The sequence below is a fragment of the Triticum aestivum genome, chromosome 4D, assembly GCF_018294505.1.
Source record: "Triticum aestivum cultivar Chinese Spring chromosome 4D, IWGSC CS RefSeq v2.1, whole genome shotgun sequence".
Lineage (NCBI taxonomy): Eukaryota > Viridiplantae > Streptophyta > Magnoliopsida > Poales > Poaceae > Triticum > Triticum aestivum.
Genome location: NC_057805.1, coordinates 264,137,133 through 264,209,221, shown reverse-complemented (window position 1 = coordinate 264,209,221; position 72,089 = coordinate 264,137,133). Strand labels below are relative to the sequence as shown.

The following is a 72,089-nucleotide window of genomic DNA, read 5'->3' as shown; positions in this document are numbered from 1 at the left end:
TTCGTCGTAGTGTTCATTGATGATATTCTGGTCTATTCGAAGAATGAAGAAGAGCATAAGGAGCATTTGCGTTTGGTACTTGGAAAGCTCAGAGAACATCAGTTATATGCCAAGTTCAGCAAGTGCGAGTTTTGGTTAAAGGAAGTTGGATTCCTTGGACATGTTATATCCGGAGAAGGAATAGCAGTAGATCCCACCAAGGTTAACACTGTGACAAATTGGGAAGCACCCACGACAGTTGGAGAAATCCGGAGTTTTCTTGGACTCGCAGGATATTACCGGAGATTCATCGAGAATTTCTCGAAGATTGCAAAGCCTATGACGGAGTTGTTGAAGAAGGACACCAAATTCATTTGGACTGAGGAATGTGAGGCTAGTTTCCAGGAATTGAAGAAACGTTTGGTTACAGCGCCAGTGTTGATTCTGCCAGATCAACGCAAGGATTATGAAGTATATTGCGACGCTTCTCGTCGAGGACTTGGAGCAGTGCTAATGCAGGAGGGAAGAGTTGTTTCATATGCCTCACGACAGCTTAAACCCCATGAGTTGAATTATGCTACACATGATTTGGAGTTAGCAGCCGTAGTGCATGCGTTGAAGACATGGAGACATTTTCTCATCGGAAACCATTGTGAGGTGTACACGGATCACAAGAGTTTGAAGTACATTTTCACGCAGAAGGAGTTGAATCTCAGGCAAAGGAGATGGTTGGAGCTCATTAAGGATTATGATATGAGATTGCATTATCACCCAGGGAAGGCTAACGTAGTAGCCGATGCGTTGAGCCGCAAGAGCCATGTCAACACGCTCATGACCGGAGAGTTACCCAAGAAGTTAGCAGAGGATCTTCGTGAACTATGTTTGGAAATAGTTCCAAGAGGTTTTGTAGCAGCATTGGAGATTCAGTCTACTTTGATGGATAAGATCAGAGAAGCTCAGAAAACAGACAAGGAAATTGCTGAGATAAAGGAAAGGATGAGTAAAGGAAAAGCCAAGGGATTTCGTGAGGATGAACACGATACCTTATGGTTTGAGGACCGCGTTTATGTGCCCAATGATCCGGAGATCAGGAAGTTGATTCTGCAAGAGGCCCATGATTCACCATATTCGATTCACCCAGGAAATACCAAGATGTATTTGGATTTGAAGGATACTTTCTGGTGGACCGGAATGAAGAAGGATATTGCGGAGTATGTAGCAGTTTGTGATGTATGTCAGAGAGTAAAGGCAGAGCATCAGAAGCCAGCAGGATTGCTACAACCATTGCCGATACCCGAATGGAAGTGGGATAAGCTAGGCATGGATTTTATCACAGGATTGCCCAGGACTCGTTCAGGCTATGACTCGATATGGGTTGTAGTCGATCGTTTGACGAAGGTAGCTCATTTCATCCCAGTAAAGACCACTTATACAAGTGCTAAGTTGGCAAAGATATACATGACCAGGATCGTATGTCTGCATGGAGTTCCGAGGACCATTGTATCAGATAGAGGAACCCAGTTTACTTCAAAGTTTTGGAATCAGTTGCACGAGACTTTGGGTACCAGGCTAGAGTTCAGTACAGCCTTTCATCCACAGACAGACGGACAGACCGAGAGAGTCAATCAGATTTTGGAGGACATGCTGAGAGCTTGTGCGCTAGATTATGGATCTAGTTGGGACGACAATTTGCCATATGCAGAGTTCTCTTACAACAACAGTTATCAATCCAGTTTGAAGATGGCCCCTTTCGAAGCTCTGTACGGAAGGAGGTGCAGGACACCGTTGTTGTGGGACGAAGTTGGAGACCGCCAGTTGTTTGGACCAGATTTGATTAAAGAGTCTGAACAGAAAGTGAAGTTGATTCGCGATAGGCTCAAGGTAGCCCAGTCCAGGCAGAAGAGTTATGCGGATTCTAAATGCAAGGAGACAGTTTACGAAGTCGGAGACAGAGTTTATCTTCGAGTATCACCACTTCGAGGAGTAAAGCGCTTTGGAGTTAAGGGAAAGTTAGCGCCACGTTTTGTAGGACCATACAAAGTTTTGGAGCATATGGGGGAAGTTGCTTACAAGTTGGAATTGCCCGAAGGATTGTCGGGAGTTCACAATGTGTTCCATGTTTCTCAGCTGAAGAAGTGCCACGCAGAGATGGCTGAGATACCACTGAGAGATACAGTGCCATTGGAAGCGATTCAGCTGGATAGTGACTTGACCTATGAGGAGAAACCAGTTAAGATTCTTGAGTATGCCAGCCGAGTCACCCGCAGCAAGGTTATCAAGTTTTGCAAAGTTCAGTGGAGTCACCATACCGAGGATGAAGCCACCTGGGAGCGAGAGGAAGATCTACGGAAGGACCACTCTCACCTAATTTCTAGCCAACCCGAATCTCGAGGGCGAGATTCATCTTAAGGGGGGTAGGTTTGTAACATCCCAAATTTTCAATTTGGAATGTTATACATTAGATCATCATGCATATCATATTTTATTGCATTTTGATTTGCGATCCTAGAAATTTCACGCAACTCAAGGACCCACGGAGAGAGTTGGGGATTTCGTTATTTTCATATTTGGGTTTTCTCAAATTTTGAAAATAGGATCATTTGTTTTAATTATTTTTCTCTCCGAAAATATTTCATATCAAAATATATGAGAGGAGATAAAATGACTTCTCTACAAATAATGAAATATTGGAGGAAAATATTAAAAACAAATATTTGATTTTATTTGGATTTTATTTGATTTTATTCGAATTAGGAAAAATCCGCGTTTTTCAAAATTGCATTTTAGGCCCAAATAAATGTTCATCTTGTCCGGCTTATTTTTAGAGGACGGGGAAAATTTATTTCGGGATTTTTGGAGTCCGTTTAGTATTTCTTTTCTTACTTTTTCTGCACGTCCGATTTTTTTTTCAAAAAGTCAACCGCCTTACGGGCCGTGTCCGACCCGGACACCTCAGCCCGGCCGGCCTTTAAAGCCGCGGCCCGAGCCCCGCCTCAGCCCAAGTCGCCGCCGCCCCGAAACCCTAGCCGCCGCCGCCGCCCGCGTCGCCGCCGCCCGACCCGCCACCCGCCGGAGCCCCACCGCCTCTCGCCCGACGCCGCCACCCGCCGGAGCTGCTCGCCGCCGCCGCTGTCACGCGAACCGAGGTAGCCGCCTGTTTTTCTTGAAAAAACCGGTCGGTTTTATTTCAAAACCGAGATGCGTTTTTTTATATTAGATCGGTTTATTTTTTTCCGGTTTAGTTAAATAGCGAACGCCCGTTCGTTCGTTCGTTTTAACGAACGGTTTTCGTTTTTTTTTACAGACAGCGAACATTCGATCGTTAGCCTGTTCGTCAGTTTTACTTTTTCTCGGATTTTCCGCGATTATTCCTGATCGTGATTTCTGATCTGTTTTTCGTTTTAGTATAACTTTTCGCTCGTTTATCGGAATCAGGCGATTCAAGCGCCTAGAGTTTCGTCTTGAAATTCTCTTTCCATTTAACCAACTCAAACAAGTTTTTGCTACTGTAGAATTTGACTTAGATCCAGATTAGTAAACGAAGCTTGTTTCTTTCGCCGTTTGACCTTCGTTGCTTCGTTTGAATTGATTCTTTTTGCAAACCGGAGTTCTTAAGTTGAACTTTCTGGTTAGATCTATTATTTTGAGTTTTATTTCATGCACCCTTGCTTGATTGCTTATGTATGTACTATTTGTTTGCGATAGAGTACCCGGAGTGCGAAGCGTGCTACTACGAGTCTCTAGGTTTCACGGATCATCAGCAAGGCAACTAACACTTTGATCATACTTTTCATCACCCAGTTTTATTGCATTAGATCAATCTTCAAACAGTTGCATGATTAGGATCTGATTAATATGTGGGTTTTGGGAAGTAGATGAGGTAGTACCTATTGTCTTGTTTACTATCAAACCTTTGGGAGTTACTTCTACGTTTGCTTATATTGCTATTCTATGCTCGTAGACGTGGATTGGGTTTGAGTGAATTCTTCATGAAAGATGTGAGAATATTAATTTATGGTTCAACTTAAGGTGGCTACTTTAATTTGCATCTGGGTGGATTGAGGCACCTGGAGAAACCAGTGTTGCCTGTATTTTTGGATATCCCGGAGTACCCGTGTGATCATCCTATGGACCGCCACCCAGACTCAAAGGGATCATGAGATTATTCATGCTAGAAACTTCCGTGTGCAGCCACAAGCTATTATGGGCTCTAGCATAGTTGAGTAGGTTACATGACCTCTTGAAGAGGTGGGCTAGCAGATGTAGGGGAAAGTAGGTGTAACTGTCCACCCGGAGTAAAGAGTAGTGTTTCTGAAAGACTGTGTCTCGGTCATCCGTTTCTCAAACACCATGTAGTGCGAGAAATCAAGCGGAGGCGATCGAGTCTTGTGGGGAAAAGTGCACAAACCTCTGCAGAGTGTACAAACTAATCATGATTAGCCGTGTCCCCGGTTATGGACATCTTGAGTATCTAGTTCTTGGATTATCATGTGAATCTCATCATCATGTTACTTAATTTAATTTGATTGGGTTAATCACGTTCTTAATTGGGATTGAGTTGGAGGTACCTTCTCAATGTTTAACAACCACCATGATAGTTAAATAAAAATTTATTCCTTTGTGGTAGGGAAAAATTGGCTTTTCGCAAAACTGTAACCATAGAGCTTTCCACCAGCCAAATATGCATGTAGTGATAGCATTATTCTGTTCATTACTCTCTATGTGTTACTTTGCCAGCATATTCCATGTGCTGACCCGTTTTCGGGCTGCAACGTATCATGTTGCAGACTTTTCAGACGACGAGTAAGGAGCCTTAGGTCGTGGTCTTATACTCAGTGATGTCGTTGGAGTTGATGGACTCACTTTATCTTCCAAGCTTTCCGCTGTTATCGTATTTTAGATGGCCTTAAGCCATATTTATTGTATTGAGTTCTCTTGAACTATTCGATGTAATAAGTGTGTGATTGCTACTCTGTTATCAATCCTTCAAAGTACTGTGTGTGTCAGCATTACCGATCCAGGGATGACACTGATGCACAGAGACTGGACTGTTTGAGGTCTGGTCGCTACAACAATATCATTATCCACATCTTTCTTATTTTGCATATCACACAAATCAACGAAGTTGTTTAGGTGGGTAGCGGCATCTTCGCTAGGAAGGCCAGAAAATTCATCTTTCATAACAAGATTTAACAAAGTGGTATTAATTTCACAAGATTCAGCGTCGGTAGTAGGAGCAATCGGAGTGCTAATAAAATCATTGTTGTTGGTATTGGAAAAGTCACACAATTTAGTATTATCTTGAGCCATCGTAACAAACAATCAACCCAACACACAAGCACACAAGAACCAAGCAAAAAGAGACGAACGGAAAAGGGGCAAAGAAAAGGCAAAGGTTTTCGAAAATCGTTTTAAAAGTGGAGGAGAGGAAAATGAGAGGCGAATGGCAAATAATGTAATGCGAGGGAGAAGAGTTTATGATGGGAACTTGGTATGTCTTGACTTGGCGTAGATCTCCCCGCCAACGATGCCAGAAATCCTTCTTGCTACCTCTTGAGCATGCGTTGGTTTTCCCTTGAAGATGAAAGGGTGATGCAGCAAAGTAGTGTAAGTATTTCCCTCAGTTTTTGAGAACCAAGGTATCAATCCAGTAGGAGACAACGCACAAGTCACCTAGAACCTGCACAAACAATCAAGAACCTTGCAACCAACGCGATAAAGGGGTTGTCAATCCCTTCACGGTCACTCGCAAAAGTGAGATCTAATAAAGATAGTGAAGTAAATATTTTTGGTATTTTTGTTGTATAGATTTGAAAGTAAAGATTGCAAAATAGTAAACAAGATGCGATGTAAATAAAAGAGGTGCAATATAATAAGAAAGAGACCCGGGGGCCATAGGTTTCACTAGTGGCTTCTCTCAAGATAGCATGTATTACGGTGGGTGAACAAATTACTGTCGATCAATTGATAGAAAAGCGCATAGTTATGAAGATATCTAAGGCAATGATCATGAATATAGGCATCACTTCCATGTCAAGTAGATCGAAACGATTCTGCATCTACTACTATTACTCCACACATCAACCGCTATCCAGCATGTATCTAGAGTATTAAATTCATAAGAACACAGTAACGCATTAAGCAAGATGACATGATGTAGAGGGATAACCTCAAGCAATATGATATAAACCCTATCTTTTTATCCTCGATGGCAACAATACAATACGTGCCTTGCTGCCCCTACTGTCACTGGGAAAGGAAATTGCAAGATTGAACCCAAAGCTAAGCACTTCCCCCATTGCAAGAAAGATCAATCTAGTGGGCCAAACTAAACTGATAATTCCAAGAGACTTTCAAAGATATCAAATCATGCATATAAGAATTCAGAGAAGAACCAAATAATATTCATAGATAATCAAGTTCATAAATCCACAATTCATCGGATCTCGGCAAACACACAGCAAAAGAGTATTACATGGAATAGATCTCCAAGAACATCGAGGATAACTTTGTATTGAGGATCAAAGAGAGAGAAGAATCCATCTAGCTAATAACTATGGACCCAAAGGTCTGTGGTAAACTACTCACACTTCATCGGAGAGGCTATGGTGTTGATGTAGAAGCCCTCCGTGATCGATTCCCCCTCCGTCAGATCGTCGGAAAAGGCCCCAAGATGGGATCTCATGGGTACAGAAGGTTGCGGCGGTGGAAAAGTGGTTTCGTGGCTCCCCCTGATGTTTTTATGGTATAAGAGCATATATAGGCGAAAGAAGTATGTCGGTGGAGCTACGAGGGGCCCACGAGGGTGGGGGTGTGCCTACCCCCCTGGGCGCACCCTCCTGCCTCGTGGCCGCCTCGTGGCGTTCCAGACTTCAACTCTAAGTCTTCTGGATTGCTTTTGGTCCAAGAAAGATCATCGCGAAGGTTTCATTCTGTTTGGACTCCGTTTGGTATTCCTTTTCTGCGAAACACTAAAATAGGCAAAAAAACAGAAACTGGCATTGGGCCTCCGGTTAATAGGTTAGTCCCGAAAATAATATAAAAGAGCATATTAAAGCCCATTAAACATCCAAAACAAATAATATAATAGCATGGAACAATCAAAAATTATAGATACGTCGGAGACGTATCAAGTGCCGCCGCCGAACTCCTCCGGGCCTTCAATTACGTGTACTTCATCAGATGTGAATTTGTGTTGCCTCGACATCAAACCAATTCGAGCAAGGAGGACTGTGCGCAAGGTTCCTCTATCCACGACAGATCCTTGGATTAAGTCTGCAACAAACTTCAGAGCAAATCCTCTGTCTCCGTTCACCTTGAGCAACATCCAGACCGCTCATGAACTTCTGAAGGGCAAGTGGACTGCACGGGAGAATGCAAAAGTTGTGTAGACAGCCGAGAAGGGAACTTCCTCCTGCAAAAGCAAGAAATCATTGCAACACGAGGTAAGCAGTACACTTCCTCAACCATCTCAGTTTACTTATTCCAGACAAAGCAGTACACGCAATCCAGTACGCCTCCAAAAACGATGCAGTGCGGTTGCTTCAGTTCGTCGTGGGAAAAAATGTAGTGCACTTGCTCGGTTATGCAGTACGCTTGCTCGGTTATGTAGTACGCTTGTATAGGTTCATTACGGATAACGATGCAGTGCGGTTGATTCAGTTCACCTTGTGGGGTGATGCAGTCAGCGTGCAATACTTCGCAGTACCCTTTCAAACACATTGTAGTTCACATAATTCAGTTTGTTTAACCTGACAATGCAGCTTGGTCATTTTGTGCAGGAAATGACGTTCAACAGATACAAAATGCCACGCATAATTGACAACAGTGAGAACAACAACTTTCAGAAGAGTAAAGCTTCTTCTGAAAGAGATACTGGCTAGGTTACCCCTGAGATTCCTCAAGGATTCTTCACGACAACAAACAGGGTGCAATACTCTCTGGAATAAAGAAGTTTTCCAGGAAGAATAGGTAGTCGAAGATGACGATGAAGTCACCTTTGTGTGGGAGGGCACTCACCGATGGGATGATGAAGATGATGACGATGAAGATGAGTCAATAACAGTTCTCAACCCAGAGTATAAGCACGAGTTCACAACATTTGGACAGCATGTCCGAACAGACAATGATGAAGCAGTTGAACATGATGTTGTAGCAGATGATGATTATGACTATGATGATGTGCCGCCGCTCCAAAATTTTCAAACCAATCCACTGAGTCATCGTAACAACACTGGATTACCACCACGTCCACCTGCTGCACCCCAAAACAGAGCTTAGCGTCCACCTGCTGCACCGAATAACAGAGCTCCAAGTAGACCTGCTGCATCAACTTAGACACTGCGACCACCAAGGGTGCCTCGGTCAAAAGTCAACGACAGGTACAAATCCTCCTCACTATTGCCGCCGCGAGATCCTCAACTACACAGATCTGCTATAACCCCGCCAAGTCCAATACAACCCGACAAGCTGCAAACACCATCAGGTGAACGAATCTACACACATGTAAGTTTATGTTATGAAAAAATAATAATATTTGCAGTCCATTCAGATAACTTGCAATGCACACTGATATTTCTTGTCAGGTTTGACCTAACATCTAATACAGTCGATTCTTCTGAAAACTTAGGAACATTGCAATGCTTTATTAAACTCGTATGCACTCCTCGTATTTGAAAACAGAACATAACAATTTATCTCATAGAGCATTGCACTTAATGCAGGATAAAAACATGCCGTTGAACCTCATACCTGCCGCTGGAATGAAGTTCACCATGTACGACAAGGCATGGGACTTTTACAACAATTATGCAAGATGTGCAGGGTTTGGCATACGCAAGAGGGCAAAACACAGGACAAATGCCTACATTGTCCGCTCAAGAGAAGGGACGCACAAGGAGACTGTGTCAGATTATAACCGGAAACGTCAGAAGACATCAAAAAGGATTGACTGCAAGGCAAAAATTAGAGTCAAAAAGAGGAAGGATGGCAAATTTTTGATAGAAATGGTTGAACTCAACCACAATCACAAGATGCTGGAAAGCCCCGGGATGCTTTTGCACATGCGATCGCACAAAAGAGAAGATCCTTTGATTGACCAGTTAGTGAAAGACATGCAACTGGACAACCACACACACGCTCAGATGATGTCAACGCTGTCGCGTATGTCCGGTGGTCTGCAGTACATGGGACATACTAGCCGCGACTAGGTAAACAAGTAAGCACGTCACAGAGCATATCATTTGAGCATTCTGTCGGTTGAAATGCAGGAAACAGAAGTTTGCCAGAGAAGATTCCCAAGATGACGTCAAGAAACTTCTGGATTTCTTCCAGAAGATAAACCCATAATTCTTCTATGATTATGATGTTGATGCAGATAACCGTGTAAGAAACATCTTTTGGGCCAAAGCAAGTTGCAAAGGATCGTATGAAGATTTTGGAGACTACGTTACGTTTGACACGACATATAAAACTAACAAATTCCACATGGCGATGGGAGTCTTCGTGGGAGTGCACCATCATCTACAGAGCGCCATATTTGTTGTTGCCCTCATGCGAGATGAAACAATACCGTCGTTCGAGTGGGTTTTCAAAACATTTCTGAGGTGTATGAACAACAAGCCGCCAATCTGCATGCTCACAGGTACAAAAAAACAACACCTGTATACTTACGTTTGTTTGGTACACTTATATTTCTTCCATCTATCTTACAGACACACAAACAACTTAATAAAAAACACTATTTGTGCCTTCTCAGACCAGTGTTCTTCGATGAAGGTAGCATTAAAAACTATCCTCCCAGATGCACTACATAAGTTGTGTCGGTGGCATATCATGAAGAAGTACAAAGACCACCTCGCCTTGTTGTATAAGGCGCACGAGAAACTCAAGGATGACCTCAATGCGGTGCTGAACCACCCACTAATGCCGTCAGAATTTGAACGATCATGGAGGGACCTCATTCAGAAATACAACTTGCAAAACGACGAAGTGATGATTTCTCTATGGGATGAAAGGCACGAGTGGATCTCGGCTTACTACAATGAAATTTTCTGTGCTCGGATGACTTCCACGCAGAGAAGCGAGAGCATGAACCGCATACTGAAGAAAAACTTTGTCAAAGAGAAGCATGATCTCCATCTGTTTACTCAGTAGGTGGACAAGTGCATTCAGACCAGGAAGGCCGTCGAGCACGCAGAGACAGTAGCAAATGAGGTAAACAAAATTTCCATCAAAAACTGCTAAAATATAACTACAAAAACAAAACAAAAAATCATTTCTCTGGTTCGTAACAGTGCATTTATGATCATGCAGTCAGAGGTAAAGACAACAACCCAGTTTGGGTTCGAAGTTCAGCTATCAAAAGTGTATACAAGGGCAGTGTTTGCAGATATCAAAGAAACACTCTACCGTAGTGCTGCGTTCAGAGCAGAACGGTGCCATGAGAACCCGACAAAGTATCTCGTACACCACTACAACAGATCGGATGCATTTGACTAGGCAAGGCATAATTTCCATGTAGTCGCCGATGAACAGAAAGGTGTCTACGAATGTGAGTGCAAACTCTGGACACACACCGGTGCGACTCGCTAGCAAAAAAAAATCCTAATTTGTGATAGTCATGCACGAAAGCTCACTTACTGAACTTTAAAAGTCCACATGCATGAGTAATTCACAAAACCAAGTGAAGTTCACTTCCTTAAAATGAACAAATAACGAATAAAATATGTGTTTATTTTTTCATGCAGTTCACTTACAAAACAAAGAAATCATGTGTTGTCTGCAGGGCTCTTTTGCGGTCATGTGTTATGCATGCTTTCTCATTTGAGAGCACTCAAGATTCCTGAGGTGTACATCATGAAAAGATACACCTGAAACGCAAGATCAAATGCAATGTTTGACAAAAGAGACTACGAACAAACAGCACCAGATGGAAGCTCCGCTTTTTGCCGTAGAAAATTGCTGACAGAAATAGCAATGGACCTTGCAAACAGAGCGACAAGGTCCGACGCTGGATGCCACAGAGCGTTGTCTGCTATGAGGGCACTGATCGAGGAAGTTGATGTGCTCAACAAAGAAGAAGAAGAAGCAGCAAAACTAAAGCAAGCAGAGAAATCCTAGCATGACAATAATGCCGAGCAAGTAGAAAATACCGAACACAGTGCAACTGTTGCTATCAAAAAAGAAACAATTCTTCCACCTCCTATTTCAAACACAAAAGGAAGGAAGAAAGGGGGCGACGCAACCCTGAAAGTGCGTTACATCGACTAGAGGGGGGTGAATAGGCGATTTTTATGAATTCTTCACTGAGGAATTTGCAGGTGAGGAAATTCCTTAGCGAAGAACTACAAGCAGCGGAATAAGTACTCAAAAGTAAACATAATAGAACACAAGCATGGTCATCATGATGAAATGAAGACAAGCACAGAGTACAGAAAGCGTAATCACAGGATAACACAGGATGAAGACAAATAGACTGAAGAAATTAAACTAAGGAAATTGAGAAAGTCTTCAGTCAAAGTCTTCAAACAGATATGAACAAGCACACAACAACTGTAATGAGGAAATGAAAGAGTTGAGGAAATAGAACCAGTAAGCTTGGTGAACACAATGATTTGGTAGACCAGTTCCAACTGTTGTCTTAGTTGTACATCTGGTTGGAGCGGCTAGGTATTTAAACCTGAGGACACACAGTCCCGGACACACAGTCCTCACCGTATTCTCCTTGAGCTAAGGTCACACAGACCTCGCCCAATCACTCGTGGTAAGTCTTCAGGTGACTTCCGAACCTTCACAAACTCGGTCACTCGGCGATCCACAATTCCTCTTGGATGCTCTAGACCATGACGCCTAACCGTCTGGAAGAAGCACAGTCTTCAAAGGTAACAAGCATCGGATCCATGCAGGATCAATCTCTTCAGTGATGCTCAATCACTTTGGGTTTGTAGGTGTTTGGGTTTGGGTTTTCCTCACTCGATGATTTTTGCTCAAAGTCCTCGGAGGATGGGATGCTCTCAAATGACAAGTGTCAGTTTCTCTCGGAGTAGCCACCCAGCTAGTGGTTGTAGGGGGCGGCTATTTGTAGCCTAGGGAGCAGCCCGACATGATAAGACATAAATGCCCTTCAATAATCTGACCGTTAGGTGGGTAGATATTTTGGGACAGCTGGCGCGTAGCACAGCAACGGTCGGAAATTTGAGTATCAAATTCCTCAGGGCTATCATGTTCCTCACTGTGTAGGCAATCCGCACTGGCGGATTCCTAACTCCTCAGTCAGAACAAATTCCTCAGCGACCAGAAGAACTTCATCTCTGTCACTGAAGAAATTGACTTAACTGTATGAGATTTCCAATGGCTTCACTCGAAGGGATTGGTAGGTGTAGGATTTTGAGTTGAGCATCACATGGAAAATTTTCCTTAGTATTTCCTCGACCTTCCTTCAACAGGACGGTGTTTCCTATGACTCAAGAAAGGGAAAATGAAACTACGAAAACAAAAGTCTTCATGCTTCATGTTCCTCGAATGAATACCAAGTCTTCGAGGTCACACCAATTTCTTCACTTTCAAAGTCTTCAGGAAGTCTTCAGTCGAAGAACTTCATTTTTAGGGGTCGACTTTCTCTGTAAATATCAAACTCCTCATAGACTTATAGACATGTGTATACTCATAAACACATTAGTCCCTTAACCTATAAGTCTTCAATACACCAAAATCACTAAGGGGCACTAGATGCACTTACAAACCCAGAAAAAGGTTGCATGCAAGGAGAAAAATGATGACAAAAACAGTAAGCCACAGCCTGAGCTGGACAGTGATGGTCACCCACTGGGAATAAGAAGGTGCAAGACATGTAATGAAATCAGCGGCCACAATTCCAGGACATGTGCAAAAAGAAATGAACAAGAAAACCGAGCACATGGCGATGCACAACCAAACAGATATTCCACTCACAACACTAAGAAATGGACGAAATCGAGACGTTGTAGCATCTGCAAAAAGAGGAAGAGACACAATTCAAGAACCTGCCCCAAAAGAACAAGATCAGAAAACAAGGAAGAGGAAGAAGATGAAATCAAATAAGAAGATGGTGACACAACTGAAGAAGAAATGGCTTATGAAGAAGCAGATGAAGAAGAGGAGGAAGAAGAAGAGAGTGAAGAGGACGAAGAACATGAAGAAACTGAAGGAGTGGCTTATGAAGAAGCAGATGAAGAAGAGGAGGAAGAGGAAGAAGAGAGTAAAGAGAGTGAAGAGGACGAAGAACATGAAGAAACAATGCCCACAAGACCACCACAAGGGAATGCTGCTGTACAAAAACAACAGACGACGACACCATGTTCAAAAAACAAGGTAGGAGCAAGGAGTTCACAGCGCTGGAAAATGAAAGCCGCCATCAATCAGCACGCAGGAGCAAGGAAGGATGCAGTTCACAGCACTGGAAAACGAAAGCCGCCATCAATCAGCACGCGAGGAGCAAAGAAGGATGCAGTTCACGGCGCTGGAAAATGAAAGCCGCCATCAATCAGCACGCAGGAGCAAGGAAGGATGCAGTTCACAGCACTGGAAAAGGAAAGCCGCCATCAATCAGCACGCGAGGAGCAAAGAAGGATGCAGTTCACGGCGCTGGAAAATGAAAGCCGCCATCAATCAGCACGCGGGAGCAAGGAAGGATGCAGTTCACAGCACTGGAAAACGAAAGCCGCCATCAATCAGCACGCGAGGAGCAAAGAAGGATGCAGTTCACGGCGCTGGAAAATGAAAGCTGCCATCAACCAGCACGCGGGGGGTTACAGACACAATGGTGCAGAGACAAGGACCAGCAACACCGCCACGGAAAACAAAAGAAAATGCGACATTAGACACGCTCCAGTCACCGCGAAGAAGCAGCAGGTTAATGACCAAATAGATGAACTTCAATAAATTAATCATATAAATAGAAGTTTGCTTATCTCTATGACTTATGTATCAGTTTAAATTTTGTGTAAACACAAATTTTCCGTTGACTATGAGTTATTCAACTAAACCATGTAAAGAGAAATGATGTATAGAGTACACCATAGCAGTCTAGAGTAAACATTGACACATTTTGATCCACAGTTAGCTCACTGGCAGCACGAAGTTCTCAATAATAATTCAAGCAGTTCAGATCACAAAAGCACTTATTACAAAACACATCAAAAGATGAAGCGTTTGACACGCAAAAGTACTTCTTACAAATCAACCTCATAACCTTAACCAATCACGTCAAATGTGATTCTAACCGTACGATCCTCGAGTTCAAAGAAGTTGAGGACAACAACTTGCTCAGACTTCAGGCCACTATCAATGACAAATTCCTTCCGGCCTTTGTGTAGACACAGCCGCCCGTCAATGCCTACACTGTACTTGGCTGGTTTCAGGTGTCCATTACCAAGAACAACTTGGAGAATTCCCTTCTTCTTGAGCCGGAGATACCTAACAGCTCGTTGGGGGATTTTTTGCAAAAAAAACTGTTTGGCGACGATACTAGCAGTACAATTCTCATACTTTGCACAGACCAGTAAAAAACTACACACAGTACAGACACGAGCTAGATGAAGTGTGCAACAGTCCAACAAGCAGTACAGATTAAACGCAATCAAATATGTAGTACAGAACTTGCAAACATGTTGTACGCTTCTAACTATCATGAAGTTCTTGAGGCTACCTGCATGTAGTACAAACCGTACAAGCGGGGAAAATTGTGCAAACTAGTAGTGCTCATCTAATATCTAAGCAGTTCACATATTGTAACCATGCAAACTAAAACACGAGCTCCATGCACACAAGCAAAAAAATAAAAACAAGATATAAGTACACAGTGCAGTACACTTCAATAAAACAAAATAAGTGCGTTCCTAAAAAACTAGAAGTTCAGACTAGTATGGAATTATATAAAAAATAGAAAACACAAAGAAAAATCAGATTAACAGAAAAATACCATCTTGTAGTGAGTCTCCACATCTGTTGGCGTAAGCTGACGGACCAAAGGACTTGTGCGGCTAAGGCCGCGGCGATGCAGGGACAAATAGAACGCAGCAACGTTGATGTGGCCCATATCCAATCCTTCTGTGAATATTGTGCCATATGCAAGCTGCTCCGCTCGCCCAGCTCGGCACAAGACCTTGCCCACACGACAAGCACGACGGGCCTGCGAGCAAGCTGAGCAATCACAGTGCGTCGGCACACCACAACCATGGCCGCTGCAGGAGAGATTCGCGCAGGGGCCTGGAGCCATCGCAACAAAAACCTAGAAAAGGAAAAAAATAAAGAGAGGCTGGAGAAAGGAGAGAAGTTGCGGCTAGAGGAGAAATGAACTGCAAAGGAAGGGTAGAAGTTGGCCTACATTTATAGAAGAGGAATGCAAAAAGGTCAAAACTGAAAATTAAAGGGGAGTTAATGAAAAATATGTTACCAAGAATGAAGGACAATCAATGAAGGCTTATGTTACCAAAGAAAAAGGACCCAAAAAAGGTGCAATTTGACTGCAGCATTTCCCACGAACTAACCACAGATCATTAAATAATTATTTCTAAAAAATTATAATCCGCAGACCATTCTAAATAAAAGTGAATGCAGTTCTCCAAAGTAATATCAGGAAGTTCATAATATGTGTGCATGAAGTGCAGTACATGCTCAAAATGAAGCATAAGAGAAGCACTTTTGCGCAGTGCACAACGCAGAATTACTGCACACGATGCAGTCCTTAAATGTAAGTCATGCAGTCGGCAGCGTTGGTATAAGCAGTCACAACTTTGGCACAAAAAAGGATGCACGCAGTGCAAAATGTGTACACCTGCAGCACAGGACTATGACGAATGTAGTGCACACAGACCCAACAAAGCAGTGCACACCCGTACACTAGAAAAAGGATACGTAAGAGGAAAAACAATAAAGAAAAATGCGACCCATGCAGTGCACAAAAATGTAGCGCAAACATGTGTAGTGCGGAATGTGTGCACATGCAGTACAGAAACCTGATGAATGCAGTGCAATATGATTTACTAAGAAGTGCACGCCCCTACATTGGAAAAATACCTGAGAGAAAATATTAAAAAAATTGACCACCCAGGTGCAACCGGCCCCAGCCAGTCTCGTAGTAGGTCTACGCCCATAGCACGCGAGTCATTCTTAGCCACGATGCATGGGGCCAGGCACACATGGGCCCATAGGTCAGAGAGCATAGAGCAGCGAGCGCCGTGTATAAGCGCCCAAATAAGTAACCAGAGGAGTTCGATACGGATGCCTCGCCTGCGCTTATAAACAGGTCGAGCGCGCCCTCCGCGGGCGAGGTGGGACTAAACATTAGGGCGCACACATAGCACACTGAGAACCAGCCGTGCTGACAGGCCGACTTGGGCCGAATGCGTCTTCACTCCCCAAACACAGGCCCAACACGCTAGAGTAGTTAAAATAACACGGCCCACTAAAAAAACAATAAGTACAAAAATAAAACATCAAAGAAAAATGAGAAACATTTTTTAAATGAACAACAACAACAACAACAACAACAACAAAAAATGTGTGTGGGCACTGCCAGAAACTACAGTTCGCTCTAATAAATAAAACACAGGAAGCCCGATGTCAACGTACAAATGCAGTCCGCGACGTACAACAATGCAGTTCGTCACGTGGAAGCACGAAGTATTCTTATTCTGAAATGCAGTTCTCTTTCTACTGCATTGCAGTATGGCCAAAATGAAGAATGCAGCCCTGTTAGTTAAGCAAAGCAGAGCGACACCCCTACCCACAATTCCCTCCATCCACACAAAAGCTGCATCACCATCAAATATAAAAAAAGAGAAAAAAAGAAAGAACTCCATCAAAAAACTAAATGTGCGTACATCAATCCTGATCCGATATAATTAAGTATACGAAAAATAAATTCCACTTGCATGCAATACACTATGTGGACATATGCAGTTCTGTTGTGATAGCAAAGAAGTGCACTTACTAGGAAAATTCACCAAAAACACAATCATCACATTTTCTAGCAGTTGCGTGCATACCTGAACTTGTCACGAAAAAAGAGGCAACGACGTTCCGGATTTCCAACGCACTAAGACAGCCTCCTCATAGCAGAACCTCTCTGCAGTTGCCACGTAACTAAAAACACAGCCCCACCACGCTACCACCCCGCTCCACCACTCCCACGTCCTATCACGGAGAGCAGAGGAGAGCAGAGGAGAAAACACAAATGCTTCGTCCCCCCAAAAACCCCATTGCATCTCCTTCTCCACACTTCCTTTCACTAACCTCCCTCTCCAGAACAAACATGAGAGAGCAGCGGAGAGTCATCGCGGATGCACCTCTGTACAAGCAGCGCTGCAGGTACACTGGGGAGCTCCACGACGTCGACCTCCACGGCAACCACAATCTCCATGTCGTTTGCACAAGCAAGGGTCAAGACATGGACAAGATGCTGTCCACGCTCAGGAGGAATCTCGGCGGAATGCCCGTCAAACTAGTCGGCATTGATGTCGAGTACACGCACTACGTGAAGCCACAGCGGGCAGCAGTGCTCCAGCTATGCGTAGAAAAAGAATGCCTTGTCTTCCACATCTCTGCAGCTAAACACAGGTCAGAATAACTATCAATATGTACTATTTAAACTTTGGTTCTCATTTTTAAAAAGCATGGCATAGGAATTCATTGACAGTTTCCATCTGGCTCCATGTAACTCATGTGTTCAATTCTTGAATTATATGATCTAGCGATACGCACAGTTTTATTTTGTTTTACCAAATACAAATTATTTGCCTGAACAATACAAAACTGCACAATTACTATATAAAACATGTATGAAATTCAATTCAAGAATACAAACATGCACATACATGCATTGTTTATGCAATCTATTATCATATTTACTAGTTATGTTGTACAAAGTATTAGCAGCTACTCACTGCAACAGATTCAGGTATTCATATTGCACTCCAGTTTTAGAAAAAACAAAAAAACATTGCTGGTTCTAAAAAATAAACTATATTCAGTCTATACAAACATCTTGCAGGCCAATGGATCTAGACAAATTCCTCATGAATGCTGAGTACACCTTCGTCGGATTCGCCATTGAAGGAGACAAAAGCAAGTTGAAGCTATCAGGCTTGGAGATCAACTTCGACAACTACATTGATATTCAGGTGGAATGGAGAGACCCATACAATAAAAAGGAGTTTGACTCTTTGGCTGATGTTGTCGGTAGGATGATAGACATTCACTACCATACTCTGTGGGGATTTTTCCCGCTGCCAGACAAGCTGATCAATTATGCAGCAATAGATGCATTCGCAATATATGAGTCATGGAGAATCATCTACGATGTCATAATGGGTCTAGACAGGGCAAAAAGAGAAAAAGAAGCAAAGAAGAAGAAGAAGAACAAGGCTGTAATCCAATACAGCAACTAGAAATAATCAGGGCTATGTTTAGTTTCATTTTACTTTAGTAGTTGTGTTGTTCCTTGTTTCATGTCAGCAAGGTTTTGATTATGTCCGTTGCTTCATATCAAACATTTCTTTTGTAAAAACAATGTCGTTTTAGAATTATCATCAAATTGTCTTTCTCTTGTTTGCTTATGTATCGTTAGTTTGCTTGTGATCATTTACTTTTGCTGAACTTAGTTTGCTTGTCATGCAGAATCACTTGAAACTTAGTTTGCACTAGGTATTTATTGCTGAGTTTGTATTAGAACAAGTATCCAGACAACTTTGAAAAATTTAATGTGTGATACCAAAACATACTACACAGATACAAAACATATTCAAAAACAACGTTAAATAAAGAAAATTAAGTACTCTAACTACACATCATACCTAAAAAAAGATGAATGTTGTTCACAATGGTAAACATTAGCAGTACAGATGTGTCCACGTGTAGTCCACAAAAGTAATTATAGAAAAAAGACCATTAATATTAATATTTCTAAAAATATATAATCCGCAGACCATTCTAAACAAAGGTGAATACAGTTCATCGAAGAAATATAAGGCAGTTCACAAAGTGTATACATGAAGTGCAATACATGCTTAAGTGAAGAACAAGAGGGGCTGCAGTCACTTTCATGCAGTGCACAACACACAAACTTGGTACACGTAGTGCAGTCCGCAACGTTCGTGCAAGCAGTACAAATGACATCATTTGTACTACCACCAGATATATATATATACTCCAAAAAAAATGACTCACATACGGAAAAAAATATGCCACCCAGGTGAAACCAGGCCCCAGCCAGTCTCGTAATTGGTCTGCCCCCACAGTAGGCAAGTCGTTCTCAGCCACGTTGCATGGGGCCGGGCACACATGGGCCCATAGATCGGAGAATTAAGGGTAGCGAGCGCCGTGTATAAGTGCCCAAACAAGTAACCAGAGGAGTTCGATAGAGATGCTTATAACCAGTGCTTATAAACAGGTCAAGCGCGCTCTCCGCGGGCGAGGTGGGACTAAAAATTAGAGCACACACACAGCACACAGGGAACCAGCCGTGCTAACATGCCGACTTGGGCCGAATGCGTCTTACGCCCCAACGGACCCAACGAATTCTCACAGCCCAAAACAAACAAGCCCAACGATGCACAACTAGCAAGCAAATCCAGTACCCTCCCACCTAAAAAATGCAGTCCACTATGTAGTTCGGCATGGGATGGAAGATGTGTTGTCAATAAAGCATTGCAGTTTGCTTAGACGATTGTTTTTTCCAGCCAATCAAGAACATTACCACGGCTAGATGAGTCAAACCGCCTCCTCCACTTGGCGAATCTTTTCACTTAGCTACAACGGCACAATCCCCGGTCACACCCTGGCTTGGTTGACAGCCGCACGGGGTGTGACAGGGAGGCGACGGGGTGTGACGGACTCGCCTACGCATGCGGCGCGGTGGCACGCCGCGTCGCCGCCTGCTCCGGCTCGTTCCAGGCTCGGCCTCGCAGGGGGGTCGGGAGGGGGGTCACGACTGAGGGAGTCCTGGACTAAGGGGTCCTCGGGCGTCCGGCCTGTTGACCGTGGGCCGGACTGATGGGCTGTGAAGATACAAAGACCGAAGACTCTACCCGTGTCCGGATGGGACTCTCCTTGGCGTGGAAGGCAAGCTTGGCGACCAAATATGAAGATTCATTTCTCTGTAACCGACTTTATGTAACCCCTAGTTCCCTCTGATGTCTATATAAACCGGAGGGCTAGGTCTGTAGAGGCGAACAATCATAATCGTAGTCATACAGGCTAGACTTCTAGGGTTTTTAGCCATTACGATCTCGTGGTAGATCAACTCTTGTAATACTCATATTCATCAAGATCAATCAAGCAGGAAGTAGGGTATTACCTCCATAGAGAGGGCCCGAACCTAGGTAAACATTGTGTCCCCCGTCTCCTGTTACCATCGACCCTAGACGCATAGTTCAGGACCCCCTACCCGAGATTTGCCGGTTTTGACACCGACATTGGTGCTTTCATTGACAGTTCCTCTGTGTCGTCCTCAAATGGTTTGATGGCCCCTTCAATCATCTACGACAATGTTGTCCAAGGAGAAGTCTTCCTTCCCGGACAGATCTTCGTGTTCGGCAGCTTCGCACTACGGGCCAACTCGCTTGGCCATCTGGAGCAGATCGATAGCTACGCCCCTGGCCGTCAGGTCAGATTCGGGAGCTTGAACTACATCACAGATACCCACGAAGACTTGATGTTTGACGGATTCGAGACCACGGCAGCCGCTCACCGTCACCACGATGAACATGACTTAAATCTGTCAACGGACCATGCCCAGGAAATAGCACCTGTAACTGCTCTGGGGAGTAGATTGCGCCATCCAAAGACGGGAACCTCAACCCCGCGACGGATGCCGCAGTCCCAGCAGCGTCAGAGCCGCACACAGACCCAACCTCGAGTGGATTCTGTGTCACCAGAGCCTCGGACTCATTTCTGGCTACAGGTTCCGAACCATGTGCGTCCACGTGCGTCGAGCTCGATCGGTCTTCGATTGTCGAATTCAGCTCCACGGACATTTTTCGGCACTCGCCTTTGGGCGACGTGTTGAACTCATAAAAAGCACTATCCTTAGCGGGGGGCTCGCAGCCGAATTATATCCGGTTCGAACTGGAGGCTGATGACGGAGAACTTCGCTTCCCACCCACCGCCCACTTCATAGCCACTGTTGAAGATTTAACCGACATGCTCGATTATGGCTCCGAAGACGTCGACGGTATGGACGACGACGCCGATGAGGAGCAGGGCCAAAACACGGCGTTTATCGGACGCTGGACGGCCACCTCTTCTTACGACGTATACATGGTGGGTACACCTAAAAGAACTAACGAAGATGACAAAGAAGATCCAATTGAGGATGAACCTCCTGTGATATAGCCAAAACGCCGGCGTCAGCGGCGCCGCTCTAAGTCACGTCGTGGAAAAGACAGCAATACTGGCACGGGAGAAAACAATACTCCGGACGATGTCGAAGATAATGAAGACCTCATGGAGATAACTTCCGAACAGGAGGAACGGGAAAACGGGCGAGTTAGCCCTGATGAACAGGCCATACATGACGATTCAAAGGACAGTAATTACCTTCCACTCTCCGAGGATGAGGTGAGCCTTGGCAACGAGGATTTTATCGTGCCTGAGGAACCTCTTGAGCAGGAGCGCTTTAAGCGCTGGCTAATAGCCACTGCAAGGAGCCTAAAAAAGAAGCAGCAGCAGCTTCAAGCTGACCAAGATCTGCTCAACGATAGATGGACTGATGTCCTAGGAGCCGAAGAATACGGCCTCAAGCGCCTAGCCAAAAGTTACCCGAAACGCAAATTGCTACCTCAGTTCGATGACGAGGCGTCGGAGCCCGTACCATCATCGTGCAATGCGGCTGACCAACCACCACGCGGTCGGGATAAAGCGGCAACTCAAGCCGAACACCAGCCCGCCCCGCCTCATCATAAGAGCAGAGATAAAACAGCTCGTGGTTATACATATGACCTTCGGCAGGAACTGGATAATAGAGCAGGACATACCAAATCGATCTACGGATCGCGACGGCGTGCCCCGACATGAGACGACGGCTATCTATTCGGACGTGACAAGCCTAGTCACGCCCGGGCCGAAAACCACAGATGGACTCCATCAGAGCTACGTTGCGATGTGGCCCTATATAGAGGCGCCGCACACCCTCTTTGCTTCACTGACGAAGTAATGGAGAATGAATTCCCAGAAGGGTTCAAACCCGTGAATATTGAATCATACGATGGAACAACTGATCCTGCAGTGTGGATCGAGGATTTTCTTCTCCATATCCATATGGCCCGTGGAGACGACCTCCATGCCATCAAATACCTCCTGTTAAAACTCAAAGGGCCAGCCCGGCACTGGTTAAACAGTCTGCCTGAAAACTCTATTGGCAGCTGGGAGGATTTGGAAGACGCTTTCCGCGACAACTTCCAAGGTACATATGTTCGGCCACCAGATGCCGATGACTTAAGTCACATAGTTCAAAAGCCCGGAGAGTCAGCCAGGAAATTATGGACTAGGTTCCTAACTAAAAAGAACCAGATCGTCGACTGTCCGGATACCGAAGCCCTAGCGGCCTTTAAACACAGCATCCACGACGAATGGCTCGCCCGCCACCTCGGCCAAGAAAAGCCGAAGTCCATGGCAGCCCTCACGACACTCATGACCTGCTTTTGTGCGGGTGAGGATAGTTGGCTGGCCCATAGCAAAAACACGGCAAGCGAAGCGGGCACCTCCGAGGTCAAAAACAGCAACGGCAAGCTCCGACGCAACATGCACAAACGTCGAAGCAATGGTGATAACACCGATGACACTACAGTTAACGTCGGATTCAGTGGCTCCAAGTCCGGTCAGCAGAAAAAGGCATATAAAAGAAACAACTCGGGACCATCCAGTCTGGACCGCATACTCGATCGTCCGTGCCAGATCCATGGCACCCCAGGAAAACGAGCCAACCATACCAACAGGGGTGGTTGGGTTTTTAAACAGGCCGGCAAGTTAAATGCCGAAAACAAGGAGAAGGGATCGCAAAGCGAGGATGATGACGAGGAGCCCCGGCCACCGAACACAGGGGGACAGAAGAAGTTTCCCTCTCAGGTCAAAATGGTGAACATGATATACGCTACCCACATCCCCAAGAGGGAGCGTAAGCGCGCGCTAAGAACGTCTATGCGATAGAGCCAGTTGCCCCAAAATTTAATCCATGGTCGTCATGCCCGATTACCTTCGATCGTCGGGATCATCCGACCAGTATCCATCACGGAGGTTCGGCCGCACTGGTCCTTGACACAATAATTGATGGATTCCACCTGACGCGAGTCCTAATGGACGGCGGTAGCAGCCTCAACCCGCTCTATCAGGATACAGTGTGGAAAATGGGCATTAATCCATCACGGATCAAGCCCACAAAGACTACCTTTAAAGGAGTCATACCAGGTGTAGAGGCCTGCTATAGGGCTCAATCACACTAGAGGTTGTCTTCGGATCTCCGGACAACTTCCGAAGCGAAGAGTTAATCTTCGGCATCGTCCCCTTACGCAGCGGCTATCACGCACTGCTTGGACGAACCGCATTTGCTCGATTCAATGCGGTGCCACACTATGCTTATCTCAAGCTCAAGATGCCCAGACCACGTGACGTCATAACAGTTAATGGAAACACGGGACGCTCCCTTCGCACCGAGGAGCACACCACTGCCTTAGCAGCAGAAGTATAGAGCGGCCTATTCAAGCAGAACCTTAATTCGGCGGCTGTCAAGAGAGTATGTACTATTCTGCAGCAGGACAGCCCAGCTTGTCAAAAGCTCCACTAGCAATTCGGCCTCCGTCCCAGTCCCGATCAAGTGGCGGCATTCGTACCGCGCGTACATAACTACGCACTCAAAATACCATGGGCATAGATGGAGGCATAACTAGCTTGTGATCCACAATACGGCTCAACCGCCCCCGGACACACATACTTTCACTATTTCCTTTTTTCTACTTTTCAGGTTTCTTTTCCACAGGCCTTCCTTGATGGCCTGATCACAGGTCCTTTTCCAGGATAAATACACCAAGACGGCAGTAAGAATGGACGTATAGGGGAATTTTTAGGTGGTCTCTTTAACGATCACTCCACCTGTTTGCAGGACCCACACGCAGCTCTCCCTTGGTTGTGGCATGTTAAATAGCCAGTTGCTTATTGCACCACTTGTACAAATGCGCTTTGACGTATTAATCAAATTATAATGGAAGCAGTTTGCGGCCCAAATTCTGTGGCTCTAGCTTACTACCCTTCCTTCTTTCTTCTTTTCCTTTTTGATAAATTTATCAAATAGCACCTGTACACTTTGGTAGGTTTCAATTTGTCAGGGGCTTCATAGCGCCCCCGCAATACGGCAACAAAGTTCGAACACTTTTAACAATATAGTTCGGCACCCCAAATTTAGCACTATATGCATTGGCTCCGAATCATGTCTTTGGTCAATAGTTGGGTTGCCCGGCTCCTGTGCTTTCTACCTTACGTTCCGTTATATCGGCTAGGGTAGTAAAGGGACAACTACTGCGATTGTGCCCTGGTTTACCCGGATGAGCACCTCAGTACAGAAAGCTGAAAACTGACTGTCATGATGCGGCGAGAGCCGGTCAGCTCTTCGGAGGTCCCAATTCTTTAGATATTTTCTCCGCATTACGCAAGGGATCGGTACTTACCCGATTAGGTGTTTACAGCATCCTAGTTCGGATACTAGGGGCTGCGCCTATATTTTTATTGTCAAACTCCTATGGCTAAGTGAGGGTGCTAAAGCCGCATAGTCCGATTGCCTGGTTCGTTGCGCTAAACACCTCCTTCAAAGACCAAACAATTGGGTCAAGAGTGTTTAGATTACATCCCGAACACCTCCGCACTACCTACATGGGGGCAGAAGCCGACGACTGGCCAACTCTCAGATTTCACACAACAACGGCTGCACAGGAGGTGAAATTTTTTAACAAACATTATATTACATAACGACTTTGTTTCATCATACAAGGCAGAGACAACATGAATGTATTCATTCGAAAATAATGTCTTGCGCACATTGCGTCGCCACAATACGAGACCCCTCCAGGACGTCTTCAAAATACCGCTCGGGTGTGCGGTGCTCCTTGCCCTCAGGCAGTCCCTCAGTCACAAGCTTGACGGCGTCCACCTTCGCCCACCACACCTTGACGCGGGCGAAGGCCATGCACGCGCCCTCGATGCAGACCGACCGCTTGACGACGTCCAGCCGAGGGCAGGCATTCACCAGCCGCTTCACGAGCCCGAAGTAGCTGCTGGGGATAGCTTCGGCAGGCCACAGCCAGATTATTGAATCCTTCATGGCCAGTTCGGGCACCCTATGCAGCTCGACCAGCTATTTTAGCTAATCACTAAAGGGCACCGGATGTTCTAGCGCAAGGTATTGCGACCAGAACAGCTTCTCCGTTGAGTCCCTTTCTACGGCTCGGAAGAATTCTGCAGCATTAGAAACACTGCGCGGCAGATCCGCAAACGCCCTTGGGGAACTCCAAATCCGGGTTAGTAAGAAACACTTCTTCTTCACATACTTGCTTTGCATACTAAACGCCTTACCCGCCGCGATTTTCTTGGCCTCCTGGATCTCCTGGAGGGCGCCCTAGGCTTCAACCCGGGCCTCTTCCGCGCTTGGGCGCGCCTTGGCGAGTTCGGTCCCTTGAGCCGAAACATCGCGCCCCAAGGCATCGCATTTTTTCATGGCATCCTGGAGCTCCTGCTGGACCTCATTAAGCCTGGCCTCATGCTTCTTACGAGCGGCTTGTTCCTTGGCATCTTTCTCCTCGGCTTCGGCCAGGGCCTTTTTATGGACCTCGACCTCGGTCACCGCTCCTTCAAATATTATGGCACTACGGTCAATACACATCATTTATTCTTTCTGAGTATACAGCAAGTCGCAACATACCTTGCTTGTCCTCCAGCTGCCTGTTTACAAGGCCGAGCTCTTCTTTGGCCCGCTCCAAACTCTGCTTTAGTCCGGAGACCTCCGCAGCATGAGAGGTTGCGGCCAGCAACGACGCCTGCTTATTCACATAAGACATATTTAGTTAGTTCCTTGCAAAAATTACTTGATCCTCTGTCCGGTTTTTCTTTCCGAACACCGGACAGTGCCTCAGGGGCTACTGTCTATACTATGAATTTTTCTTTTGCGTCGCTTACCTCACACTACTAGGAAAAGGCTAATTAGTGGCGCACCTGTTTTGGCCATTAATGTCGCACTATAGGTGCGCCACTATTATCACGCCATTAGTAACAAAATAGTAATGGCGCACCTATAGTGCGCCATTACTATGCCTATCTGGTGCGCCATTACTATCTGACTTAGTAATGGCGCACCACATAGAAGTGCGCCATTACTAACAATTTTTTTCAAAAAAAAATTCAGAAAAAAAATCAATTTTTTTCATTTTTTTCTTAATCTCGGGTCACTATGGCTTAATCCCGGGTCAATATGCTTAATCTCAAGTCAAATCGCACTCTGTGGTCAAACTTCCCGGAAGGTCACCCATCCTCACACTACTCCAGTCCGAGCACGCTTACCTTCACAGTTCTATCCAACCCCAGCACCAGCTCACTTCACAGGTACTTGTTGATATACTAATCATATCAATCCTATTAAACCTTGTTGATGTCTAGGACTTTGTTCATGTTCATGAGTGTGATGAAATTTTGAAAAAATATTTCAAACTTCCCGGTCATATTACGTATCATATTTTGAAAAAAAATTCCAAAAAAAAAATTTTTTAACCAATTTTTTTCTGTTACTAGTGGCGCACCTAGCAAATGGTGCGCCACTAGTAAGTTTGAATTTTTTTTCATTTTCCCCCCTCTAGATCTTAAAAGCCCCATATCTTTCGTTCTGTTAGGTTTTTGGGGATTTTGAAGATGTTTAACGGGGTTCCCCTAGTTGAATTCAGATGTAACTTTTTGAGTAGATGATTTTTCATATAAAAAACTTTTTAATCCGAGTTCGTATGCAAAAGTTATGCCCATTTTACTAAATTCCAGAGAGATTTTGCAAATAAAGTCGAAACTCATATTTGTAAATTTTCCCAACAACTAGACCACATATCACAGGGGAAACTTATTTTCTTTTATTTTTTGACATTTCCATCATTTTCTTTTATTTTTTTAAAACTGAAAAGGCGGTCCACAAGGGGGGGTGCATTTAGCACCAGGGTTACTAATGGCGCACCTGGTGTGTGGTGCGCCATTAGTAGTTTTGAAAAAAAATTATAAAAAAGAGATTTGTTAGTAGTGGCACACCAGTGGACAGTGCGCCATTACTAGTTTCGCACTATCCCACGGTGCGCCACTACTAACAAATTTTTTTTATAATTTTTTTCAAAACTACTAATGGCGCACGGTGTGTGTGGTGCGCCATTACTATGTCAACTAGTAATGGCGCACTATCCCCTGGTGCGCCACTGCTAACAATTTTTTTTTTCAAAACTACTAATGGCGCACCACACACCAGGTGCGCCATTAGTAATATGTCAATAATGGCGCACTTGTATCTGGTGCGCCACTGCTATATAGCAGTGGCGCACCACATGTCCATATTTGCTATAGCCCTTTTCCTAGTAGTGTCAAAGCCTGTTAGCAGGCTGCCGCAGGCTTCGGTCAGTCCGCTCTTGACGGACTGAACCCTCTCAATCACCGTACCCACAAGGATACGGTGTTCCTCCATAATGGAAGCGCCTCGTAGCGCTTCCAGCAGATTATCCGGTGCCTCTGGTTGGACAGAGGTCACCGGCGGGATAGGCACACTTCCTTCTCTCGAAGGAGGCTGCACGCCGGATTCCGGAGCCGTACAGGTCTCCGAAACCGTATCCGGTTGGGGCCAAACTAAACACGGCCCCCATCGCCAGTCTCCATGGGGATCTGCTCCCCCATGTGTCCGGCGGCCGAGGTTTCGCCCTCTAGCGCCACCCTGACGGCCTCCTGAGCCTCTCCCTGGCCTGGGAAGATCCTTCGGGACAGCACCTCGACGTCGCCCTTGGTCGTGGGAGAGTAAGCGGCCGGCGGTGACTCACTGGCCATCGCCTTTGAATCCAACGAACCTCTTGATGAGGATCGCTGGGAGCTGCCGTGGGCCGGACTGCAATAGCATAATTAACCATATTAATACCATGGAGAGGAGAGGCCGGATACATGGACGTATACGAGTTTTTAGTACTTACGATGCGGCCAGGGGCTAGCTTCGAGGGCGTCGCTCTGGGCTGCTGTCGACGTCTCACGCGGAGTTATCCGCGAGGGGGAACTTCCCCCTCTTGGGCGCCTCCACCTCCAGATTTGTGGAGGCCGTCCTCTTCTTCCTTCCCCCATCAGGGGGAGAGTTTCTTTCTTCTTCCTCCTCCTCGTCGTCTTCGGCGGCAGAGGAGTGAGTCTTGTCTTTGGACGACACGTCCGGAACTCCGTTGAGGCGAGGGCCACTTTTGGCCCCCTTGGCCTTCTTCTTGGCCTTCTTCTCCGGCGCCTTGTAGGGCACCGGAACCGGCATCTTCGCCAGGAGCAGGATGACTGGGTCCTCGGGCAGCGGAGCCGGACACTGAATTCGCTCCGCTTTCTCTATCCATACCTGAAAAAATAAATAGTGAAGTTTTAGATATCTTCCTTGAACAAGAAAGTAGAGGATGCACCTTGATGTGAAGGACTTACCGCACTGCCAGGATGGGCAAGATCGTGCCCGCGGTCCGAGTCTATGGCCGGCGGTGTCTCATTGCCCTTGAAGAGCAACTTCCAGACATCTTTGTGAGTGGTTCCGAAGAGCCTTTCCAAGGTCTGGTGCTTCTCCGAATCGAATTCCCATAAAGGGCAGGCTCGGCTCTGGCACGGAAGGATCCAGCGAACTAGCATCATCTGGATCACATTGATGAGCTTGATGTTTTTATCCACCATGCTTTGGATGCGCGTTTGCAGCGCTATCAGTTCGTCCGACGAAGACCAATTTGGGTCCTTCTCTATCCAGGAGGTGAGCCGCATTGGAGCACCGGACTTGAATTCAGGAGCCGCGGCCCAGGTGGCGTCGCGAGGCTCTGTGATATAAAACCACAGCTTTTGCCACTCCTTGACAGTCTCCACGAAGGTACCTTTGGGCCATGTGACGTTGGGCATCTTGCTCACCATGGCACCTCTACACTCCGCGTGTTGGCCATCCACCACCTTCGGCTTCACGTTGAATATCTTGAGCCATAGTCTGAAGTGGGGAGGACTGCGGAGGAAGGCCTCGCACACGACAATAAATGCCGAGATGTTGAGGAAGGAGTTTGGGGCTAGATCATGGAAATCTAGCCCATAATAGAACATAAGTCCGCGGACAAAAGGGTGAAGAGGAAACCCTAACCCGCGGATGAAATGGGGGATGAACACCACCCTCTCATTGGGCTTCGGGGTAGGGACGACTTGCCCCTTGGCCAGAAGCCGATGAGCGATTTCTTTCGCCAGATACTCGGCCTCCCGAAGCTCGGTGATGTCCTTCTCCTTAACGGAGGAGGCCATCCACTTGCCTTGCCCTCTAGATCCGGACATGGTTGAGTGCTTGCTTGAGGCGGAAAAGATAAGGACTTGGGCGCTGGAGCTCAAGAATGAAAGGGCAGAGGAAGAGAGAAGGTGTGGGTGAAAGAAGGGAATCCTTATCTCCTTATAAAGGCAGTGAATATCAAGCGCCTCCCTACTCGCCTTAAAACTCGCCTGTTCCCAAGGGTTGTGCAAACGGCACGATTAGATTACCCACGCCCGTATTGATGAGAATCCCGCAATAAGGGGACACGATCTCTGCTTCGACAATACGTGCCAATAAAAACCGCGTCTCGAAACATGGAACGGCAGACGAAAATGGTTCGAAATAATGACCGGGTAGATGTGATGTCACATTACAAAAAGTTGTCAGCAGATTGGACTCGTGAAATATTATACTCTCTGTGGTTGTGTGTGGTACTTGTGTTGCAGATCCGGACACGTTCGCTGTGTCCGAAGATTATTCGGAAAGGGGAACCCGCCTTGCAATGCCGAAGACAATCTGCGCGCCAGACACCTCGCCATTGAAGCCTGGTTCAGGGGCTACTGAGCGAGTCCTGGACTAAGGGGTCCTCGGGCGTCCGACCTGTTGATCGTGGGCCGGACTAATGGGCTGTGAAGATACAAAGACTGAAGACTCTACCCGTGTCCGAATGGGACTCTCCTTGGTGTGGAAGGCAAGCTTGGCAACCAAATATGAGGATTTCTTTCTCTGTAACCGACTTTACGTAACTCTAGTTCCCTCTGATGCCTATATAAACTGGAGGGCTAGGTATGTAGAGGCGAACAATCATAATCGTAGTCATACAGGCTAGACTTCTAGGGTTTTTAGCCATTACAATCTCGTGGTAGATCAACTCTTGTAATACTCATATTCATCGAGATCGATCAAGCAGGAAGTAGGGTATTACCTCCATAGAGATGGCCCGAACCTGGGTAAACATTGTGTCCCCCATCTCCTGTTACCATCGACCCTAGACGCACAGTTCGGGACCCCCTACCCAAGATCCGCCGGTTTTGACACCGACAACGACCCCCCCTCCCACCCCCTGCTCGGCCTCGCGCTAACGCATCCAGTGCACTTGGTTGACACGCGCAGTGCGGACATTCTGTTTTTCCAACCCTAGGACACACGCAACCCCAGAGCCACACCCCTAAGATAGACAGGGAGGCACCGCGGCACACCGCGTTGCCGCCTGCTCCGGCTCGTTCCAGGCTCGGCCTCGCAGGGGGTGGGAAGGGGGTCACGACCCCCTCCCACCCCCCTGCTCGGCCTCGCGCTAACACACACAGTGCGCTTGGTTGACACGCGCAGTGCGGACATTCTATTTTTCCAACCCTAGGACGCACACATTCTGTTGGAAGCACGAAAAATAAATAAAATTATTATAAGAAGAAGAAACAGAACACTATAAAAACCAACACACAAAATATGGTTTTCGAAACATAAAAACGTTACTCACCATATCTTTTTTATCAACACGCTGCTCGGCTTTTGAAGAGAACATCATTTTAACACTCCTGCCTACAGTACCACCATGCCAAATACTTGTCTGCCAAAACAAAACCAAAAAAGAAATAGTGCTCAAGCAAACAGGTCGTCACACGAAATCAGAAAAGAAAAATCAAAAAATAAAACAAAAATTTCTGCATTCTTACACAAATATGGTACGGGACAACCATCGTCGGAGATCCCTTAAACGTATCTACCAGCAAAGAAACCCCAAGATCTACAAGGCATGTAGTGAGCATCCCTTTATCCCAAAAAGATTGACCAACTTCGCCAATGGTAATATCAGCCATCTCAGTTTTAAAAGCAACCATGTCCCTCAATTTTTTATGAAAAACTGAAACATAAGAAACAAAAAAATAGCAACAACGAAAAAGGGTAAAATACTAAAATTAGAAAATACATATGAACAAAAAAAAATCTGAAAAGCCATACTTCTTCTTTTTGTCCTTCGGAGCCCTGGTAACAGTAGTGTACAACTGATTGTATCTTTTCAGAAGAGCTGGATCAATGCTCGATGGTGTCACAACAGGAAGTTCGTCATCTGTAATAAAAAGATGAAGTTCACTTATCCAAAGAATGCAGTTCAAATGTTAAGATAAGGAAATTCTGCTAGCTATTTTGAAAATCATCAACAAAGGATCAAGTTTCACTTATCATTAAACATCTAATACAGCTATCATGGTAATTAAACAAAATGAATGATAAAAACTTCAACTGCACTGTTCGAAACAAAACTCTTGCCTTCAGTGCTAGAGTCTTCATGTTGTTGTTCTTCACAGCTGACCAAAACATTTACTTGGCTAGGTTGCGACGAATCCACCACAACCTCACTGGACTGCCCTTCTGTAGCAACATCAGCATTCTCTGGATTTACAATAGTCTGGTCAACCGCAACGTCCTTAGATACTTCAGCTACATGAGGCTCCACTCTGGATACTTTAGGGACATCGTTGGCCGCCAGACAAATAGGAGAAGCAGCAACACTAACAACAGGAACGACATTCTCCAGCGGCTTTTCAATGCCAAAATCAGAATCTTCATGCCGACTAGGGGAAACAGCATCATGGATTCCCGAGCTACAGAAGGATCTGCACCGTCGACAGCAACCGATGCAGAAGCACCAACACTGCCACCACCATCAATAGCAAAACCCCCTGGTTCAGATCAACATGAACTTCTACGTTTTCTTCTCCAGGCTGTGAATGGTTTAAAAAAGACACAATAACACAAATTAGCATGGGGATAATTAACACAACAACACACAGGATACTTATGAAGACTGCAGACAACATACGCAGAACAACTGCAGTCCATAAATGCAAAACAACTGCAACCCACATGTGTCAAAACAACTGCAACTGCAACCCACATATACGTAAAAAATAACTGCAGTTCACTTTGTCAAACGCTGCAGTTCAGTTATGTTAAATACCGAAGCTTACGTATGTAAAAGACTATGGACCACGCATGCGAAAAGAATTGCAGTTCACTTCTATCAAAGACTGAAGCTCACACATGTAAAACTATTGCAGCTCACATATGTAAATGAAATGCATATGATTGAACATAACAGCATACATCAGGTTTATAACAAAAAAATTTAGCTTACAACCCACTAACAGAAAAAGTAAATCAACTATACCTTATCAGCTACAACTTCTGGAGGGGACGATGCATCAGCCAAGACCTCATCCTTCCCAGAGCCATCGTAGGAATCTTTGTGCACATCACAAGCAGCAACTCCAGTCTACAGGCATAGAACAAACCAAAAACGAAAATAAGATGGTAATGACCAAAAAACAAAAAAACTTCAACTATGCACAAATAGTACACACTTTACAAATCATGAAGTACACAAAAAATATAATAAAATGGAAAGCAAAAAATGCAAGTTCAAGAAGAGGGGCGTATGGTAGAACAGACATGGCAAAAGTACATGTACCTGACCAGTTCAATCGTCTCTCGATCCATGGACACCAGAAGATTCCACTCCAACCTATCACAAAAAACATAGAACATACATTATCAGCGCCGACGCCAGCATCCTGATGGTTCATTTCATCCAAAAAATGCTCAGCATCCCTCTCATACCGACCGCATTTTTCTTCCTGTAAATGTCTCAACTGAGCATACGAAGACCGAATATTCGTCACTGCAATCTTCAGGCTTTCAATCACGCCGCAATCAAAATTGTGAGCAACAACAATATCTTCATCTCGTGGGCCGTGGCCAACAGGGAAAAAACCAACAACTGTCCTCAACCTGTCACCAGAGGTTGGCAAATCTTCAGTCAACTTCAAAACCTTCAGAAGAAGCTCATCAATCTCCTCGTGTCTTTTGCCGCCAACAAATGTCTGTTTAGAAGAGCTTCGATTATCAAACATCTGACGAGCCGTGAAACCACGAGTACGCGGCACCTCATCATCACAGGCAGGAATCTGGCTACAGATAGGCTCATAAAACCTAGCATGAGTGCTAGGCCCCGCATCAGAGCCGCCACATACAACTGCAGTAGGACGGTTGTACACAATATCACCTGACGCCTTCCACTGCAAAAAATATAAGAATCAAAGAGAAGTACACATGTGAGTACTAGAAAGTTCAGATTTATAATGACTGCACCTTTTTTTTAATCTGATATTTAAAACTTAGATGCACTAACCGGCAGCTTCCCAAATTTGTAAGTTTCCAAGTAAATCTTTCCCTTGACAAGCACATCCTCATTGTATAACTTCATCAGGTCCTTGGTCGTCAGGTATGATGCACGTGGAGTCAACGTGTGCATAACTGAAAATTTGCGAAGCTTTAAGCAATCAAGATACATAATTAGGGGGACAATGGCACAACCCTCTGCACAATTCGGCTTGCTGCCTTCTGTTTGCCACCTCACCACAGCTGTCTTCAACTCATCAACAACAAGCTGGCAAAAGTCCATTTGCGCCATAGCCGCATAATCCATGTTCTCTACTATTGCAGCAACTCTACCCAAACGAACAGCAGGCCCGGAGCACATCAAATTCTGGTAATGTATCAGGAAGAACACCTTAACAGCAAGATCAACAGTCACATGATCATCTTCCTCCACCAACACCTTCAACTTCTCAAGCAAGTCCTTCACACCTATACTTTTTGAACGGTCAAAGCCAAGCTCATCCTTGAGGGCAGTCAACGAGTCATCATGGCCGCTGGCAGCAGGCATGGGTGCAGTGTGACGTCCCATAGGTAAATCAAAAATGTGATGAACTGCATCACGATTGATTCGAAGAACCCTGCCATTCCCAAAGTCTATCATGGTGGCAGGGTCAATCACTCCCATCAGATAGCACATAAGAATGCGCGACACATTTTTCTTTTACTGTCAGTTCAAAGACAACACCGAATCCAGCATCCCGAACATGGCTACAGTGTGCGTCTTTCAATAAAGCAGCAGCCTTGCAAACAGTGGGAAGCGACAAACGTACGATCTTGTTAAATCGAGAATCATCTCCCTCGGCATCATCTTCAGTTGCATTACTCTTACTAGACTTCTTCCTCTGTGTAAAGGGAAATGCAGTCCACATTAGAAGATTAGCCATAAAAAAGAGACAGAGAAAACACACATAGAATAACAATGAAGGAAACAAATGCAGTCCACTTCAACAAACGTTTGGAACAACATCTGCCTCCTCGCCAGAGTCAGCACCAACACCTTCATCGCCATCATCACGGGCACGCTTGATAGACTCTTAGATGAACCACAGTCTTTGCGTCTACCAGTATGAACATCCCTCACAAAATCAGCAAGCACAAAGTCGTCATCGTCAGAGTTGGGACCTTCACTGACATGTAGTCGCTTGCGCTGAGGATCCTTTCCACCAGCTTCAGCAGTTCTCTTACCAAGATTCTTGTTCATGCCAGCAACACGTGGACTCTGCCGAGGAGTACCACCTTCCTCAGCAACATAACTCAGCCTCTTCTTCCGCAAAGCAGGCTACTTCACTTTGACAAATTTGGCACCCTTGGCACCATCTGCAGCTCTCCTCTGCTTCTCCTTCTCTGCAAACTCTTTTGAGTCACTTTCAAACCTCAACTTCTTCTTGCTTTGCTGCAATTCATATGCACGAAGCTATTCTGAGACCATCCACTCCTGTGTAACTTCCTCTGTACCATCAACAGACTGCGATTGTGTTTCAGACAAGACGGGACGTCTCTGGTCAAAGCTCACACCAACATCACCCTATGCAAAATAATGGTCAATCAATTGAGTAACCTCCTCAAACCCAGGCGCCCCAGCATGGAAAACAGACACTGCATCAAAAATGAAGTTTAACTATGGTAGTTAAAAAGTGCACAAAAAGAACAAATGTAGTACACTTGGACATATAAATGCAGTGCTCCAATCATAAGCTAAATAAAAATTAATGCATTGTACAAAAAACTTGAATAAAACAACAATGCAGTTCACACAACATATAGTGGAGTTCACATATACAAATAAATGCAGTGCTGCATACACTAACTTCACGTTTGTTCCCAACAAAATGCCGCACTAGATACAGCAAGGCGACGCCAATTTGTACAACATCAAGTAAGAAGCATACACAAAATAAACAAAGCATTCACATACCAGAAGGAGGGGCCACACTTATGGGAGCAGATTCAATTGGCGAATTCATTTGATGTCCTCCCTCATCAACATGATCCTTACCACCAGGACAACAAGAGCCAATTGGTGTATCATTATGACCACTGCAATCACCTACTGGATTAAAAAAACCAGAAACAGAAATTACAAAACATCACATGACAAATAATGCAAAGGAACGCTGACAACTAACACAGCATAAACAAAAATGCATGATGAATTAGGAAAATAGATAACAATCAAAAAAATAAACAAAGCCAAAAATAAGCACTCCACATACCCTGAACTCCTCCTCCCACTCTGCTCGGCGAAGACATGGTGTTTGCCTGCACCACAAGGATGAACTGACACATATAAGCAACAAAATAGGCAAAATTTGACGAAACCCTATATGCACCTTGCTCTGCCTACAGAGCACACACGAGTATCGACTTCAAAATCGAGATAAAATTGCCTACTTACGGAAAAAATACATAAGCAAAAAATGCAACAGCAACTACCAGAATCACAAAATTAGACAAAGGGGACAACCAAGACTGAGGACAAGGGGAACTGTTGGGGAACGTAGTAATTTCAAAAAAACTCCTACGCACACGCAGGATCATGGTGATGCATAACAACGAGAGGGGAGAGTGTTTGTCCACGTACCCTCGTAGACCGAAAGTGGAAGCGTTAGCACAACATGGTTGATGTAGTCGTACGTCTTCACGATCCGACCGATCCAAGTACCGAACGTACGGCACCTCCGAGTTCAGCACATGTTCAGCTCGATGACGTCCCGCGAACTCCGATCCAGCAGAGCTTCACGGGAGAGTTCCGTCAGCACGACGGCATGATGACGGTGATGATGTTGCTACCGACACAGGGCTTCACCTAAGCACTGCTACGATATGACCGAGGTGGAATATGGTGGAGGGGGGCACCGCACACGGCTCGAATAGATCAATAGATCAACTTGTGTCTAGAGGTGCCCCCTGCCCCCGTATATAAAGGAGCAAGGGGGGAGGCAGCCGACCAGGAGGAGGGCGCGCCAAGGGGGGAGTCCTACTCCCACCGGGAGTAGGACTCCTCCTTTTCCTTGTTGGAGTAGGAGAGGGAAGGAAGGGAGAGAGGAGAAGAAGGAAAAAGGGGGCGCCGCCCCCCCTCCTTGTCCAATTCAGACTAGAGGGGGAGGGGCGCGCGGTCACCCTGGCCGCCCCTCCTATTCTCCCACTAAGGCCCATGAGGCCCAATTAACTCCCCAGGGGGTTCCGGTAACCCCCCCGGTACTCCGGTTTTTCTCCGAAACCACTCGGAACACTTCCGGTGTCCGAATATAGTCGTCCAATATATCGATCTTTACGTCACGACCATTTCGAGACTCCTCGTCATGTCCGTGATCATATCTGGATCTCTGAACTACCTTCGGTACACCAAAACACAAAAACTCATAATACCGATCGTCACCAAACTTTAAGCGTGCGGACCCTACGGGTTCGAGAACTATGTAGACATGACCGAGACATGTCTCTGGTCAATAACCAATAGCGGAACCTAGATGCTCATATTGGATCCTACATATTCTACGAAGATCCTTATCGGTCAAACCGCATAACAACATACGTTGTTCCCTTTGTCATCGGTATGTTACTTGCCCGAGATTCGATCGTCGGTATCTCAATACCTAGTTCAATCTCGTTACCGGCAAGTCTCTTTACTCGTTCCGTAATGCATCATCCTGCAACTAACTCATTAGTCACATTGCTTGCAAGGCTTATAGTGATGTGCATTACCGAGAGGGCCCAGAGATACCTCTCCGACAATCGGAGTGACAAATCCTAATCTCGAAATACCCCAACTCAACAAGTACCTTCGGAGACACCTGTAGAGCACCTTTATAATCACCCAGTTACGTTGTGACGTTTGGTAGCACACAAAGTGTTCCTACGGTAAACGGGAGTTGCATAATCTCATAGTCATAGGAACATGTATAAGTCATGAAGAAAGCAATAGCAACATACTAAACGATCAAGTGCTAAGCTAACGAAATGGGTCAAGTCAATCACATCATTCTCCTAATGATGTGATCCTGTTAATCAAATGACAACTCATGTCCATGGCTAGGAAAATCAACCATCTTCGATTAACGAGCTAGTCAAGTAGAGGCATACTAGTGACACTATGTTTGTCTATGTATTCACACATGTATTATGTTTCTGGTTAATACAATTCTAGCATGAATAATAAACATTTATCATGATATGAGGAAATAAATAATAACTTTATTATTGCCTCTAGGGCATATTTCCTTCAGTCTCCCACTTGCACTAGAGTCAATAATCTAGATTACACAGTAATGATTCTAACACCCATGGAGTTTTGGTGTTGATCATGTTTTGCTCGTGGAAGAGGCTTAGTCAACGGGTCTGCAACATTCAAATCTGTATGTATCTTGCAAATCTCTATGTCTCCCACCTGGACTTGGTCCGGGATGGAATTGAAGCATCTCTTGATGTGGTTGGTCCTCTTGTGAAATCTGGATTCCTTTGCCAAGGCAATTGCACCAGTATTGTCACAAAAGATTTTCATCGGACCCGATGCACTAGGTATGTCACCTAGATCGGATATGAACTCCTTCATTTGCTGCTTCCGAAGCAGCTATGTACTCCGCTTCACATGTAGAACCCGCCACGACGCTTTGTTTAGAACTGCACCAACTGACAGCTCCACCGTTCAATGTAAACACGTATCTGGTTTGCGATTTAGAATCGTCCGGATCAGTGTCAAAGCTTGCATCGATGTAACCATTTACGACTAGCTCTTTGTCACCTCCATAAACGAGAAACATATCCTTAGTCCTTTTCAGGTATTTCAGGATGTTCTTGACCGTTGTCCAGTGATCCACTCCTGGATTACTTTGGTACCTCCCTGCTAGGCTAATAGCAAGACACACATCAGGTCTGGTACATAGCATTGCATACATGATAGAGCCTATGGTTGAAGCATAGGGAACATCTTTCATTTTCTCTCTATCTTCTGCAGTGGTCGGGCATTGAGTCTGACTCAACTTCACACCTTGTAACACAAGGAAGAACCCTTTCTTTGCTTGATCCATTTTGAACTTCTTCAAAACTTTGTCAAGGTATGTGCTTTGTGAAAGTCCTATCAAGCATCTTGATCTATCTCTATAGATCTTGATGCCTAATATGTAAGCAGCTTCACCGATGTCTTTCATTGAAAAACTCTTATTCAAGTATCCTTTTATGCTATCCAGAAATTCTATATCATTTCCAATCAGCAATATGTCATCCACATATAATATCAGAAATTCTACAAAGCTCCCACTCACTTTCTTGTAAATACAGGCTTCTCCAAAAGTCTGTATAAAACCATATGCTTTGATCACACTATCAAAAGGTTTATTCCAACTCTGAGAGGCTTGCACCAGTCCATAAATGGATCGCTGGAGCTTGCACACTTTGTTAGCTCCCATTGGATCGACAAAACCTTCTGGTTGCATCATATACAACTCTTCTTCTAGAAATCCATTCAGGAATGCAGTTTTGACATCCATTTGCCAAATTTCATAATCATAAAATGCGGCAATTGCTAACATGATTCGGACAGACTTAAGCATCAATAAAATCAAAGCAGTACATATCCACACATGTAGGAGGCCAACAGAGGTGCCAATTCCACTCGCAGTTCGATAAGTGGCCAAAACATTGCGCAACCACTCAAATTTGAATAATTACCCACTGTCGTGGTTTTGTCACGGCAGATGTCCTAGAGAAAGGACTTAGTTGTGGAGCCATCGCTACGAGTTAGCTTAAAGGGGTTAAAGCGGACAAGGGACTCAAGAGAGTTTTATACTAGTTCAGCCCCTTACGATGAAGGTAAAAGCATACGTCTAGTTGTGATGGAATTGCTGGGGTTTCGATGACCAGGGAGCGAATACGCTTTGCCTGAGTCTCGAGTTGTTGTTTGTTGTCCTTGAACCGCCGCCGGGTCGTCCCCTTATATACATGGGTTAACGTCCGTCGGTTTACAGAATCCCGAGGCCGGCTCATAATCGTGTCCGGCTCGGTCTCTGCTACTTCTATCTTACAACACAAGTTTACATATCAATGCCGGTTTATGTCTACAGGCCTTAAACCGGCTTTGGGCCCTGGGCCTTCATAAAGCGTCACTGTCTGTCTTCATGGACTTCAGATACAAATGAACTACTTATGGGGTTAACCCGGCCTCTCCTGGCCGGTTTACGCCCAGTGGTAATATCCCCAACATTAGGCCCGAGATTGATTTGAACTGGTTCATGTCAATCCACAATACTTAAGAAAATTTCTTCTTCAACATCTTCACATACTCTTGTAGACCATCGTGACATCATCTTCTAAGATCATGGTAAACCGCCGTGACGTCACCTGTTATTTACAACTGTGTATAATCCACCTTCATTAATGAGCCTCCGACAATCGAGGCGACAGCTCCGCCTCATATCCAAAATTGAGGCTCCTCGATTTTCGCGCCTGACGCTTATCTTTCTACCCTTATAAATAGGGACAGGGGGTCTTTCCATTTATTCCCCTCATGCCTCTTCACGTCGTCGTCTTCCTCGCGCTGACCGACCCTCGAGCTCTGCCGCCGCCATCGTCCTTCGTCTCTGCTTCGACAAGGGCCGCTGCATCAACCTCATCGTATCAGGGAAAAGCGGTGATCCTCCGCTGCTTCCTCCTGCACCAGTAAGCCCCTCTTCTTCTCGCCCTAGATCCGCCATTAGGGTTCGATGTTCTTCATAGCCTGAAGCTGTTCTTCCTTCGGTAGCACCAATGGCCGGTTAGATCTGACTATTTTTAGCACCTTTTGTAGTTTAGAATCATTTCTTCTTGTTAAGGCGCCTGCTTGATATCCAACTCGTCTGAACTTACTGAACTTTTTGAGCGCTTGATATTAGACCAGAATATATTTTGATTATCCAACACACGGCAGATCTGAAATTCCCATGCCAAACTGTGAAACTTGGTTTTTCCTTCACTTATACATCTTTATACTTATGCCTTTAATGCCAGATTAGGCGGTTTAACTTCACAGATAAAATGATGACCTGGTAAATACCATTAGTCCCCTGTTGAACCGCCAATGCATTACACTGTTTCCATTGTCAGACTCCGGTTTACGAATAACCAAATCTGGTTTATCAATATGCTTGTATCCTTATACCACTGTATAGTTGTCCTTAAACCAGCAATAATCATGTTTCAGATTTCCATTGCCATGGCCAAGCAAGTCTATGAATGCAATTGGGCTCCTTCTCGAGTAACCGAAGAGCAGTTAAGCAATCTTGTTAAAACGGGCGCTTTAGCCAAAAAAGATGTCATCCACTGGAGGGCATCTGGCCCGGAAAATCCTCCTACACCCAAGGACGGAGAGGTAGTCGTGTTTGCTGACCATCTGAGTCGAGGTTTTAGCCCTCCCGGTTCGAAATTTTTCCGAGATGTACTAGCCAATTTTCAGCTGCGCCCTCAAGACATCGGTCCCAATTCTGTGACCAACATCTGCCACTTCCAAGTCTTCGTTTAGTATCTTTTTTACAGCCTCAGTGACTTCTGCATCTGTAAGCTGAATGTCAATGTGCCGCTGAGCATCCTTCAAACTCCCTGTATACTCACACATCAAACCGGAGCGCCGGCTTAAGGGCAGAATACTCCAGCTTATCCAACAACGAGCAAGATCAACTCATGTCAAACCGTTTGCCATGAAGGCTCTAAGCTTTGATAATTGAGGAGCATAGTTGGCCCTTTCTCTTGCAGTCAACCTCTGAGGAAAAGGATATGTGTTGCTTAGGCGTTTAGGGCGGTAACCCGGCCCAAACCAGACTACTCCCTTTCTGCACCTTCAACAAACCACCAGTTGTAAGAATCATATAATCTTTTTATCTAAAGTTGCTTCTGTCCAAATATTCTCTGAAAGTGTGATTATTTTCTGATAGGGTGATGATCCGTTCTGGAACAAGAAACCATCACAAGACAAACCGGCGAAGCCGCAAGACAAACCAGTCAAGCCAGTTCGTCCAAAGACCAAGGTTGTTAAAAAACCTGCCAAGAAAAGGACCACTGCATCCTCTGATCTACCAGCTGATGACGATGTGGGTAATCCGGAACCAGAGGTAGAACTTGACTCTCTTGGTTCATTTTTCGTACATCTCATTGACAATGATTATTATCAGGACGACGCTGAAGGCAGTCATGCTGATGACGTAGAGGTAACCATTCTTTCCTCCAATTCAGATCCTCTGCCAACATCAAAAATCCATCAAGCAAACCAGAAAGTAAAATTTTCTCACCCCCTTGCTTACTTGGACCCAAACTTTCTTTTGAAGACGCAGCAGCACGAGGCTCGCCTCACAACCTGGCACAGCGGTCAGGTAGTTACCTCTGCCGGTTTACCGAACAGTCCGGTTCGGAAACGCCGATCAGAGGTCTCTTATCCCATTGATACTTCATGCCCCAAAGCAGGTTGTTTCCGCCAGCCTCTTAACCCGTTTGATTCAAATTATCAGGGTACTTCTCACTCATCTTCTGGCGAGTCATCGGCCACACAGCTTCCACCCCTCAAAAAAGTTCCTGGGTGAGCTATGCACGTGTCTTTATTCTTGATGTGTTACCTTTACATATTGTACTGATCCTCATGTCTATCTTTTCTCAGCGCCAAGCCGAGACCCAGCAAGAAGGCTCGGTTAAGCAAACCGGCTGATGATAATGTAGCTGTTGAACCGGAAAAAACTCCAGATCCGGAAGAAACCGATGCTGACGCCATGCTTAATGATCCACCGCCTCAAGACCATGACTTCCTTGCCGAACAAGTGCAAGTTGACACTACAAGCCATGCAGACCAGCCAACCAGCCCTGTCCGAATTGATGACAGACCGGTCAGTCCAGTTAAGGATACTGACAAACTGCCAACTCCAGTAAAGGCTGTTGATGACAAAGATGATGACATTATGATTACTGGCACTGGCCATACCGCTCCGGGCAATCCTGTCGCTTTGTCAAAGCACACTGCCAAAGATGAGCTCTCGCAATTGGCAAAGGCAAATGGAACGCCGATTTGTCAAATTATGCCCATCTGAATGCTTCTGGCTTCCTGAACCGTCTGTACACCAGCCGTGACTATGAAGCCGGTTTGGTAAATATGATGAAGGAGCGATACGAGGTAACTTCATAAGTGCTTCTCTCTTATATTTAATTGTAGCTTATCAACTCCAGTAGCCCCCAAGTGACGGTTTAAGATACCAATTTGAACCGGGACTTAGTAACAATTTCATGTTTGCAACAATCCATCTTAACTTCACTGATGTAGCCCCCAAGGGCCGGTTTAACTTTATAAAGATGAACCGGGACTTTGCAGAAGAATTCCCATATCAGCATTTAATGAGCAAATACACATTAGCCCCCAAGTGCCAAGCTTAATACTTGTATTGTGCTTCGGACTTGTAAAATTTTCTAATAAAGAGCAAATATGCATTAGCCCCTAAGTACTAAGGGCATAACTTGTTATGTGCTTGGTACTTTAAATATGCACTATCAACTCATAATATGTCGCTTTCTTACAGGCTGAGCTGAGAAAAAAGGAATCTCAAACCGCCGATCTGCAAGAAAATATCAAGTCCCAGCAGGCCGAAACTTCCAAGTCAAAAGAGGAGCTGATGAGCGCTTTAGCCGCTATGGAAAAGCTAAAGGAGAGCTTCAGCAAGGAGCGGGCGGATTGGAACACAGAGAAATCCGCTTTGCAGAAAAGAGCCGAAGACGCAGAAGCAGCTCTCAAACCGGTGGTAGACGAGCTGGCTGGTGTAAAGCGGCAAGTACATGCTATGACTGCTGCTGTGTTTGGTAAGCAAGCATCCTTGCTTTATACTTTCAACATCTCTTCCCATGTGTTGTTGTTTTACTAACGTTTATAATGATGCAGGAACTCGTATTAGCCATCTGATAGAGCAGCTGTATACCGGTGCGCAGCGGATCATCTGCACCGCTTCACACAATAAACCTCCTCCAACATTGATCAAGGACACCTTAGAAACGCTATCCATGCTGCCTGCCCGGGTTGAAGAACTAAAGAAAGCTGCGGCAAGGGCTGGTGCTCTGACCGCTCTAACCCGGGCAAAGGCGTGGGTGCCTGATCTTGATCCGGTGGACGTGGCTAAAGGCTTCCCAAGCTTAAAAGAAGACGGATCAGAATTTGGCAATGAAGATCTCTGCGCCATAAACCGGGAAGTACGTCCACTGGCTTGTCAATTGGCTGAAGAAGCTGATCTCTCGTACTATCAGGGAAGTTATGATGACAAGAACAGACGGGTTGCTGCACCAATTCCTGAAGCACAAAATCTGATCCCTCTAATCCGTAAGCACACTTATGCCCCTGATATTGAACCATCAACCCTTATAAGCGACGAAGCTATGTTCCAAGCTTTAAATGGGATCGACTGGACAACTGTTGACTTCCAGCCGCTGGGTAGAGATGAAGAAGATGAACCGGTGCAAGATGATCCGCAGCCGTCAGGTCAAGCTGATAAGCAATCATAATCCGGGGGCCGGTTTAGTCTTCCACGTGCTGCAATGCTTATTGAGAAACAATTATCCCTTTGGGCACTGAAACGCCTTGTAATAGGCTAGTTAAAACACTTGGTCTGTTATGCCTTCGTGCATATTTATCTGCAACTGATGCGTGCTAATCCGCCATGCTTAAGATATGATGTTCATAATCCATAGCTATTTATTCAAGTTGTTCCTGCAGATAAGAAGCTTAAAGCGCCCTGGCAGTTTACCACCGGGCGGGTCATGATACCCAAATATATATATATGACCAAGGTTGTAAAGGATAACCAAATATGGAAATATATGATACCTGTGACCTTTAGGCATAGTGTTGGCTGACCAACTTTGTAATGAGGGTAATAACCCTAATCCGGAGTAGAAGTAACTCCTGTTATATGATGCTGGTTTATCAGAAAACCGTTCCGGGCTGTGATAAACACCGGTTTAATCCATACTGGTGATTTTGAGTCAAAACCAGACCGGGCTGATAGTCTCCGGATTATAATTTGATCGTGTACTGACAACTTATAGTTGACATCCTAACCGGGTTGATAAACACCGGTTTAAAAAACATCACAAATCTTATGAAAACAAAGAAAACTTAGCAAAAGGCAAATGAAAACTGTTGTAGTCGAGGCTTTTCATGGGCTGCCAGGCCACTGAGTTAAACCATTTTTGCAAAGCCTTTTAAGATGGTCCTCAATCCTTAACCAATCATCGTTTTAACTTAACAAGTTCAGGGTCTTCATTTTAGAGTAACTTGTCAAAGTTCGAAGGGTCATACCAGGTTTACCTGGGCGGAGTGACTTACTTAAATAGGCAGGTTAACCCGGGGTTTTAGGTGTATACACCAGGCTTCCAAGCCATGGCTTGATAGCCTGTTACAAGTGTAGATTCTTAGTTCATTTTCGACAGCAAAGAATCCCCAAGCAACATTGTGAGCTGTGCTCAGTGGGTGCCTATGTTTGAGCTGTTGTTTTACAACACTCTCTTTGGCCCTGGATTGATGTGTCTTTGAGCCGATCAAGAGGTGTGACTGTGGTTCGGATACGACCAAGCCCCCAAGTGATGCTGTGGCATTGCGCTGATCAAGAGGTGTAGCTATGGTTCGGATACGACCAAGCCCCCAAGTGATGCCGTGGCATTGCGCCGATCAAGAGGTGTAGCTATGGTTCGGATACGACCAAGCCCCCAAGTGATGCTGTGGCATTGCGCCGATCAAGAGGTGTAGCTATGGTTCGGATACGACCAAGCCCCCAAGTGATGTTGTGGCATTGCGCCGATCAAGAGGTGTAGCTATGGTTCAGATACGACCAAGCCCCCAAGTGATGTAATATAAAGCTTTGAGAAGCTAAATTAAGGGGTAAACCGGACACCGCTTTGTAGGCTCCATGTAACCACACATGATGTAAGAAAAACAACAGATACCCCGCTTTAGCTGAGGTTCCGGTTTATTATATTGATCATAATATATACAATGTCATAATATGTACATAAGCAGAGCCTATACCTCAAGTATAGTAGGGCCGAAGATGAGCAATATTCCACGGCCGGTTGGTCTCCTCCTCCGATTTACGTGAGTCTTTGAGCTCTCGAACATCGATTAGGTAGTATGACCCGTTGTGCAGATTCTTGCTGACCACAAAGGGTCCTTCCCAAGGGGGGGATAGCTTATGCATATCCGTCTGATCCTGGATAGCCCCACGGTGGGGCGCCAACTGTCGTGGTTTTGTCACGGCAGATGTCCTAGAGAAAGGACTTAGTCGTGGAGCCATCGCTACGGGTTAGCTTAAAGGGATTAAAGCGGACAAGGGACGCAAGAGAGTTTTATACTAGTTCGGCCCCTTACGATGAAGGTAAAAGCCTACGTCTAGTTGTGATGGAATTGCCGGGGTTTCGATGACCAGGGAGCGAATACGCTTTGCCTGAGTCTCGAGTTGTTGTTTGTTGTCCTTGAACCGCCGCCGGGTCGTCCCCTTATATACATGGGTTGACGTCCGTCGATTTACAGAATCCCGAGGCCGGCTCATAATCGTGTCCGGCTCGGTCTCTGCTACTTCTATCTTACAACACAAGTTTACATATCAATGCCAGTTTATGTCTACAGGCCTTAAACCGGCTTTGGGCCCTGTGCCTTCATAAAGCGTCACCGTCTGTCTTCATGGACTTCAGATACAAATGAACTACTTATGGGGTTAACCCGGCCTCTCCTGGCCGGTTTATGCCCAGTGGTAATATCCCCAACACCCACCAAAAAATACATCAAACCCACGACCACTATGATGAACAGCATGAGCTATTCTTTAAAAATGCACACCAAAAAGACAAACATTACATGCACAATACAGTAAATTCAAACAAAAAAGAGAAACTAATAACAAGATTCAAAAACGCATCGACGCACAAAATCCAAAAAAACAACAAGAACAGACGAGCAGACGATGCTCACACGCCCAGACAATCGATTTCGCAGAAATTGATAACTAACTCCTAAAAATTAGACAAATTGTAGAGTATACGGACCGATTAAAACGAACACAATCAAAGAATTCTTACTAATAAACAACATCCGAGCATGAAAAGGTCGCATCCGACGCGAACATGAACAAACAGAGAAAGCTCGTCCGACAAATCGCTCGATTTGCAAAGATACTAGTCGCTTTTCCTGTATTTTTCGAGAGTACGCAAATTGCGTACCTTAGCTGTATAGAAGAGAGAAAACAATGTACAAGAGTTTGTGATGCATAGCCAAAGGTCACAAGCCGACCGAGGCCACGTTAAAACTCCAACTCCACACACTACGTTAACTCCTCAAAAAATGGTGTCGACTCCACGCCCTCCCGCGCTCGCCCAAGTGCGAAGTTCATCAAGAATCCTGTTCACAAGATCAGCCACCGAGATGGGTGTGGCCACCGAGCGGAAAACCCGTTCATTCCTTTGCTTCCATAGATGCCAACACACTAGCATCACCAAGCTGTCGAAAGCTTTACGTGTCTCCTTATCAAGCCAATTTCTTGTACTGCCCCACCATGACTCCAGAGTATCGCTCACCATTGGTGCTAGGGCATGGGTAGTCCTCATGCTGGAAAGAATGTTGTGCCATACTTGGCGCGAGTAGACGCACTGGATCAGAAGATGATCAATGTTATCCTCCTCCTGGCCACAAAGATAACATGGTGAGGGGTTATCCTGTAACCCATGCAGCAGCCTTCTATCGGATGTCCATATTCTATGTTGCATAGTGAGCCACATGAAAATCTTGCAGGTGAGAGGTGCCCAACACTTCCAAATCCAATGTGCATAGGTCACACTGATCACACCCTTGAAGAGCATTTGATACGCGGAGGCCGAAGTGTACACCTGCTTGGCGTTCCAGGGCCAAACAGCCTCATCCCGCTCGGTGGGAATAAGCTGCGCCGTAATAGCAATCTCCCAAAGGCTGATCAATTGAACGAGCTCGTCCGTGGAGAGCTCACCGGGGATGTCTGTGGCCCAGTGGTGGTTGAGCAATCCATCATGCACTGTCCGCTTGTTCACAGTTTGTGTACGTACTTTGCCCCAGATGCTCGGGGCAATCTCCCTGGCTGTCGCACCTCTCATCCATCTATCTTTCCAAAACAACACCTTGCGATCGTCCCCAAGTTTCCAATGAACCAAGCTGTCAAAGGCCGACTGAACTTGCGGATCCATGACCATCGAGAGTCCATGCCACGGTCTGCCTGGATCCGTGCGTCTAAGCCATTCCCAACGCAATCTTAAAGCCAAGCCTTGGCGGTTTAGGTCGAGAAGGCCAAGGCCACCTAGCTCCTTTGGCCTGCACACTCTTTGCCAGGCAACAAGACACTTCCCTCCGTGAATTTCCTCTGATCCGTCCCAAAAGAACGCTCTGCAACGCTTGTTCACTTGCTCGATAGCCCACTTGGGGCATCCGAAACGATAAGATGGTGGGTGGGGCGTGCCATCACCACTCGCTTTTCCTGTAAATCACAAAGAATAAAGATCAAATGAGATCCAGAAACAAATTAAATCATCCTGCAACACCCGATTCCACAATAAAACGCGGGCGGGCCGCCAGAAAATGAAGCAGTTCTCCCGTGAAGCATTGCAGTGCTCATCGTACAAAGGATGCAGTTTGGTTCCGTTGAGCGTGCAGTGTGGAAGTGTTATTAGAATAACTATTCTACTAATATTAGCAGAATAGACCGGCTGTATATATATATATATATATATATATATATATATATATATATATATATATATATATCATAAGATTACCTCGGGTGAAGAATAACTTATATATATAGTGTTATCTTAAACCCGCTAGCTTAATTTATAGAAGGAAACAAAATAATTTATAAATGAGTTATTCCTTAATCTTGTATTTAATAACTACTCCTTCTGTCTCATATTAACTGCCGCGAAATGGATTTATCTACATGTATTTCAGTGCTAGATACATCCATTTGAGCGTTGATCGGTTAATATGAGACAGAGGCAGTAGATATCACCAAATATATGGTGAGATGTGTCTTAATTTAGTAAGATAATGCATATAACTAAATTCGATCAACCCAAGTTTCTAGCTTACATATCTCTCTTCTCATGATATTTTCCTCACCTTCATCTCAGTATTGATCCTACATGGCATATATACTCGTATAAGATAACACATATACCATGAGCACCAACGGATTTCCGAATATACCACATACCATTGTAGGTATGGAGACGGAAAATTCTAAGTCTGCCTTGCAAATCCCATTGGCCTTTGTCAGGTGAAGGTCAAGGCGCAGTTCAAGGGGAGTCAAGCGTGAAAAAGCCCCAGCTCCAAGCCCAAAGCCGATGAGGGGCAAAGGACAGAAGAGATGAATGATGCAGCGAGTGGCCATCCTGAAATCTGCCTTGCATTGACACCGGGACAGGGTGGGTCAGTGTCTCTTGTAAAGAATAAGCGCACATTAATTAGTTTGATTAACGGAGTAGTAGCAATTACTCCTAATTGGGATGAGTGAGTGGATGGTCGGTGAGTGGATGGACGCCCACTCGAAGGAACCCTGATCCCAGCAGGAGCAGCTCTCAAACTCCATCCCATTACCCCACGCCATTATATAAGGACGCAATTAGGAGCGTCTCACCACCACCACCACCACCTATCTATCTATCGCCGTTCGCCCCACCACCTAAAAGTTCCCCGGGCACCTACCTTCCTCAATCCTCATCCCAATCCACAAAACAAAAAACTTTCGTTTCTCTATTCGAATCTTGCTTCTTCTTCTTCCCGTCATCTCCACAAAACCAAGAAAAGAATCTCTGCGAAATTGCAGCGCCCTTCATTATTCGAGGTTGGTCTGCTTCATGCTTGCTTGCTATCCCTATCTATCAGCTTTTCTCTTGGGTGGGTTGAGTGCGTTCCTTGGGCTGGCTGGATTTATTCTGGGATCCCGGGGATACATTGCCTCCTCCTTGCACCATAGCTTCTTTGCCTGCCCCTCACGCGCTCCGTTCGGTTAATCCAAAGATTCGCCATTTCTCTCTGCTCCTACATGTGAGATTCCTTTCTTTCCGGTTCAAGCTTGGCATTCGAATTCCTCATTTCTTCTTGACCGGTGTCGGAGCAAGGGGAATGTCTTTCCGGAGCCTAATTCAGGACATGAAGGACGAGTTCGGCAACATCTCGCGCCACGGTCTGCGCTCCTCCCGCTCGCACCGCGCCGCCGTCGCCGCCGGGGCCCCGCGGGTGGCCTCCGTCGTGCTAGGGCTGGCAGACGCGCTGGAAGGGACCTGCTGGGCGCAGCTGCCTCCGGAGCTCCTGCGGGAGGTGCTGGTCAGGATCGAGGACTCCCAGGGCTGCTGGCCCTCCCGACGGGACGTGGTGGCATGCGCGGGCGTCTGCCGGGCATGGAGGGGCATCATGAAGGAAGTCGTGCGCGTCCCGGAGGCGTCCGCCAAGCTCACCTTCCCTATCTCGCTCAAGCAGGTTCGCGCTCCCCCTCTTCATCACCCTCACTCACCAATGCTACCAATTACGTACGTACGTACGTATTCATTAATTAATCGTGTCATAGCTTCATTGCCGTCGTGGTATTTAGGATCATCAATCGTGGTATTTAGACTAGTATCGTGAATTACCTTAGTAAGTATAGCGGTGAGAGATGGTGATTGAATAAAATCGTACTACTACATTATGTTGCTCAAATCTTTGGGATTAAAGCAGTGAGCTATCGTTGTCATGGATGGTGCCAACCATCTGGTTTTCTTAAAGCCTTCTTGTATTGGAAACTTGTAATGTTGGTTGGATGTCTTCCTGGTCATGACTTGACTAGAGGGTTGTTGGTAAACTAAATTTGCCATGATGAAGTGATGTATAAGGAAATGTGACGAGTAAGATGAGCAAATGCCAACTTGATGTATGCTACGCATGCCTTTTATCCGCGGTGTCCGATAAGCTTAGCTTTAGATTGCAGTATCAATTGGCTTTTTTTTGTGTGTGGCTCTAGTAAGAATTTATTCCACTTCTGTCTAATATGATCTCAATACTAAATTTTGTTTGTACTAACTCCATAATTAATGTGCAGCCTGGCCCAAAGGATGGCACTCTCAAATGTTTCATAAGAAGAAACCGGACTACTCAGACGTATTATCTGTATATTGGACTCACAGAAGGTATGCTCCTTAATCATCCCCATTTTGCTGGGCGCAAGCATTGTTGCTATGCAGACTATAGTGGGTTCATGCTTACTACTTTTTGGTTGCAGCACTGGCTGATGATGGGAAGTTCTTGCTTGCTGCACGCAAATGCAGAAAGCCTACATACACAGACTACCTAATTTATCTTGATATGGGTGATATGTCAAAGGGAAGCAGCACCTATATTGGCAAGCTAAGGTGATGTTTTGAGATTTGAACTCCATTCGAAGCTATGATTTGTGCTATTTCCTTGATATTACGGGTAACCAAGATCCTTTAGTTCTATTGTAGGTTGTTTCAGCTAAATTCTAGTCTGCGTTGTTTCTTTCTTCTTTTGGAAAATCACCTTAAAGTCGTAAGAAAACAGAGTACTATTTGTTTTTCCATTTGTTGTCGTGTTAAGCTAATACTAGCGTGAAATTGTAAAAAAAAAGGTATTCTCTACTCTAGGTTCTACGCCCAGCCTCTGCATCGATTGATGCACATGGCTAACAATGAGCATCAACTGGTCTTAGTTAGTAAGATGAACACTACATATTTTTATATTCGGATAATTTGCTTGTCAGGAGCATTCGATGGAAAGTTATTCTTGGCTTTATTGTGTCTGAATTGTTTTCATGATTGATATCTAGTCCGGAATAACAACACAAAAATGACCTGACCAACTGTTTCATGAACAGGTCGAACTTTCTGGGAACAAAGTTTACCGTCTATGATGCTCATCCACCGTATGATGGAGCTATCGTCTCAAAAAGCCGGTCTGCTCGTGTGATTGGTTTGAACCAGGTCTCCCCAAGAGTTCCTGCTGGCAATTATCCAGTTTCACACATTTCTTATGAGTTGAATGTTTTGGGCTCCAGGTATGGCTATTCACACTGTTGTTCTGCTGTCTTAATTAGATCTATGTTATCGTTTTGGTATAAATACGTATAACACCTGATGGTAGCAAACTCACAGTATGTTATCTAGTAATTCTGAGTGGTTAGAATATTGGTTGTGATTATTGCAGCTGATTTTATAGGTCCGTATAAGCAAATTAGATTAAATTGACAAGGGCGTGAACATAAAAGCTACTCTATGTAACCCTTTAGATGTTAATTGGCACTGCATGGTAACATTACTGTATCAAATTCGTCGTATAAACACGTGTGATGGAAGGATATCACTCATTGTCCTGTTGCATACCTGCTGCAGAGGTCCAAGAAGGATGAACTGTGTTATGAGTTCTATCCCTGCATCAGCAGTTGAAGAGGGAGGCAAAGCTCCAACACAAACTGAATTTCCTCTTGGTAACCTCGACTCCTTCCCGTCGATTCCATTCTTCAGATCAAAATCCGCTCGGATAGACAGTGCACCCGCTCAGGCTCAGGACGAAGAGAAGCTGGTGCTGAAGAACAAGTCTCCTCGGTGGCATGAGCAGCTGCAATGTTGGTGCCTCAATTTCCGTGGGCGGGTGACGGTTGCGTCAGTGAAGAACTTTCAGCTGGTGGCTTCAGATGAGAATGGAGCAGCCGGCCAGGAGCATGACATGGTGATTCTGCAGTTTGGAAAGATAGGCAAAGACTTGTTCACCATGGACTACCGCTACCCGATATCAGCATTTCAATCATTTGCAATATGTCTGAGCAGTTTTGATACCAAAATTGCTTGTGAATGAGACAAGGTAATTATTTCTTTCCCTTTTTCCGTGTTAATAGTAGTAGTAGTAGTAGTAGCAGCTAAATTCTGATCATGGTTGATTACTGTGCTTGATATACTCGCATTAGAGTGACTTGTATCCACATGTTGATCGTCCGACATTATGTATTAAAACTGAAAGCTGAATAAAACTGTTGCTTATTGATGATTTGGTGCGGCATACAAGAGTATATAAGAGGGTACAAACCGACTTGGGGTAGGGGTACAAAACTGACTTGGACTAGAAGTCGTATACCATAATGACTACTCTAACATCCCCCCGCAGTATCAACGACAGGCTCGACGACGTTGAGACTGAAACAGATATCTTGAAACGGCTTAGTAGGCAGTGCCTTGGTGAAAATGTCAGCAAACTGAGCCGTAGAGGGAACATGAAGCACCCGAACCTGACCAAGAGCAACCTTTTCACGAACAAAATGAATATCAATCTCAATATGCTTTGTGCGTCGGTGTTGAACTGGATTGCTGGTCATGTAGACTGCTGATATGTTGTCACAGTAGACAATAGTGGCCTGCTCAATAGGCCTGTGTAGCTCGGAGAGTAACTGCCGAATCCAGATTGTATCTGCAACGGCATGTGCCACAGCGCGATACTCAGCCTCGGCCGACGAACGTGAGACTGTAACCTGTCTTTTCGAAGACCAAGAAATCAAATTGTTACCAAGAAAAACACAAAAACCGGAAGTGGACCTTCGAGTGTCAGGACAACCAGCCCAGTCTGCATCAGAGTATGCGGTAAGCGAGTTTGGAGAAGAATTATTGAGGTGGAGACCATGATTGAGAGTTCCTTTTAAATACCGAAGAATGCGTTTAACATGATTATAGTGAGGAACCCGGGGATCATGCATATAGAGACATGCTTGTTGAACAGCAAAAGAGATTTCAGGACGAGTAATGGTGAGATATTGGAGAGCACCTGTTAGGCTACGATAGAGAGTAGGATCGGAAAAGGGTTCACCGGTAGCCGAAAGTTTAAAACTAGTATCGACAGGAGTGCGAGATGATTGACAGTCAAGCATACCAGCACGATTAAGAAGATCAAGAATATACTGGCGTTGGGAAAGAAAAAGGCTGGAGGAATCTCGAACAACAGCAATGCCTAAGAAATGATGAAGGAGTCCTAGGTCAGTCATAGAAAATTCAGATCTAAGAAGAGAGACAATATGATCTAAGAACTTTTGAGAGGAGGCGGTAAGAATGATATCATCTACATAGAGAAGTAAATAGGCAGTGTCAGAAGTTTGATGATACACAAAAAGAGAGGTGTCGGAGAGAGATGGAGTGAAGCCTATTGTTTGAATGAAGGAGGAGAAGCGTTGAAACCAAGCTCGTGGGGCCTGTTTAAGACCGTAGAGAGATTTCTGAAGAAGACATACATGAGTTGGAAAGGATGGATTTTCAAAACCCAGAGGTTGCTGGCAGTAGACAGTTTCTTGAAGGGAACCATGGAGGAAAGCATTTTTAACATCAAGTTGGTGAATGGGCCATGAAGAGGAGACAGCAACACTAAGAACGGTGCGAATGGTGCTAGGTTTAACAACAGGAGAGAAGGTTTCTTCGTAATCAATTCCTTGTTGCTGAGAAAAGCCACGACAAACCCACCTGGCTTTATATCGTGAGAGGCTCCCATCGGAGTGGAACTTTTGGCGAAAAATCCATTTGCCAGAAACAATATTTGTATTGGGAGGACGAGGAACAAGTTGCCAGGTGTTGTTTTGAAGTAAAGCATTATATTCTTCTTGCATGGCAGCGGCCCAATTGGGATCAAGTAGAGCAGTTTTGTAATTCTTTGGAAGAGAAGTGAGAGATACGGAGGTATGAAGGTTTAGGCGGTCTTGGGGTTGATGAAATCCTGATTTGGCCCTAGTACGCATGCGATGATCATTAATCGGGGCTGCTGTAGGAATAGCACGAGGGGGTAAGGTGGGTACTGGTGAGTCCGGCGCAGCGGAAGAGTCGGACGAAGGAGTAGGGCTGGGTGGTGGAGTGGGAGCAGGGCTGGGTGGTGGAGTGGGAGTAGGGGCCGGGGGTGTTGGGGAGGGAGCAGGGGTCGGGGGTGTTGGGGACGTCTCGGGTGGGGTGAGTGTATGGTTGGGATTGGCTATGGTGGGTGTTAATGGTGGTGGTGATAAGTTGTGTTCGGCAGGTAGGGGAGTATATAGTTGGAAAGGACGGGGAGAGGGGGTGTTTGCGGAGCTAGGGGTGTTGGATGGTGTAGTAGTGCGTTGTGAGAAAGGAAAAATGTGCTCAGCAAACGTGACATGACGAGAGACATGAACGTGTCCGGTGTGAAGGTCGAGACAGCGATAGCCTTTGTGCTCGTCAGAGAAGCCGAGAAAAGCACATGGGATAGAGCGTGGTGACAATTTATTTGCAGAAGTGGCGTAGGCATTGGGAAAACAGAGACAGCCGAAAACACGAACCGCGGAGTAGTCGGGGTGGGAAAGAAAGAGGGAATAATAGGGAGTAGTGTTGGGTTTAGTTTTAGAAGGTCGAATATTTAGAAGGAAGGTGGCCATGTGTAGGGCTTCAGCCCAAAACTTGGGAGGCATAGATGATTGAATGAGGAGAGTGCGAACTATATCATTGAGGGTGCGAAGAGAGCGTTCTGCTTTACCATTTTGAGGGGAGGTGTAGGGACATGAGAACCTAAGCAGGATGCCATGTTGTAAGAAGAAAGTACGATTTTTAATGTTATCAAACTCGCGACCATTGTCACATTGGATAAAGCGAATTGGGAGGAAGAAGTGAACAGACACATAGCGTTGAAAATTAAGGAAAAGAGAATGGACCTCGGATTTGTTGCGTAGAGGAAAAGTCCAGACAAAGTGGGTGAAATCATCTAGGATAACAAGGTAGTATTTAAAACCCGAAACACTTGCAATGGGAGAGGTCCATAAATCACAATGTATTAATTCAAAGGGATAAGTGCTACAAGAACTAGAGGAACTAAAGGGAAGACGCACATGTTTGCCTAATTGACAAGACTCGCAAAACACAGAATTATGAGAGTCCCTATTACATGGTATGGTAAATTCACTAAGCATAGAAGCTAAGACGGCGGGGTTGGGATGGCCCAAGCGACGATGCCAGAGATCGACGGAGGCCAGCATGGATGTTGGAGGGGTGGCGGCAGGAACTCCATTAAGAGAATAAAGATCACCGGAGCTATTGAAGCGAGCGATCTCGGCCTTGGTCAGGTAATCCTTCACAGATAAACCAAAAGGGTCAAATTCAGCCGAAACTAGATTGTCGCAAGTAAATTGGCGAACAGAGATAAGATTTTTAATGAGGGCGGGTGCAACTAGAACATCGCGAAGTAAAAGAGGTTTGGTGGAAGAGGGAAGTTGAGCCTGACCAATACAATATATAGGAATAGATGATCCATCTCCAAGGATAATGGAAGGGAAAGGAGATTTAGTGCAAGAAGATAACCAATTAGATGCAGGCATATGACTAGAGGCCCCTGAATCAAAGATCCAATCCGTACCTGAGTTTCCTTGTGCAGCAAAGTTATTCATGGCCTGGAGAAAGGCAGCTTGATCCCAGCTCGGCGTCGCAGGTGAGGGTGGCGTCGGAAGCAGTGCCGGCGGATACGATGGTGAAGGCAGTAGGGCCGGCTGGGGAGTGTAGTAGGCATTGGCCGGCTGTGGTGGGGTGGCGTCGGGAGCAGGGCCGGCTGAGGTGTGTAGTAGGCACCGCCGTCGGTGCTGTAATGACCATAAGGAGCATACGTCGGGGCGGCGTGATAGGCATTGGCCGGCTGTCGGGGGTTGAGAACCCCGGAAGCACCAGTAGGCGGCCGAAGGCCGGGTTGCCAGGCACCTGAGTATGCCGGCGGAGCACCGAGGGTGGACGGAGCGCACCAGGCATGGGCCATGCTTGAACAAGCCCCGTCCAAGGATCATGAGGAGGCGGCCATGCAACCGCAGATGGAGCACTGGTGGGTGGTGCAGGACTCGGTGCTGGTGATGTCGGACCGGGCGGCCTGTAGATAGGGTTTTTGCCGCGGTAGTTCGGACTAGGACGCCAGCCTGGGGGCGGTTGAACAGATGACGATGCGGACGACCCGGCGGCAGGAGCCGGCCTGGAAGGCGGCGCTGGTGTAGACGACAGAGGAGGACGAGCCGCAACATGAAAGACCTTGGGGCGAGAGTCCTTGCGAGCTTGTGTTTCCGCCGCGAGTTGTAGCAAGGAACGAACTTCAGCAAAGGTAAGAGGGGGCTGTATCATCGGTATGAACGAGGCTTGCTTGTCAAAGTCTTCGCTGAGGCCGACGACGACGATATTGATTAGCTGTGAGTCGCTAACTGTATCGCCGAGTTCGCGGAGCTCATCACCAATGGTCTTAACGCGCTGGCAGAACAGGTTCACCAGGGCGTCTCCTTGCACCATATTGCGAAGCTCGGTGTGGAGAGCGTTTTCCGAGCGTCGGTGTTGCTTTGGAAGAGCTGACGGAGGGAGTGCCAGATGTTGGCAGCGATGGCGCCGTCGTGATCGAGCATGTTGAAGATCTCGGTGGTGATGCGGGTGTAGAACCACTGGACGATCGCGAGATCGTCTTTCAACCATTGCGGATCGTCGGGGCGGGGAAGACAGTTGGCGGCGACATGCGAGCGCAGGTTGCAGCGGCCGAGGTGGAGATCGAAGAGATGTCTCCAATGGTAGTAGTTGTGGGCGGCGAGATCAAGAACTATCGTGATGTAGGGGCTGACGTCGGAGATTGTGTCAGCAAGAGATATTGGTGCGGCGAGGATGGGTGCAGGGTAGTTTTGTGGAGCTATGGTGAGGGCCGAGAGAGAAGCGGCCGCAGCGTTGGCAGCCTTGGCGATGAGTGCGGCCCGGCGCTCGAAGTAGCCGGGCGGCGACGGTGGCGTTGGCGGAGCCATACCCTAAACCCTGGGACCGGTATCTGATACCATGAAAGCTGAATAAACTGTTGCTTATTGATGATTTGGTGCGGCATAAAAGAGTATATAAGAGGGTACCAACCGACTTGGGGTAGGGGTACAAAACTGACTTGGACTAGAAGTCGTATACCATAATGACTACTCTAACAAAAACGCTTCATATTGGCTCCTTAGATTCCAGGGACAGTAGGATGGTGAAAGTTGGACAAGATCCAGCATTTTGATTGGCTGTTGGGTGTTGGGGTCTCTAACCTGCATGTGTCTGCTGCCTATATTATCCAATTCCAACCGATCTTGTAGAAAAATAATATCCAGTTCCAGCTGGGCTCTCCTGCTGACAGGGTTAGGTCCAAATTTGATGCTGACACTTGACGCGTGCGTGTTTGCCATTGTCTAATATACTCCATGCTGTGTAAGCTAGTGTAGCATGCAGTTTCTTACGTTAAACTTGTGTGGTTAACCCATGTGTGGGTTTTAGTTTTCATTTGGATGAAGAAATCCTTGGGCCTCATGCATGTATGTAATGTATATATGTATGTATATACCTGCAGGTGCTGGGGAAAATCTTGGCAGCTGGAAGGAGGGAGGAAAACTGAAGCACAAGTATTGGGTAGACCGTGGCCTCAAGTTTATCCAGTGGTGTATATATATATAATATAATATAGCTATCTCTCTATCTAGTTTATTTTCCTAAAACCTAGACTCTGTATATCTATCCCCACTTCACAGTGATGCAGACTTGTTTGTGTGGCATTGCCAAACCTGATGAGTTTATTTATGTACTCCATCCACATGGAAGGAGCAACGTTGCAACTCCGCAGCTCCGGAGGGAGGGATAGCCGTATTATTTTACTCCCTCCGTCCCTAAATATTTATCTCTCTAAAGATTTCAACAAGTGACTACATACGGAGCAAAATAAATGAATCTACATTTTAAAATATGTCTATACATATCTCTCTAAAGATTTCAACAAGTGACTACATACGGAGCAAAATAAGTGAATCTATACTTTAAAATATGTCTATACATCCGTATGTGGTAGTCTATGTGAAATCTTTAAAAAGACAAATATTTAGAAACAAAGGGAGTAAAACATAATGGTTCTTATTTATGCATGTCACAAAGTAAAGTCGCCTGGGCTTGGGCATTTTTGATCTGCGGAGCTGTCCGACAAAAAATATTACTTTTCAACCGTATCTTTTTCCTTTTTCTTTTTAAAAAAGAAGGATGATCCTAGCTTCTGCATCAAAACGATGCATGCAGCCATATTATTAAGCAAAGTATGTAACGAAGTCTGATGTTCAAAAACGGCACACCAACAGAGCATAACAAAAAGGAAAATAAAAGATGCCCATTGGATCTTGCTCCTTCTTCCTCGTCTCGTCGCCATTAACCATAATCCTACCTGCTAACATCGATCGGTTAACAAACCATGTTTGACCACCATGGCTCGCTTCAATTTCTACCTCACCTAAGCCCATTAACCCTTCAATACCGCCAAGCTGCCATAAACCCTTCTTCGCTTCAAGGGCCCCATGGATTTTCTTCCAACTTCGATTTCGTATGTGGACGACACATGCACCAACAAGTCTCACGTCCCTCTGCCCAGTCGATTAACTAGACAAGACTTCTCGTTAGGGTTACCTACTCCTGCCGCCGGGCGTTGAGAAATCGTCCCCTACACCGCCGATCCCCCTCGTTCATGCTGGTGATCCCGCTCAGGCTGATCAAGGGGCGACCGTGTGTTGCCTCCTCGTCCTTGGTGGGTGTCGCTCGGTGAGGAAGTGGGGGCCTCGTGGAGTTAGGCCTTGTTTGGGACATTGGATCGAGGACATGGAGACTAGCAATCAGGGCGCTTTCGGATCCAATGATAGTAAGAAGGATCCGGAGGCCATGATGGAATGCATGGGACTGGAAGAAACTGATTTTGATGATATCGTCTTCGAGGAAGAAGACCAGCCGTCGTCGGAGGCTACTCGTTGGCTTGCTCTGATCAAATTGCATATTCAGAAAGAGTATGGAGAGTTCTGGTTCTACAAATAGATGTGGATTGCCTGGGATCTGGTGCAAGAGGTAAAATTCAGAGCCCTTAGGGATGAATTATGCCGAACTCAATTTTCGTGTCTAGGAGATTGGACTAAAGTGATGGAAGGGGGACCTTGGGCGTTCAGGGGATGCCCTGTGATCCTGGCTCCGTATGACGGGTTTGCACAACCATCCACGATAGAATTAAACTATTTTGAGATATGGGTTCAACTTCACGATATTCCAGATGGTATGAGCTCCATGGTTAAACCCCTTGCAAAGAAACTATGGGAATTTGTGGCAGTTAATGAGGGTTCGAACTTCACTGGAAACTTTTACAAGGCAAAGGTTAAGGTAGATGTCTGGAAGTCGCTGAAGAATCACACTTCGATGGTAAAGGGCGGCGAGAGGCAAACATATGTAGTGAAGTATATATGAAAGACTACCCGATTGGTGTGCCTTGTGTGGCATGATCGGTCACCTTCATACTAAACAAGGTGACGGAGTTCACCTAGAGTCGGCACTGAGCTTCAAAGATATGTGAGCCATAGTGAGCTTCAGAGGTAGACGCGGTAGAGGGGCTGGAAGGTTCTCAAACAAGGGGCATGGAGGTTTTGGCAGTCGTCGCTATAGTGCTACTTCTAGCTACTTTGATCAGTTTTCAGAAGATATGCAGAGTGAAAAGGATGGCAGTGAATATGCGAATGAATAAGATGAGGAGTTGCTGAGGAGGCTTGAGTTAGAACGGTAGAAAAAACGAAAAGCAGCTAAACACTAGTGTGCAAACAACAGCTGTCTTGGATCAGGAGATGCTTGATGCAAAAAAGGAAACAAGAGGTTCTGGCTCTCCCTCCTCCCAGTGAAAATAATCAGGCTGTGGTGTCTGTGGTGGCTACGGCTACATCTCCGAGTGATGCGGCAGCGCAAACACCAAAGAGGTACCCAAGCGGTCTAGAACGAATGGAGGTAGTGCTCAATCTAGTCTGCCCTTGTTAGTCGTCGGTGACTTTAGTGAGTGCATGTGGGACTTTGAACATTTTTCACTATCGCCAAGACCTGCTGGACAAATGCAAGCGTTTCATGACTCTATGGAGATATGTGAGTTAGCTAACTTGGGCTTATCGGGGGTCCCGCATACCTATGATAATAGGAGAAGTGGCGTGAGTAACATGAAGGTACGTCTGAACAGGACAGTTGCGACGCCGTCTTGGCGCAATGTGTTTGAGCACTTGGAGGTCCGACATCTGGTCTCGCCGGCCTCAGATCACGTGGCCTCTAGTGGAAAAAGTGCTAGGCACAGCTTTTGTTAGTGGCGTCAGGATTCCCAGCAACGCCAGCACTACTTTTTTTCAAATAATGGTGGTGTCGGGTAAATTGGTACGACATTTATATGAGCATACCGCTGGCGTAGAATGTTTCTAGGATGCCATTGCTATTTTATGAGTTTTTTCCCGTGTGCTATTGTTTCTATGGAGTGCCCCATTAGGCCTACAACAACACTATCCATTAGGCCCACGCTAGTAAAGAATATTCCATGCCCTGTAAAAACCAGCAAGTCCGATTCATCACTATGAACTCATCGTTTTCACCCTTTTTCTTCGTCTCCCCCTTCTCGACGAGCGCCGCCGCAGCCCGACCACGCCGCTCTTCACCACCGGAACTGTGCGTCCGCCGCCAACTCCGGCAAGGAGGTGAGATCTCCCCTCTTCCCCTCATGAATCTTCTTCCCCTCCCCAAGCGTCTCCCTCTGTTCGGTGGTGGATCTGATAGCCAGAATTTTTTTATATTAGCTAGTACTGTGAAATTGATTTATTAGGTAGATGATATTGGCATGGCATTGGCGTTGATTTATTAGGTAGACGATATTTACTAGAAATTGATTTATTACTAATGTGATTTATTAGTACAAATTGATATATTAGGTCCTTTGCAAGATTTATAGTGAGATACCATTTTGAATTTGGAACATAGGAGAATGAGTGTGAGTAAGTTGAATTGGTTGGGCGGGGAAACTAAAATCAAGACCATGATTTTGAATTGGAGTGTGTCGGATTTCGGGCTCCGCAGACCCTTCATAGATTCGAACTCTGGGGTGTGTGCGAAGAACTCAGTCTCCCCAGTCTGCCTACTCGCCAATCTCACGGCCTAGCTCGATGAATAGGAAGGAAATGGGACACAACAGTTTACCCAGGTTCAGGCCACCTTGCGGTGTAAAACCCTACTCCTGCTTTGTGGTGGATTAGCCTCGAGGGCCTGAGGATGAACTAGTACAGTGGGAGAACAACCTCAAGAGGAGGTGTGTTCTTGTGCTCGAGTGAGCTGGTAAGTGTAAAGATGGAATGGATCCGACCCTTCTCTACGGTGGTGGTGCTGCTCTACTTATAGTGGCCTTGGTCCTCTTCCCAAAAGGAGGCAGGAAGGGATCCCACAACGGCCAAATTCGAAGGGAGACAACTAGTACATATTATCCTGATAAAAGTAGTCTTCGCCTGCAAAGCCTCTGGTCGTGACGCCTTAGTGGGCTCGGCGACGACCTCCGTCCTGCCGTCCTGGCGTTCTTGGTCTTGTTGCATGGGAATGGAAACCTTTGGCTAATTCCTCGGGACTCCGCGTCAGCGCTTGCCTCCTTAGCACCAAAGAGGAAACTGCTGTCCTGTGCCCGCTGGCGCCCGCCTGTCCATGGTCGTCATGGCTCACGTCATCCGAACCTCGCGAGGTGAGGCTTGCATAGAAATCTCCGCTCCTCAGGAGTCAGCCTGAGGAGGCCGCTCCTTCTGGAGGTCTTGGTGTCGTCCGCCTCGCGAGGCTTGGCCCCTCGCGAGGGTCTTGAGTTGTTGACGCTGAAGGTGGGCCGTACCAGGCCGTCGATGGAGCCACGCCGTGGCCCGCAGGCAGGCAAGTCTGGGTACCCCCGTTCCCAGAACACCGACAGTAGCCCCTGGGCCCGAAGCCAAGGAGCAAGGGCGAAGCGCCGCCGGCCCCAACCGCCTGCGGCCTCGGTTGACGCGTGGCGCTTGACGGGACGTGGGCGACCCCACGTTCCCATGCAGCCTCAATACTTGCCAGGCTTGGCAGATGCCCGTTGCTAACGCAGCTTTGCCATCATTGATCACTGTGCTCGCCCTTGGCTCCTCCTCTTTCCTTCGAATTCGCAACCTTCCTCCCAGATTCGGAGCCGGTGCCAATCCTTCCTTTCCGCCATGGCCCTGAGGTCAAAGAAGAAGGGAAAGGCCTGCGCTCCCGCCGAATCCCGACCGGTCTTGGAGCCCGCTCTTGATCGGTCGACGGTGATCAACCAGGAGGGGTTGGACAAGGTCCGGCTGGCCCTTACCATCGATTCCAACGAATGGAAGGCGATGACAGTCTGGCCTACTTCCCGGACCATGATTGACATGGAGGCCACCGAGATCCCCATCCATCTTCATGCTCTCCTGGCCGGCCTCGTCCCCCCCCTTCTCTGATTTTTTCAATGCCATAATCTCGCATTACCAGATCCATGCGCTGCATCTAGACCCCCAGTCCATCATTCTCCTTGCCGCCTTCGCCTTCATGTGCGAGGCTATGGTGGGCATTGCGCCATCCGTCGCCCTATTTTGCTATTTCTTCTTGCTCCACCTGGTCGACGACCGCCAGCGCTCGGGATGTGTAGCGCTCCAGGCTGTGGTGGTGACAGCTGGCTCGGGCATCGACTTCACGCTCCGCCCGGATGTTAGGGGATTCCGGAAGCAGTGGGTGTATGTGGACGCCGGCACGCTCAACCCCCTGCTCCTGCTTCCGCGAGCGCTGGCAGCGCCCAGCTCCGGCTGGGGGCACGTGAAGCTTGTCGACCGTCGGCTTGCCCATGTCTAGTCCAGGCTGGCCAAGTTGAGGAAGGTTGGGGTGACGGCGCCGATGGTGGTGAAGGAGTTTGTCCCGTGGCGCATCACCCCGCTCCAACGCCATTCTCGCCCAATGTGGACCTTCACCGGCCCCAAGGACCCCATAAGGCTTCAGGTGCCTTCGATCCACTCCAAGATGTTGCGCGCGATGCTCGTGCTCTTGAAGGGCGACCCAGCGCCGGCCGTTCTCCCGGAGGACGGCTGCCTCTTGTGGCACTGCTCGAACAAAGAGGACTTCGTGAAGCAGATGCCCTCTTTGATGAGTAGGGGCTACGCCCGAGGGGCCTTGAAGGGCCTCGCGAGAATCCCATCCTCGTGGCTCCTTTGCTTGTCGACCCTGCAGCGCGCGCCCCCGATGTGGATGCAGGGGGCGGACGCCACTGGGTACCGCAGGGGCGACCGCTGGGGAGTGGGTGTTGTCAGGTGCTCCCGAGGTAGCCGCTCCTGAAGTTCCGGCGAGCGCTCCCGAGGGAGCCACTGGAGAGCTGGTGCGACCCGATGCTCCTGAGGTGGCTGCCCCGAAGCTCGGGCTAGTGGTCCTGAGGTGGCGGCTGGTGGGAAGGTGCGGCCTGGTGCTCCTGAGGTTGCCGCCCCAGAAGCCCCGTCAAGTGCCCCAGCTGCTGGGAGTCATGTCCCGAACCTTGGCCAGCTTCGCCTGAACCTTGAAGCACTTCGCAAGAGGAAAGGGCCTCCGGGCTGCAGTGGTGACGCCTACCGGCCGCTGAAGCAGAGGAAGTACATAGCCATAGACGAGTAAGTACCTTATCTTCGTGATTTCCCGCGTGTCGCGTCCTTTCCTGACCATGGCTCATCAGGATCCCTTCGGCTGCGGCGGCGAAACCTCCTGGGAAGCGACCCCCAGAGGTCCTTGGTCCACTCATGATTTCGGGCCCTCCGCGCCAAACACCTGCGCGAGACACGAGGCCGGTCCGCGAGGCGGGAGTGCCGCTGGGAGGCCGTGAGCCTGTGCTCCCAGCATTCTTCCCTCACGGTCACTCCTGGAGCGTAGGAAGCGTGCCGAGAGCTCCTCCCTTGGTCGTGGCTGGTGGCTGGGCAGCCCCAGCATCAGCTTCATCTTCGAGCGGCGGGGCCGTGCCGTCCAGTGCCTTCACCAAGGTCCGGAGAGTGGCCGGGGAAACGCCGGCCACCAGCCCCCTGCCGAAGATGGGTGAGCCCTCGACGCGGAGGAAGGGCTTGGACGTGTGCTGGAGCTTGCACGCGGGTGCAGCACCGTCCGTCATGACCTTTTCCAGGAGGCGATGAGCGCGCTGAGTCGGCTTGGAGGAGAGCTTGTCGATGTCAACACCCACCTCGAGACGGAGGGCCTCCACTTGGCGCGCGAGTGGCACCAGTTGAAGGTCGCCATCAACCTTGGGCATCTTCAGCATGAGCGCGCCCTCGCGAGTACCGCGGTATCTCTCGCAGCCTCTCGTGAAGCCTACGCCCGTGCTCAGGAGGAAGCCCGTGCTGCGGACTTCCGTCATGAGGCGGCCGAGGAGCGAGAGCAGGAGCTTCATGCTTCGAACGCCGCCCTCGAGCGGCAGATCCAGGTGCGTAGGGCTGCCCTGGCGGCATCGCCGAGCAAGGCCCCTTTGATGAGAAGGAGGTTCAGGAGCGCGAGGAGGCGCTAGCGCTTGAGGCCTTGGAGCACAGCCTAGCGCTCGAGCGACTGGAGGTGAGGGAGCGCCAGGCGCCCGCAACTGAGGACGTCATTGCCGCTCGAGAGGCCAGGATCCAGTAAGAGGTTGATCATAAGGTGGCGAAGGTTCGAGCTGCCCTTGCTGATGAGCATGCCAGAAATTGGAACTCGAGGAGACCCACTTTGAGTTGCAGCAGGCCGAGCTTGAGGGTAGAACTTCCGCCCTCTGGACGAAGCTAGACGCGGCAGAGCAGCGCGAGAGGGCTGCCAAGGAGGCTCAGGCCTCCGCCCAAGCCGACTTGGCCTCTGCTCGCACTGACCTGTCCTCACTTCAGCAGCAGGTTGAGGCCGTCACGTCCCTCGCGGAGAAGACTGAGAACGAGGCATGCCGCTGCCGGACAATGCAGCGAGCGTTCCTTGATGCTCAAGGACCTCAGGGTCAGGTCCAATCGAGCCCTGGGCACCATCTGTGAGGAGGGCGTCTCTCACCCGCACGAGGATGACGACGCCAGCCACCTCCGCTTCTTCCCCGAGACCGTGACCCGTCTCGAGGACCGGGCCGCGAGGGATTGCGAGCTTGTTGAAGAGAGAAGCAGAGGACTTCTTGGGCGTGCGTTCTCACGCGTCTTCAGCCACCTCCTCAACCTTGACCCCCACTTTGACTTGAATGCTGTGATAGCCCCCATGCCTGGGGTCATCTAGGGCAATCTGGCGTGCTGGGTGGACGACCATGTGGATGACCTGGTCGCGGAGTTTGCTCCTGAAGACGACGCGGTCGTGATTGCGGCTAAGGGAGGTGGTGCAGGTGATGACGACAAGGACGATGCCAGTAGCAGCGCTAGTGGTGCGGATGATGATGATGAGGACGCCGCTGGCGGCAGCGCATCCGGGTAGGCCTGCTTCCCTTCCTGCTCTGACCTGTATGCAAAAACCCTCGGATGTGGCCCCGCGGGGCGTGAAAGCATTTTTGAAAGGGGCCCCCCTTAATGTATGAAATGATGACATGCTTTTGAGGCAGGATTTGGAATGTGCTGTCGCGAGCCCGCGGGCTCTCGAGCGGGGTAGTTGTTGCGACTTATCTTTGGTTCCGTAGGTCTTGAGCGGGTCCTGATGTCGCGGAAGCGCCCTTCCCCTGAGGCGAGCCCTTCGGGGACTCACAAGGTTTCAAGCCTCCCGAGGAGCCTGCTGGCCCGCCCAAGAGGGCCTCGCGAGGAGCCGATTGCCGGATTACGGCAAGGTGTGCGTGCGGCGATCCTGTGTCGGTTGCATTCCTGACCCCGGGGGCGCCTTGGCGTCGCCGGGGCTAGCCCGAGCATGCTTGACGCGCGCATACCACGCTCAGCCCCGCTCGCGGAGCACTCATGGGGGGGAGGGGTAGCAGGCGTGAGCCTTACTCTTAAACACAAAGCCAGAAAGCGAGAAATTGCCACGAGTCAAGAAAAATTCCCCCCATTTTTCTTTGATAAGCACACAAAACTCCAAATCTCATTCCAGAAGATGGAAAATTGGGCTACAAAAAGAGGGCAAAAGCAAACAGCCGCCTCTGGCACCTAGCTATTCTTCTCACCAGCGCGGAGCTAAGTGCTTCCACTGGGCGTGGGCACAGTCATTGGGGGACAGTGTCGACGGCCAGCGCGGAGCATGGTGCTTCCACTTGGACGTGGGTGGGAGCCCCCGTGAGGCCTGAGGGGGCACTCAGGAGACTCCGGGGCGTGTACATCCCCAACTCATTATTACATGAGAGTGTCACGAGCGGAGACCTTCACGTATTTCCATGGCGCCTGACGAAGGCCCCGCCCTGCGCCTCCCTCGACCACCGTTGGGGCATCCGGAAACCAGGACGAGACCAAGGGGCAAGGGGGACGCTGGCGGTGCCCCCGGCGACCGCGGGCCCTCTGCCAGGGGGAAGGGCTCGCTGGTGCCTTTCCTGGCAAGGGACCTACCTCCGTGCAGTGCCTTGCTCCACGCGGCGCGGAGGAGGCCCTGGCACCGGGCTCCCCCCTTGCAGCCCCCAGTGCACTCCGTCCGCCTGCGGCGGGGCCATCATCCTGGGGTCCCTGGTTGCTGTTGTGGCTTGGTTCACCTGCGGTCCATGGTTAGCGTAATCGTTCTCCTAAGATATCGGTTGTACCCAGTGGCTATTGTCTTTGAAGGTGTCGGTGAAGTTCCGGTGCGGCCGGCGGAGAGCCTCGGCTTCACGTGGCCCCGATACCCAGCCTGGTGAGGGGAACGGACAGGGGCCTTCTCTTGACGTGTACAACAGGTCCATCATGGGAGGTACGTAGGCATCTGAAATTGCCGCGCCAGAGTCGTCGCCTGGGCGTCCCGCGTCGTTGGCCACCAGGCTCGGCGCCAGGTTCCGACGGCCGTAAGGTGGCGTCTCGGCGCGGCACCAGGAGGGATCGCCCGAGCTTGCCTCGCTCGAGGTAGCATAGTTGGGGTAGGGCGAGCGGCGCCGCGGGCCGGGTTGGCGCCGTTGGGTCCCCCAGGTGCTCCAAGGAGGGGCGCGCGGGCGTGGCAGGGACTAGCACACGCCTTCAGCACTGTTTGCGACATAGGCGGGGTGCAGAAAGGTGCCGCGCCCCTGCAGGCGGCATCAAGCAGCTAGGCGACCCGCTCCAGTAGGGCGTCATGGCCGCCTTCCGCCAACCTTCATCGCAGCAGCTCTCGCGCCACGATGAGCGCGGCTCGCGTGTTCGCCTACTCCCGGCGAGTGTGTGGCGCCGTCGCCACGGCATAGCTCGAAGATCGTGTGGTGGCGCGGTTACGGCATGACGCGAGGGCGGGCGGGCGGCGGCCCGCGTCGCCCGCGACGAATGACACTGGGCGGCATGCGGGCCACGAGCAGCGCGGAGTGGAGATCCTCTTGGGCGGACGGCACTGCTCGGGCAGGCCGAGCAGCCCAGTGCTCAACGTGAGCCCTTGGAGCATCAGCCATGAGAACTGTGGGGCGGTGGCGGATCGACCGGCGGAAGAGAGGCTCCGACGCACCCCTACATGACATGCCAAATGTTGGATTTCGGGCTCCGCAGACCCTTGATAGATTCGAACTCTGGGGTGCGTGCGAAGAACTCAGCCTCCCCAGTCTGCCTACTCGCCAATCTCACAGCCTAGCTCGATGAACAAGAAGAAAATGGGACACAACAGTTTACCCAGGATCGGGCCACCTTGCGGTGTAAAACCCTACTCCTGCTTTGTGGTGGATTGGCCTCGAGGGGCTGAGGATGAACTAGTACAGTGGGACAACAACCTCATGAGGAGGTGTGTTCTTGTGCTCGAGTGAGCTGGTAACTGTAAGGATGGAATGGATCCGATCCTTCTCTACGGTGGTGCTGCTGCTCTACTTATAGTGGCCTTGGTCCTCTTCCGAAATGGAGGCGGGAAGGGATCCCACAACGGCCAAATTTGAAGGGAGATAACTAGTACATCTTATCCCGACAAACGTAGTCTTCGCCTGCAAAGCCTCTGGTCGTGACGCTGTAGTGGGCTCGGCGATGACCTCCGTCCTGCCGTGGCGGTCTTGGTCTTGTTGCATGGGAATGGAAACCTTTGGCTGATTCCTCGGGACTCCGCATCTGCGCTTGCCTCCTTAGCACCAAAGAGGAAACTGCTGTCCTGCGCCCGCTGGCGCCCACCTGGCCATGGTCGTCATGGCTCACATCATCCGAACCTCGCGAGGTGAGGCTTGCATAGAAATCTCTGCTCCTCAGGAGTCAGTGTTGTCTGCCTCGCGAGGCTTGGCCCCTCGCGAGGGTCTTGAGTTGTTGACGCTGAAGGTGGGTCGTACCAGGCCGTCGATGGAGCCAGTCGTGGGCCGCAAGCAGGAAAGTCTGGGTACCAACGTTCCCAGAACGCCGACAGAGTGGCATACTTGCATTTATATCCAACTTAGTATTTAATATGTGTTTTGTGTAGAATGGAGGAAGAACCACCATGTCGACTGTGCAAGTCACGGTGCCGGACCAGCCTTTCTACTGCCACGCTGTTCGGCATCTACTTCTAGCCTAGTTTTATTCCTGCAGCGGTAACAAATTATATGAACCTTCTAATGGTTATTTTTTTGTTTTTGTTGCTATTTCCACTAATGCATTGTGTGTGTGTTTTTTTGTTTTTCCTTACACAGATCATCCCATGCAATGTGAGATTGGCATTCAATGAGCTCACCGGAGACACTGTGACCTTTGAAGCTCGTGGGGGCCCCTACACTATGCGGGTCGAGAAGGGGCGAACGATAACCTTGGTTGGAGGAGATGAATGGGACCATTTCATCGCCCGCATGGGTCTTAGTGGGAGTCAATTTGTCAGCTTCTCCTTTAGAGGAGAAAGTCCCAGGCTTTCTCTTGTCTATTTGAATTTGATTGCCGATACTGATGATGAGGATTCAGATCATGATGCTTTAGATGATGAGGATTCAGATGATGATGAGGACCCATTTAATGAAGCCATCTATGCCCAAAGATTGAGGCTGAGCGATGAGGAATCGGGCAACATCTGGGACATACTTCCGCCACGTGAAGACTACGTCGGGATGCCATTCGTGCCCCGCCTCACAAGGACACATATTAAACAAGATCTCATGGTATGCTACTTAGTGTAGTAATTAATTAGATAATATACATTCATGGTTAATTAGTGTAGTAGTTGGATGATATGCTTGTTGTAGTAATGTGATGATATATATGCTTAGTGTAGAAATTGTTTTGTGTAGAAATGCGCATGTTGTGTAGTAATTTGATGATATATATAGTGTACATAGCTAGTAATCAGATGATATGCATGTTGTAGTAATGTGATGATATGCTTATATAATGTAGTATAATGTGATGATATGCTTACTGTATTAATGTGATATGCTTAATTAGTGTATAGTATAATGTGACGATATATGCTTAGTGTATGTAGTAATTTGATGATATATATGTTTAATTAGTGTAGTAAATTGATGATATGCGTAGTGTAGTGATGTGATGATATGCTTAGTGTTGAATCTGATGATATATGTGGATTGAAGTGGTATGCTTTATTCATAATTGCGCATGACATGCTCATTTATCATATCTAATGTTTTCAGAAATTACCTAAGAAGCTATGTGTGAGTTGTGGCATCGAGACGGATGAAGAAGGCATAGCTGGACTATGCCTTACTAGAAGGGGCGCCGTCACTAGCTGTGCCTGCGTAGTGGAGATGGACGGTCGCACCGTCTTCAACCGGGCGGGGTGGAACAAGTTCCTTCGTGGCAAGAATCTTCGGGTTGGATAGGCCATCCTACTCACTACGAACACCATGCGCCATGACTTGAGGATGGTGATCATCATCAACCTCATTTAGTAGTGGCTGGGCCATTGATGTGAAATGAGCTACTTATTAACCATGTTATCTCGTGTTTGTGAGTACTTGTCGTTTATTACCGTACGCTATATATATGTAGCTACTGTTTGTGATCGATTGTCACTATTATTAACTGCTAATTAATGGTCTATTGGTTGTTATTATTCTACTGTGTGTTGTTATATATGTTCTTAGTTCTAATGTGAAATGCTAAATGTTATATATGGTGGTGGAAATTTCATTTTTTTGGCTGGTCGAAACGTTTGTGGCGTGCAAATTACACTGCACGCCACTACCTGTGTGGTTATAGTGTTGGCGTTGTTCATCTAGCACACCATCAACCATTAGAATACTGCTGGCGTGGCCTCCACATGAGCACTATTTTCTAATAGTGGTGCCATATTGGTGGTGTAGGGTGTCCACGGTAGTAAGACACTTTTTTGGCACGCCATATATAGGCTTTTCTCCACTAGTGGGCCCTGGATGTGATGTATCGAACCATGATTCCTTAATCACTATGTTATGCTTATCATTTCTGTGCCGTGCCGTTGTTTTGTGTAGAGACAACTCAGCTTGGAATGTTCGGGGTAGCCTCCTCTTCACGAGGCACTTGCTTCCAGGTGCCTGTCAAGGCCTTCCTTGACTTAGTGGGCGCTTAGGAACTGCAAAAAATTCGTTAGGAAGCTCGCTAGGAGGCTTATCGTTCACCCGAGCTTTGACCCAGCGCTTCATATCGCGGTACCCAAGGGGCACGGATTAGGAGAGATGCGCCAGCTTGTGGGCTCGAATGAGGGTGCCTCGCGAAAAAACAAACGGGAGGCAGAGAAAAGGAAAAACGCTCGCGAGGGCAGAGAAAAGGAAAGACGCTCGCGACGGCACCTGCCTAGCCCCCTCGCGAGGAATGCGAGAGAGAGAAAACAGGTTAAACTGGAGTCGGAAATAGCGGCAAAAGGCGACGGAACCAAATCAGCAAGGAACACTAGAAGCAAATTTCAATTAAAAGGAGACGAGCCAAGTATGGAAAGCAAATGAAAAGCCGCGTCCGGCACCTAGTCTAGTCTTCAAGTCTTCTCACCAGTGCGGAGCTAAGTGCTGCCACTAGGACGTGGGAGGGATCCCCCGAGGCCCGAGGGCGGCACTCCTGGGACTCCGGGGCATGTACAGCCCCACTCGTTATTACGTGAGAGTGTCACGGGCGGCGATCTTCATAGGCACTGGGCCTTTCTTCACAGGCACTGGGCCTTTCTTCATGGGTAGAACTTCCGGAGGTGCTGGATGTTCCAGGCGTTCTGGATGGGTACCCCGTCCTGTGTCTCCAGGCGCGCGGCGCCAGGCCTGGAGACATGGACAACCTTGAATGGGCCCTCCCACATGGGTGAGAGCTTATGCAGCCCTTCCCTGGAGAGGACCCGCCTCAGGACGAGGTCACCTGCCTCGAGCGTCCTGGAGCGGATGTTGCGGCGTTGGTATCGCCGCAGCGCCTGCTGATACCTTGCCGCCAGCAGTGCGGCTTGGCGGCGGTGTTCCTCCCCCATCACGAGGTCCATCCCCCGCGTGGCGTCCTGTTCTGCTTCATCAAACGCCAGGACCCGTGCGGAGCGATGCTTGACCTCGTGAGGGAGGACCGCTTTTGCTCCGTAGACGAGGGAGAATGGGGTCTCGCTCGTTGGCTTGGTG

At 47.3% G+C, this 72,089-nt stretch overlaps 1 protein-coding gene across 2 annotated transcripts; it reads left to right on the top strand.

Annotated features, from left to right (window-relative positions):
- The first annotated feature begins 49,370 nt into the window (after positions 1–49,370).
- LOC123097426 (tubby-like F-box protein 6) lies at positions 49,371–58,357 on the top strand. Of its 2 annotated transcripts, none has more exons than XM_044519139.1 (6): positions 49,371–49,587; positions 50,821–50,908; positions 51,001–51,130; positions 51,613–51,792; positions 52,127–52,595; positions 58,092–58,357. In XM_044519139.1, exons 3-5 carry the CDS (start codon positions 51,084–51,086, stop codon positions 52,587–52,589), a joined length of 690 nt encoding a protein of 229 aa, XP_044375074.1. In that variant the 5' UTR covers positions 49,371–49,587; positions 50,821–50,908; positions 51,001–51,083; the 3' UTR covers positions 52,590–52,595; positions 58,092–58,357. The 2 variants fall into 2 exon arrangements, with proteins under 2 accessions (XP_044375074.1, XP_044375073.1); XM_044519138.1 differs by having other exon boundaries at positions 49,372–50,222.
- Positions 58,358–72,089: the final 13,732 nt, after the last annotated feature.

Bases quoted from the DNA above. Each gene is read 5' to 3' on its own strand.
- LOC123097426 (XM_044519138.1), top strand. From the start codon at position 49,869: ATGTCTTTCCGGAGCCTAATTCAGGACATGAAGGACGAGTTCGGCAAC. The intron at 50,223-50,820 runs GTTCGCGCTCCC...ATTAATGTGCAG, and splicing joins TCCCTATCTCGCTCAAGCAG to CCTGGCCCAAAGGATGGCAC. The intron at 51,793-52,126 runs GTATGGCTATTC...TACCTGCTGCAG, and splicing joins TTGAATGTTTTGGGCTCCAG to AGGTCCAAGAAGGATGAACT.